General features: G+C 32.7%; 4 protein-coding genes across 6 annotated transcripts in view; 2 read left to right on the forward strand and 2 right to left on the reverse strand.

Moving 5' to 3' along the window:
- Positions 1-2,817, forward strand: part of LOC145559054 (UDP-glucose 6-dehydrogenase 4-like) — a 3,433-nt gene extending 616 nt beyond the window's left edge. Inside the window, exon 2 of the mRNA XM_081620461.1 lies at positions 1,060-2,817. Coding sequence (XP_081476587.1) covers positions 1,082-2,524 — 1,443 coding nt within the window. The 5' untranslated portion in view covers positions 1,060-1,081 and the 3' untranslated portion in view covers positions 2,525-2,817. The remainder of the gene's footprint in view (positions 1-1,059) is intronic.
- Positions 2,818-9,335: 6,518 nt separating this feature from the next.
- LOC145637084 (uncharacterized) lies at positions 9,336-11,072 on the forward strand. The gene has a single exon (XM_081688597.1). The coding sequence runs from the start codon at positions 9,336-9,338 to the stop codon at positions 11,070-11,072; it is 1,737 nt and encodes a 578-aa protein (XP_081544723.1).
- A 10,595-nt stretch (positions 11,073-21,667) lies between these two features.
- On the reverse strand, positions 21,668-31,150 carry LOC145620965 (putative WRKY transcription factor 57). 2 transcript variants are annotated; one of them, XM_081675804.1, is made up of 4 exons: positions 30,481-31,150; positions 28,154-28,297; positions 26,008-26,467; positions 21,668-22,088 (listed from the first exon to the last, which is right to left on the reverse strand). In XM_081675804.1, exons 1-3 carry the CDS (start codon positions 30,852-30,854, stop codon positions 26,038-26,040), a joined length of 948 nt encoding a protein of 315 aa, XP_081531930.1. In that variant the 5' UTR covers positions 30,855-31,150; the 3' UTR covers positions 21,668-22,088; positions 26,008-26,037. The 2 variants fall into 2 exon arrangements, with proteins under 2 accessions (XP_081531930.1, XP_081531864.1); XM_081675738.1 differs by having other exon boundaries at positions 21,668-22,085; positions 30,481-31,148.
- A 9,348-nt stretch (positions 31,151-40,498) lies between these two features.
- Positions 40,499-51,310, reverse strand: LOC145559065 (alpha-1,4 glucan phosphorylase L-2 isozyme, chloroplastic/amyloplastic-like). Of its 2 annotated transcripts, none has more exons than XM_081620478.1 (15): positions 50,986-51,310; positions 49,931-50,160; positions 49,592-49,693; positions 48,557-48,733; positions 48,101-48,376; positions 47,382-47,653; positions 46,976-47,093; positions 46,451-46,870; positions 46,202-46,354; positions 44,847-44,975; positions 44,265-44,501; positions 43,496-43,572; positions 42,294-42,480; positions 41,880-42,080; positions 40,499-40,951 (listed from the first exon to the last, which is right to left on the reverse strand). In XM_081620478.1, exons 1-15 carry the CDS (start codon positions 51,185-51,187, stop codon positions 40,835-40,837), a joined length of 2,898 nt encoding a protein of 965 aa, XP_081476604.1. In that variant the 5' UTR covers positions 51,188-51,310; the 3' UTR covers positions 40,499-40,834. The 2 variants fall into 2 exon arrangements, with proteins under 2 accessions (XP_081476604.1, XP_081476595.1); XM_081620469.1 differs by having other exon boundaries at positions 49,931-50,166.
- Between the last annotated feature and the right edge of the window lie 2,098 nt (positions 51,311-53,408).

Here is a 53,408-nt window from a genome sequence, read left to right on the forward strand (position 1 = left end):
GTGTTGTAATTTGTTTGGGATACCCAGATCTGGTATTTGTGTAATGTTTTGTTGATTGTTGTTGGTTAATTGTGTTTATGATTTCTTGATTTTTGTGATTATGTCTTTCTTGATTTTGCTAGATCATGGTAAAAATTGCACCATTTTTTGAAAAATTGATAATTTTTTTATTCTTGTCGTTTCACATTTAGATCGTTGGATCTGGAGTTATGATGAATCTCATGACAATTCTATTGTTAGATCTGATTGATTTTGGTTACCCCATTTCACTTTACTTCAATAGTAAGAACTTACCCTTGTTGATCTCACATTGGGTGTAGAAAAAGTTTAGGGATTATGAACTTTTGTAGTTAAAAGCAAAAGAAATAAGGATTAATGTTGGCCATGTTGGGAGTTTACACGTGCCCTTTGATGTTGTAAATTCTAGGCAAAATTCTATTAGTTCTTTTGATAATCTTTAGGCATATTCTCTACTAATTAGTGTACCACTTTGTTTTTCATAACAAACTTTGCATTTTTGCATTATTTTATGATAAAATGAATGTTATAATGAAAGATTTATAGGGTGATATGTAACTACAAAAGGTGCTTTCATATGAACAGTATTGTGTAAAAGTTAAACTTTTGACATGAACAAGGGTGTTCACTCCTATAGGAGAATGTTGTTTTGTTTACAACTATATTATTTTGGTTGTTGTGCATCTGTGTTGTCTATAAAATGTGATCCTTGTTTCTTGAGTTTTTTTGCATCGGCTTGTTGTTGTTTTGGTTGTCTTTCTATATTAATTTTGCAAAGGACTTGTTCTGTGGGTATGAAATGACATACAATGTGCTTATGTCTAAGAAAATCTGATATGCCTATGATTAAGAAATTATGTGATATGTCTATATGGATGTTGCTCCATTCATTCTTCCCAGCCCCACTTTCTTTCCCTGCTGATGAAGATATTTATTTTCCCTTGGTAGTTTATATGTTGTATTTCACTTCCTCTGGCTATTGTCAGTATTATATATAAGCAGACTTTCATCTAACTATTATTAGTATTATATGATAAGCAGGCTTACTTAAGCGATATATAAGATGGTGAAGATTTGCTGCATTGGTGCCGGCTATGTTGGTGGCCCAACAATGGCTGTCATTGCACTTAAGTGCCCTGAAATCGAAGTTGCTGTTGTGGACATCTCTGTCCCTCGTATCAATGCTTGGAACAGTGAACAGCTTCCCATCTACGAACCTGGTTTGGATGATGTAGTCAAGCGGTGCAGAGGGAGAAACCTCTTCTTTTCTACTGATGTGGAGAGGCATGTTTGTGAGGCTGATATTGTCTTTGTGTCAGTGAACACCCCTACCAAAACTCGGGGTCTTGGAGCTGGCAAAGCAGCAGACTTAACATACTGGGAGAGTGCTGCACGAATGATTGCTGATGTGTCCAAGTCAAGCAAGATTGTTGTTGAAAAATCAACCGTGCCCGTTAAAACAGCTGAGGCCATCGAGAAAATCCTCTCACACAACAGCAAAGGTATCAAATTTCAGATCCTCTCCAACCCAGAATTTCTTGCTGAGGGAACTGCCATTGAGGATCTTTTCAAGCCCGACAGGGTTCTTATTGGAGGACGGGAAACCCCTGAGGGTGCTAAGGCAGTCAAAACACTGAAAGATGTCTATGCTCATTGGGTTCCTGATGACCGAATCATCTGCACCAACCTCTGGTCAGCTGAGCTCTCCAAGCTTGCTGCTAATGCTTTCTTGGCTCAGAGGATTTCCTCTGTGAATGCCATGTCAGCACTTTGTGAGGCAACTGGAGCTGATGTGACTGAAGTTTCTCATGCTGTTGGTAAGGACACAAGAATTGGATCCAAGTTTCTGAATGCTAGTGTAGGTTTTGGTGGGTCTTGCTTCCAGAAAGATATTTTGAACTTGGTTTACATCTGTGAGTGCAATGGACTCCCTGAAGTGGCTCACTACTGGAAGCAAGTTATCTTGATGAATGACTACCAAAAGACTCGTTTTGTTAACCGGGTTGTTGCTTCAATGTTTAACACTGTGGCCAATAAGAAGGTGGCTATCCTCGGCTTTGCATTCAAGAAAGACACCGGAGACACTAGGGAAACCCCAGCTATTGATGTTTGCAAGGGGCTATTGGGAGACAAAGCCCAGTTGAGCATATATGATCCTCAGGTCTCTGAAGATCAGATCAGGAAGGATCTTTCAATGAACAAGTTTGATTGGGACCACCCCGCTCATCTTCAGCCTTCAAGCCCTACTGCTATCAAGCAGCTTAGTGTTGTCTGGGATGCATATGAAGCCACCAAGGATGCTCATGCTGTTTGCATTCTCACAGAGTGGGATGAATTCAGAAACCTAGACTACCAGAAGATGTTTGACAACATGCAGAAGCCTGCTTTTGTCTTCGATGGGAGGAATGTTGTGGATGCAGAGAAGCTGAGGAACATTGGTTTTATTGTTTACTCCATTGGTAAGCCACTTGATGCTTGGCTTAAGGACATGCCTGCCGTAGCTTAAAACAATTCGAGCAAAGAACAATTCTTTATTGGCTTTCTCTGGTAGAGTCTTGCTATCGGATCGTAGAGCAGAAAGATTTTGACGTTCTATATGTTTGGATTTTTGCCTGTTATAATTAGCTTCTCTGTCATGTTGGTGGGTTATTGTTAAATTTTAAAATGTACTCAGGATCACAGGATTGTATGTAGGTCAGAATCTTAAATTTGTTATTTAGTTATGCTAATGAAGTTTTAATAAATTTAAGCTTTACTTGAATTTATTATAATCAGGGTTTGACCTGGTTTTATTTTTAATTGTACTGCTTGATTCTATAAACTAGTTTTAAAATACAACTTGATAATCATTTGGTGTTAAAATTATGCGTATCAGGCGCTATCTGACCGATACAAGAATCTGCAGGATTCATTCTGTGTTTATAAAATTTTCCAATTACTTGCTTGCGCTGCTGAATGCTGATGTTTTGGTTTTCTATTGTTTTCAATGTCTAGTCTTAAGATGAAGTTGAATTGGTCGGTCAAAGATTTGGTAATTTACTTGTAATTGTTGCTTCACTTCCTTTGACTAGTTAGAAGCTTCTCTAGTCTATTTTTCCATTTAGGTTGAAAAGTAAGGTAGTGTCAAAAATCCAGTCACAAGTTACAAGGCTTAAGGGATGTTTAGCAAAATTAGATGTGGGAAACTTGTAGAAAGAAACTGTCATTGGGAAAGTGATTAATGCTACTCCCTCCGTTCCTTTATAAGAAGTCTATTTCTAATATTTATTACTCACATAAAAAAAAAAAAAAAAAAAAAAAAAAAAAAAAAAAATAGGTTTCTAATAAAGGGACAGAGAGAGTACAATTTACCAATCAACGGCTTTGGCTCAAAGCCTAGTGTTATATAGGGAGTATCTGAGAAGGGAAGTGCAGTCTTTGATTTTTTTAGGTACGTCAAAAGTTGAAAGTTTCATGAACGTGTAATTCTACTATTCTAGTCTAAATGGGCAGTCGAAAAATTGTTGATTTCTAAGAAGCATGGAAGTAGGAATATACCATAAATACAAGTATTCTACTCGCAAACAAGTAAGATTTGTCTCCTCCTTCCCACCTCCCAAGTTCCAACCCCAATTAAACTAAAATACGAGAGCAAAATAATATGATTGTGGCTTTTCATTGACTAATCAACACCATGGCTACTATAATTGTTTGCATCTTAGGGTAAATTACTTGTTTATTTTTTACATATCTAAACTTAGTACTCGTAAAACTTAGGAATTGAACTTGTTAGTTGTAAAATATTCTTAAGAACTTTTATTAACTAAGGGTCTGTTCTCATTGACTGAACTCAGCTGAACTGAACTTTTCTGAACTGAATATTTTATAAGAGAAGGAAATTAGGAGCTGAACTGAACTGAATTTCAACGTATGAGAATAGACCCTAAACTTGTCTGAACTTATCTAGGCTTAATATCTTATAAGAAGTATGAACTTGTTAACTCGAATATATATATTTATCGATATTAAGTCCTATTAATTTCAACTGAAATATTTAATACTATTCACCAACATAACCAAATTAGTAAAGGAGTCAATTTTTTATTCTTCATCTATGGTGATGCGTCGGCCATAGTAAACAATTATTGGACTTCAATTATGGTAGCATTTTTAAGTAAACAGGGGAGAAATGACCACTAAGGAAGAACTAAAATCATGGTTGAGGACCGACCGCAAAATTGGGCAAAAGGAGTTGGTTATTCCTTAATGTGGTGGTTGGAAATTGAATGACCAAGAAAAAAGATGCTAGTGTTCCTTCATGGGCTCCATTGAGCTCCTAACCTGCTTGCAATTTTATGTGAAAGGTGTAGGCCGTGTAGCTACAAGCTTACCATTTGAGAGGACGGAAAAAAAAATGACCTCATTCGTATAGAGGAATGAAATAAAATAACACATGTAAACTATAGTTGCTGCGCACTTAAAGTTATCCATTGGAAACATTTGTTGCTTAACTGTATTGCAATTTAAAAATATGATTGGGTAAGGTAAGCTATAGCGTATCGTATCTCATCATTGGAGATGATTTAATGTTGATTGTTAAAAAATTTCCATGCACCGTAGCTACGCCACGGTAGTCATTCATTGTACACTTAAAATTTTAGTTATATTTCAATACTGTAATAAATATCATAATCAATACATTCGATGGTCAAGACTAAACATCTAATTTAAGGGTTCAAATTAAAATAATTACTATTTATTGTAGCTATAGTACCTTCAAAACGGTATGTATTAATTATGGAGTAATTCATTTCATGGACTAAGATAAACATATGTTTCAATGTTTGATATTTTGATATTCAAGGTCTTAGACTCCTTAATGTCATACGTACAAGTTTTGTTTTACTATAGAAGACTCCACTTGTGAACAAACTCTTTTGTTTAAAAGATATCTTATAAATTCAATATTTACACTATTTGTTTTTTAAATGCAACACACCGAATTTTAATTTCAAGTTTATATAAAACAAGTGGGAAACGTTTGAACTTTTCAAGTATGAAACAACCCTTTAACTAATTCACATGGGCATAGAATAGGGAGTGCAAAGTGCTCCCTAGCACAAGGCCCCGATTATTAGAGGGCCTAATTTTTTATTTTTTATTTTTTTTTTCAATTCTTAATTAATTTATAACACTTTCATATTCTTCTATCAATTCAAATCAGCATTTTACAATTACATCAATTCCATTCCTTGAAATTATAATGTATATTTCTACATTCCAGAATTATCAACGTAAAAAAGTTAATTTCAGCGAAATTAAAAATAAACGATTCGTATTCCGTAACAACGACAAAGCATTTAAGAAATTAATTTTAATTTTTCATAATTATTCTTATCAAGCTGCTAAATACCTTCCCAATATATAAGGGTTATCTAATTGTGTATGGCGTAAATAATAGGTTAAAAATTAAAATTTTGTATGTTTTTAAATTATTAAGGGTCCATTTTTTCATTGTAGAACAGGGCCCAAAATCATTGCAATGACCCTACTAATTCATGCCTTTAGACTCGCAAGGATGAAATAAAGAGATGGTTGAGAAAAGTTCCGAGGTTACAAAATTCAGGAAACATGTGAAGATTATTCATAGGATAGCTAGTTACTACAAACTAACGATCCGTTAAAAATGAAATTTTAAAAGAGGTCAAATTTGGATGGAACATGATTGCATGATTATTCAGTTATTAAGAGAAAATAAAGTTACATTAATTGGTTTATATTTTATTGGAATTTGAAAGTAATCTTCATAACAATTTGACATTGTCTTCATACATCTTTGATACAATCCTTTGGGAAATTGAACTTTTGACAAAATTAAGTTAAGTTAGATGTATTGTAAAGTATATGCATGTTGAGTGTTAGTGCAGGAGTACTCTTTAATCATGATAAAGAAAGCTATAAGCAAAGCTAAGCTAAACTTTCGCCATATTTTTGGTAAATTATATTTTGCCTTATGATGAAATAGAATGCATTAGTCCATTTTTTTTTAAATGAGAAAGTATTGTATGAGTTTGGAAAAGCTAGGTGAGGCATCTCGACTTTTGAAATTTAGATATAAAATGTTGGACATATTAGCTACACAAAGTATTGAGTGAGTTTAACTTGTTAAAAGATGGTCTAATGAGGGAAGGAAAGATGAAAAAAGATACTTAATTGCTCGTAGCAAAGTTACCAATTGTATGCAAATTGTCGTACATAATTAACCTTTAATAGAGTCCCTTTATAAAACACAAGGTATATGAGCTTTATTAAGAGACAATAGTATACTGTACTACCAAAGAATGCAATTCATGCACCAAAAAAAGTAAACATAAATTTGTAGTACAACATATGCTATGGTATATAATAATGGTATTAGCTTAAATGTGGAGTATCTTTAATTCTTAATCTTTAGGATACTTATACGATTATATTGTTACTAAGATAGGGTCACATTCAATATATACCCAAAATTCTTGCATTTATCATAGGTAAAAATAAGTAATTACTACTGGGAACAGTTACAATTTTGTAGTAATTGCAACATCATTTCACAAAATAAGGCACAAACAAGAAAATTTCCCCTCCATCAAGTGGGTCAAATTTCGGAAACAAATTAACGGATGGAGATTTGGCCCCATTAAAAAAAAAATAATAAATAAAATAAAATTGGGGAAAAGAAGAAATTACACTCATTTTTACGAAGTATATGGAGTGTTAATGTTTTATACTCCAAATTTTCAAAGCCCTTATACAAGTAAATTATTTAGAAATATTATGATTTTTTTTTTTTTTTTTTTTACAAAGAAATATTATGAAGTTATAATAAAAAGTTTAATACATAGTGCACTAGCTCATTCAGTCATTCCATGGTATAAATTGTTATAGTAATTTAGGTCTGTTCACATTTATTGAACTGAGCTGAACTGAACTGAACTAATTAGAGTTGAATTGAATTGAACTGAACTGAACTGAATGGAGTTGAACCGAAATAAACTGAACTGAACTGAAATTAAGTAAATGTGAACAAGTCCTTATATATATATATATATATATATATATATATATATATATATATATATATATATATATATATATATATATATATATATATATATATATATATATATTGTAGGGTAGCTACTTTTTACGAGTATTCTATTTTATTCATGTGTAACAATCTTTAAGACCACTTAGGGCCTGTTCATATTTACTGAAACTGAGCTGAACTGAATTGAACTGAACTGAACTGAACTGATTGGAGCTGAACTAAACTGAACTGATTGGAGTTGAACTGAACTGAACTGAAAAATTAAAATGCATAAAACTGAACTGGAGTGAACTGAACTGAACTGATTAGAGCTGAACTGAACTGAACTGAACGGATTGGAGCTGAACTGAACTGAAAATAAGTAAATATGAACAGGCCCTTATTGCATTTAACATCTGCAAGTAATTATTTTATCATAGTCATATAGTTGTTAGTACAGTTGTTCCATTTTATTCATGTGTCACGACCTTCAAGACTACTGACTGCGTTTAACATCTGTGAGCAATTATTTCCTGTGAATGTAGTTACTTTTACGGATGTACCATTTTATTCACGTATCACAAACCTTCAAAAGGACTACTGACTGCATTTAACATATGTAAGCAGTTATTTCCTCGTAGACATGTAGCTACTTTTACGGTTGTACCATTTGATTGAAGTGTTACAATCTTCATCAAGACTACTAATTGCATTTAGCATTTGTAAGATGTTATTTCCTCGTAGGCATGTAGCTGCTTTAATAGTCGTACTGTATTATTCACGTGTCACAGCCTTCAGGAATACTGACCGCGTTTAACATATGTAAGCAGTTATCAGCTTAAAATAATTGCTTTACTAACACAAAAAACACAAATTATCATTATAATTGTTGTTGTAATTGTTTTTGCTTGAGCTGAAAGTAAACAAGCAAAAGATGCAAACATAATTTATAAAAATCTTCTTGTTGTTTGCTTTTGGTAGAAAAAGCTAAGGTTGGTAGAAGATAGAGCTGAAATTGCAAGTGACATTTCAAATTTGTGCCTTTGTGGCTTCACCTAGTACAGCATATATTTTTCACTTAAAATTCTCATACTTTTTTTTTTTTTTTTTTTTTTAATAATATAAATTTTAAAAAATTTCAAAAAAATAATTAAATGTGACTGTTTTCGTAGTACAATTTCTCACAATCCTTGTGATCCTCTAAATATGAAAAAAAAAATAAAATAAAAATAAAAGACTAAGAACTTCAGAAAAAAAAAGCCCTTCAACTATAAATCGAAAGTCACTCACAGTTTGCCACGTGGGTATTTATTTTTAAACTTTTCTGTTTGGTTTCTCTCTCCAATCTTTGCTTTCCTGCATGAAATTCTACTCTTGAGATTAATAGTGCTGCTTCTAGTTCCAATGGACCAATTCATCATACCATAATTTTAGCTCTTTACCCAAATAATCACCCTTATCTCCAAATACCTCCCTATTTTCTCCTCCCCATTATTTCATTCATATAACATTCCTCTTTACTTTTGGAAATACCCATGTATAAAGATCGTGTAATTACAACCATATAATTTCATATTGCGTAACAAATAAAATCACGCATCCATAAATGTTAATGCAATGTATAGTTCGTCAAATCAGTCAGGTCAGATTGGATTTAGAACATATGATACTGATACTGATACTGATACCATTTTGATTCGTATTGAATAATTAAACAAGATACAAATCATAACAAACAATATACCAGGATACAAATCACTTGGGATATTTTCTAACACGATTCGAATATTTTAAATACCTAAATACCTCTAGGGATACTATATAATGTTGTCTATAATATTAATGTATATGATTCAAAATTGTAATTCTCTAATAATAATAAAAAGGCAGCAAAGGAAGAGGAAATACTAGTGGTGACATTTAGAAGGGTCGGATGGTTGTACTTTATAGTTGTATAAAACTGTCAACATCTCTGAAGTTTGATTCTCTCTTCCTCCTTTTTCTCACTCTTTCTCTCTCCTAATTCTCTCTCCTGGATCACCTGTCAATAAGCATGAAACTTCGTGATCCGTTCCACCCAGTTTTACCAGATTTGAGCTCCCTACAACTCTTTCTTTCATCTTTTTTTTACTCTCTCTCCTCTGTTTTCACCAACCAAATAAAATGCACCCTAAAAATCTCATCTTTATTATTCTAACAATAATTCCTTCCTTTTAAACTTCACTCATTTTTCATTTTTTCTGTTAAACCCCAGAAACAAGAACCAAAAATGGAGGAAAAGAGAGATCAAGAAGAAGAATTGAAGCATGTTTGTAAGCTCTGCAACAAAAGATACCCAAGTGGTAAGTCTTTAGGTGGTCATATGAGGTCTCATGTAATTGCGAACAGAAACAATAACATTAATAATAATAATCATAAACCCATTTCAATCCCTTTCACCATTCCCAAGAAATCTGCAAACTTTGATTATGTTTCTGATGAAAATGATGATGATGAAAATGGTGGGAAGAATTCTGGTTATGGGTTGAGAGAAAATCCCAAGAAAAGTTGGAGATTGGTTGATTCTACTCTTGTTAACAAACACCTTCATCAGTTTCATCAACCCCAGGAAAGGGAAAGGGAAAGGGTTTGCAGACAATGTGGGAAAGGGTTTCATTCTCTAAAAGCATTATGTGGTCATATGAGCAGTCATTCTGAAAAAGACAGGAACTTTAAGGAAGATGATGAAGAAGAAGAAGATGAGGAAGATGATAATTCATGGTCAAGTCATAGCAAAAATCACTTGATTTCAACAATGGAGTCTGACAATTCTGAAAACAGCAACAAAATATGTAATAATCGTCGAACTCGATCTTCTTTGACAAGGTATAACTCTCTTACTCCTTCTCCTCCTAATACTGATGGTTCCTCAAATCATTCTGAGATTGATCAACATGAACAAGAGGAAGTTGCAATGTGTTTGATGATGCTTTCTAGGGATTCATCTGGTCATAAGAGTTGCTTCAATTTTACTGCTGAATCTTCTGACAATAATTCTGTGATTTTGGAAGGAGGGTCTTCTACTAATCATGTTGGGATTTTGAGGATTAAGGATACTAGTAAGATGATTAAGCAAGTTGTTGTTGTTGCTAAGGAGGAAGAAGAAGAGGAGGAGGGGATTAATGTGATTAATGATGATGATAATAATAATCATCATGAAAGTATGGATAATTCAGATTCAGGGTATTTTGAGAATGGTGCTAAGGAGCTTGAATCAGATGATTCTGTTGATGGGTTTGTGAGGAATTATGGAGTTAAGAAGCCTAAAGTTGAGTTTGGATCTTGCTTTTATGATGATGATTCTGGGAAAAGGAGGAGGATCAGAGGAGGATTAGTGGGTGATTACAGCAGATTTGATAATCCTGAATCAGACGAAAATTCGAGTAAGAAGATGAAGATTAAGAAGAAGAAGATGTTGATTAAGCAGGATTGTTATGGTTGTATTAAGAAAGGTAGCAAATATGAGTGTTGGGTGTGTAACAAAACATTCAAAACACATCAAGCTTTAGGTGGTCATGTTATAAGTCATAGGAAAAATGGTGACAATAGTTTTGATACTAGTGTTACAAATAATAATACTAGGATTAATGACAATAATAATAATAATAATAATAATAATTTAGGTAAGCAGAATTTGGTGGGTGTTTCAAGTGGTAAGATTATGGGTACTAGTGCTACAACAAGCAGCAAATCAAAGAAAGTTAAGGGTCACAAATGTCCATATTGTACTAGAGTGTTCAAGTCAGGCCAAGCATTAGGGGGTCACAAGAGGTCCCATATGATGGGAGCCGGCCGAGGGGTGGTGAGGTTGGAGGAGAAGCCGAGGATTGCTAGGCCGGTGGTGGTACCGCCAATGCCGAAATCCGAACACCAGCATCAGCAGCAGCAGCAGCAGCAGCCTTTGATTGATCTTAACCTTCCTGCACCAATGGAAGAAGAAGGAAATTCACAGTTTGTGGCATGGTAGGTTGGAAGTTTCAATGGCATGAAAGTTTATTGCTTTGTGGGAAATGTGGAAACTTTGAGGGGTCCCCAAAAAAGTTAGAAAAAAATGAAAAGAAAAGGGATTATTCTTAAGGTGGGTCATATGGGTTCCATGAAAATGCAGATGAGTGTACAGAGTACAGACTACAGACAGTTTGGTTGGATTGGTGGAAGATTAAAACTTGAAAAAAAAATTCATATTTTTTTTTTTTATTATAATATGCTGGAATTATTGTTAGTATTTTGTTAAGGACTAAGTCTTATTTTCTGTTTTTAAGGTAACTGTTTCATTGGCTGGCTGCTTCTAGGAAGCAAAAGAAAGCAGCAGATTTTTATTTTTTTTGCAACTTAGTAGTTTTTTCTTCTTCACATGTTTTTCCATTTCTTTATTTACTTTATTCCAAAGATATATATAGATGTCTAATCTTAATTAGTTGTCGTAAACATAGAAAGCGCACTTGACCCGACTTGAAATCAAGACTAGTCTACTTGGGTTATTCTTTGGTGCTATTCTTTTATTGATTGAGCTTGATTATAAAATTGTTTTGAATCATTGAATTGGTAGCATGAATTCTTTTTTTCTAATGAGATTTCTCTCATTTCATCCATAAGCTCTGACATTCATGTCCTGTCTTCTGAGACTTATTACTTAGATTTGGTGTCTTTGGTGCCAAAATATGATTAGATCCTTACATTTTTATATTATTTCAGCAAGTTATGTACTACTAATCACTTGACACATGCTTGGTTGAATGAACAAACAGATAAATTATTTAAAAACTGTTGCTTTTTTCTAGAACTTTGGGAATTTTTTAGTTGTCCTTTTTTATATGCTATTTTTCTACAATTATGGAAGCTGAATGTCTTAGTAGTATATTAAAACTTAGCTTCAAAAGTTCTCTAACTAGTCATTCTTTAGAAAATGCCTTGTGCATATACTACTGCATATATATATAAGCAAACAATAACATAGAGCATATATACTCTTTTGCCTTTGGAATTCTGTGTTTTTTGTTAAATTAGTTTAGTAAGGAAGGTGATTAAGTTAATACTCCATCTGATAGCTTAATTACAAGAAAGAACCTTCCTAATCGGGGCGAATGGGCCCCTTGATGATGGAAGATTACATAGTGGTTAGGCTAATTTTAAGTTTAATTATATTCTTGATTTGAAAGATGAATCAAATTAGGAATGATTGGGAAATGGAATCATTAGCAATCAAAGTTGACAAATCTATAAGCATTACTGTTGTGTCAAATTTGTGAAGCTCAATCTTAAAGGTATGGCCACCCACCACCATTTCACCTGACTGCCTTATTATCAAACATTTGTTTTCTTTGCTTCTAACTTCCCCTGTGTGGGACACCTTATGTAAGGGTCTCGCTCTACTTTAAGTAGGGATATTTCTTCACCGAGTGTATAATAGAAATTTTGTTCGAGTTCAAGACTCAAACTTAGACGGGATCAAGGTTTAACCCCAGATACTCCCTCCGTATGTTAAAGATTGCGCCTAAGAATGAATAGGAAAATAGGTGGGGATGGGAGGAGATGCAAAAGAAAGACACATAAAGAGTGGGGAGTGGGGCAATTGAAGTGTCTTTATTCTTTGGCAATCTGATATTTACCTGCATCAGTTTTTTCCCTAGTTTTATAGTTGGAATTGGGACCACTTGGAATATGGTTCAAGTGTTCAAGCCAGTTGGCTAATAAGTTTGAAGATCAAGAATCAAGCAAAGGACAAACTAACTTTATTTGTAGATGGGATAAGAAGTTTATTTGACATAACTTAGGTTTTTGACTTGTTTGATTCATTGCTCCCACCAAAAGTATGGTCAATGTGAAATGAGTATCTTCTCTTGTTTTTTTGGTTACTTCTTCATTGTGGTGTATCAACTAATTACCTGATTTTGATAAATTTGTTTCATATCCACTTAATACAAATTTCCACCAATGAAGAAATATGTACTCAACTTCTTAGACTCTTAGTTCACTTCATTTCATTTATATATGCCGAATTAGAAAGGTTAAAACGCATATAATGAAAGGGATTTTTAATTTTTTTAAATTAATAATAGTTTTATGTTGCGGGGCTAGTAACTTAAACGACAAGTGATGCAAGTTCTCTTTTTGTAAGTGACTTACTCGTATAACTTATCTTCGTCAACTACTTTGCTAAAATATTCTCCTCTCAATTCTAATCCATTTTGGGTAAAAACTATACCATCAAACTTGTAATCACATTTCTAATCAAGCATACATATGCTAACTTTTAGCTAATCATCTGACAAAAGAAGTTGCATTATTTTCACTTAAAACCCTTAATCAAATTGTCAAATCTAGTTAACAACCTCCCCTAGTTTAATACTCTATTGTGTTAATTTGGTAGTTTCATATGAATATGTAACTCTATCTCTCAGTAGTTAACATTTAACAAGCACTGGGAAGTGGGAACAGTATCAGACCAAAAATGGTCAGAAAATGTGTAAATGAATGTTTGGCACTAAGTGGAGGCTTCTGGTAAAACACAGTAAGTTTGCCTAATGTGCTTTCACCAAATGTTGTCTAAATTTAACATATCTTGATTCACACCTAAATTTCACCATTTCATTTTCCCCTTTATTATTAATTCATTACTTTTAGCTGGTCCTACTTAATTGAATTATTTTAAGCTGCTTAATTGAACAAAATTATGTACTCCCTCCCTCTATGTCTAAATACATCAGCCTAATAACTAACACACTCGTACTTGTCAATGCACAATTTTGACCTTTAAAATCTGTAATTATCTATTGGTAGTCAATTATATGAACTTATACTTTATGATCTAGTAAGGAATATATTACATGACAACATTTGTTTTATATACTTAATGCATCTAATTAAGAACGGGTTGAGTAAGGATAGGATGAAACTCCGCCAGTAGGTTTTTGCTGCTAGTCTCAAGCCTGGATAAAGGAGGAGGGTTACGGTAGGCCAGTGACAGTCAGTATAAAACTTTGTCACAACGCTTATTATGAGCCACAATGATTGAGAGTAGTACTAGGATGGGTGACCTCTTAGGATTTCCTCATGTTAATTTATGTAGCCGACTCTACTAATGAGATTAAGGCGTTCAACCGGAAGAAGAGTAAGGATAGGATGAACCTACTAGTAATGACAATAATAATAAAAAAATTCTGGTGTGTTTCAGCAGATAGAACAGAGGAAAGGCAATAGTAGGGTAGCAGGGCCAAAAATGCAACTGAAGTGGGGAGCTTTTGTTGAGGTTGCTAAAAGAATGAAGAGTAAAGAAAGTAAGTTATGTAAGTGTGGGTTTGCCTTTTGAGCCAAAAAGACATAAAATTTGAGACAGCAATGAAAACCACCTTTGACTGTTGATGTAATCTCACTATTTTTATACATTAAGATAGGTCCATACTTCATTATGGTACCAACCATCATGTCACATGAATTTCTCTCCTTCAGATTATCTCCATCATTGGCTTTTATACTATTCTTCTTTCAGTTGCAAATCTTTTGGCACTAAATTAGCATGTTTTGTTGAAAGCTAGGTTTATGATTGTATACAATGAACATACTTTGGCACGATAACAGCGAAATATGTTATTTGTGTGAATCACGTACGGGTAAATATATAATATCAACGGTCTACAATATCAATCATGTTGAGAGTGATTGATTAGTAGGAATGATGTGATCAATAGCTTACTAGACTTTATAAGGTAATTTAATAGACATCACCTAAAAATTTTCGTACCTTGATTTTTTTTGGATCTTGGTTTAGATGTAACATTCGAGACAAGACATGTATGCAGAAGAGGAAAAGGTATAGAGAGGGGTTACCTTGTCGAATAGTACATTAAGGAAAACCTTGATAAGAAACCTTCCCGTTCAGAATGATCTAAAGGATAATTGTAAGATCGAGATGCATTTTGTATCATTTGTAACCATTGTTTAAGAAACCCATATATGCCTTTGCTCATGTCAATTTTAACCATGTCAAGATGATTAGGTGATTTAGGACCATTTTGAGAACTAATGATACTATGGAGAATTTCATGACTAAATATGATACTATTAAAAAATTTAAATGCAAAAGTATTAGTGGTCCACTAGCCTAGTGAGCCTTGTGTTGTGGCCAACAACTCATAGCAATGAATCAAATGATAAAATCGATTAACTGAAGAAGTCAATATATTAACAACCATATATAAAGGGGTCAACAAATTTAAGAAATTTGGAAAAGGAGTAAGATGAGAGGAATGTATCTTTTCCCAAGTTTCCTCTTCCTAATTCACACTTCTTGGCCACCTTCCCCACTTAAGAAGGGGACTTAGCTAGACACTTTATTTTAAGTTCCATAGAAGGAGTGATAAAATTGAGATTTAATCATATATCTCGAATATTCATTACTCTCGAGACTTAGACTTTGTTCTCCTCAACTTCTTTTTGATCAATATTATCCTTTACATGCGAGTATTTATAGGAAGTAAAGTGCACACTATCATTATAATTCTTAATATTAAATGTTTTGTAGAGACCCTTTAATTAATGGAATGATATCCGTGTAAATATCTTATTATAAAAGGTCAAATAATTTGGGCTTTAATACCAGACCTACAAACAAGTTCAAATGAGGTTCTATCTTAAAGAATAATAGGTGTAACCGTGTAATAATAACTTTTCAAGCTTATAAGAGACCTCAAATATGAAACAATACATATATTTCGTATGTAGCAAGTAGATTTCACTCACAGGCCCACCCATACCTGGTGCGAATTAATTCCACTTTGAAGGAGGGGTGGATGAGATTCGAACCCGTGACCTTTGTGTCACGCTGGCTCTGATACCATATTAGTAGACCAACTCAACTAAAAGCTTAAGCGGATGGTTGAGGCCCATGAATATTTTATACTATCAGGTTGTAATACTTGTACTTTTACATTAAAATTAAAGTTCTCTCTTCATTTAACTAGTTTGAGCTTGTCATTTTAATGTAGGAATTAAAAAATCAAAGCCCAAAGACTTAATCACTCTAGTGGGCTGGGCTTTACGCCAGAGAATTTCCTAGTCTGCTGATCCAACAGTGAGAGTGGTAGGCCCAATGGGCCTCAAATCCTTAAACTGCCAATCATATAATGACATATCACCATCAAACCTAGGTTAATAAGCCGTGGGCTCTGACTGTGATAGGCTAACTAACCCCAATTCAGATCAGATCTGACAGTACTATAATGGCCCACGAGTACGTCCATTCGCAGCTTCAGAGTTCAAATCCATTTGCTGGGTTTGAATTAATTGTGATACCTTGTTCTATCAATAAATTGACTCACTAAAGTCCTAATCAGTGGCTAATCACTTTAATTGCTTTTTACATACGGAGTAGTTTAAATAATGACTTTTTCTGTCCCTAATTTTTTTGCCACATTACAAATAATTGAGTCAAAATTTAAATACGGAGTATTTTAATCATAAATTCTCATTAATTAATAAGAGATTAAATAATTGCGAGGTCTTGTTAAATTCGTCTTATTATATACTTTATTAATATCAAGTTTTGTAATTTTTACGCATATTAAAAAATTAAGTTATTTACGTTACCAAACGTGTTTTGGAGACCGTGTAAAATCTAACGTGACCAAAAAAAAAAAAAAAAAAAAGGAACAAAGGAAGTATTTATAATTACACGCACTTGTTGTTAATTTATGGGTGATTTTTTTGAGTCAACATTGTTTGTTGCATTTGAGTTGAAGGGTATAGAGGTCAACAATCTTTACTACTCGTATTGATTTGTAAAGGGTTTTTACAGTACTCCGTAATATTTATGTCTTTTCTTTTCCTTAAAAAGCGTAAGTATCAATCGACAAAGCTAACCAATGTTTTGTTAAACTGTCACAATTTGATGAGAAAAACGTAATCGCAAGCCAAAGCCAAACTTGTAGTAGGCTACAACTCGTGGTTTAGAAAGCTCAAGAGATTTTGCCGACATATCGAGCTAAGTCAACGTTTAAGCTCAATTTTTTTACTCCAACATTTTAACCACTCTTTTAAATTTTTCTTGAATTTATTGTTAGTTCACTTAAAAAATACTTTTAATTTTACTTGAATGCTTTTTCTTTTGCTATTATTTTCACTTTTTTTCAAACTCTTTCAAATAATTATCTTGTTATATCTCTTTTGTTCTTATATCGTATGACTTCTAACGGTTTATGTTAGACAACCCTAAATCATTTTAACACTAAGATTATGTTACTTTGTTGTAATGACAAAAATGTAGTCTATACTCGTAGTACATACCTAATGGCTAATATAGACTACGGCTGACATTACCAACAAATACTCCCTCCGTTTCATAATGCTAGGCCCTGTTTGATTATTCACCTTAAAAAAAATAATATTAAGTAAAAATAATTTCAGTTCAGTAAAAATAAATTCAGTTGAGTAAAATTAATTTCAGTTCAGTAAAAATAATTTCAGTTCAGTAAAAATAAGTTCAGTTCAGTAAAATTCAGCTTTATTAAAGAAAAATTATAATAGAAAATCAGTAAAAATAATTTCAGTTCAGTAAAAATAATTTCAGTTCAGTAAAAATAATTTCAGTTCAGTAAAATTAAGTTCAGTTCAGTAAAAATAAGTTCAGTTCAGTAAAAATAATTTCAGTTCAGCAAAATTAAGGTGAATCAAGCAGGGCCTTAGTCCCATATAGAATCAATCAATTACATAAAATAAGAAAACAAATATATTTGGAATCTAACATTAAAGTACAACATAATTCATAGTTAGTTTACCTTATTTAACTTTTTTGATTTTTTATTAGGAAAGTACAAGTCATAATTGCATAATTTAAGATAAAAACTTCCTTACTTAGAGTTATGTCATAAATTCACAATCAATTAATTCCAAAAAAATCAAGTTAAAAATGAAATATATTGAATATGGGTAGATCTTTTTGAAACGCCCAAAATAGTATATGTGACTAACATTATAAAACGGATGGAGTATCATGAATGACACCCACTTTAGGTAATTTTGACTCATTAATATCATTTTAGGTAATTTGTTGCTCTACATTTATGTCAGTGTAGTCTATACTGGTAGTAATCGGTTAAACTAAAACCAGTAATTAAAAAACAAAAATTATTTAACCAAAAAAAAAAATAAATAAAAATAATAATAATAATAATAATTAAACCATAGATAAAATTCGTTAAGAGAAAAGGTTCATTTGGACTAGACCGTACACACAAAATGGGCCGATCGATCAAAATTATTGGGCCAAACATAGGATGCATATAGGCCTAAACCCACAACAATAAATCTAATGTTTAATGAGGACTAAAATGTAGAGCAAATTTATTGAATAAATGAGTCAAAGCCCTCAAAGGAAGACATGAATGACAAATTGAGTCAGCTGATTTATAATACAGTACTTTTTTAGTTATTGTTCTTTAAAATGCAACTAATGGAGTCAGTCAGTCAACTATCAATATCTTCAAGCACCAATAAAATAAAGTAAAAAAAAAAAAAAAAAAAAAATTATGAAAGCTGATATATTGAAAGCAAATAGAAAGCTGAATTGTCTTAAAAAAAAAAAAAAATAGAAAGCTGAATTTAACAAATTTCCATATGATTATGGCTTTTGTTTACAAAAGGAGGTAAGCAGTTTATGATTTGGCTAGCTGATTGCATTATTATGAGCCGATTTAATTGAGTACCTACTTGTACATATTATTTGTTTGTGTAAATGTTCTTAGTGAATAGCTATCAATAGATACTTATTTTATTGTGTAATATGACCAATAAGATTATAAGTATAATAATGTATTATCATTTTGAACAAAATTTGTAAAGGTACGGTCCAAATTACTCGCAACTTTGGGGTGTTATTTGTGAGATATAAAATATTCCAAAATTGTGAGTAATTTAGACCGGAGGTAGTACATTTGATCAACCTTATGATAAAAGAGTGGTCTTCTTAATTACCATAAATATCTCTCATCACCAAAAAGCTATCATCACTAGTTTTTCAATATAAGCCTTTTGGATTCAAAATTCGCTCTCAAACGCCAATCAAGATTCTCAACCAAACATTAACATTAGAGGTTTGAGTTAGTCAAACCTCTCTTTTTGGCCCAAATTTCTTTTGACCATCCCTCCATGTTTTTTTTCCTTATTTACAAATCACCAAATATAGCCAAAGTAGGGTGTGTAAATATTGTTAAATGCTAAAATGTTGCATCTAAAATAAACATAGAAGGTAATGTCAATTGCCTCCGACATTTTTCATTTCTTTGGTTGGCTTGGACCTAATGGATTGACTCTAATGCAATCCACTTTGCCTTATTTCACATTTTAAGATTCGGATTATATTATTGGCCATCAAACATGTCATCATAATAACAAATACGAAAAAATGTATTAAGCCGTACGATTGGGTAAACTATGAGACAACAACACTTGTCATTTTAATTTTTCGCCTAGTGTTGGGTCACGTAGGCAATAACCAAGCATTATAATGACATGTTTGATGTCACATAAGCGAAATTCGTATATATATTTAAGTTAAAAAATTAATTTAGGGCCTGTTCATATTTACTTATTTTCAGTTCAGTTCAGTTCAGTTCAACTCCAATTAGTTCAGTTCAGTTCAGTTCAGTTCAGCTCCAATCAGTTCAGTTCAGTTCAGCTCTTAATTTCCCTCTCTCATAAAATATTCATTTCAGGTTAGTTCAGTTCAGTTCAGTTCAGTTCCAATCAGTTCAGTTCAGTTCAGTTCAGCTCCAATCAGTTCAGTTCAGTTCAGTTCAGTTCAGTAAATATGAACAGGCCCTTAGAGTTTTTTTATTTTTGACGAACTTCAAATTTTAATAATAATATCTAGGATACTCAATCTACCTTTGTCTCTTAAAAGTTGTAGCTTTATTCTTTCAAAAAAAAAAAAAAGTTGTAGCATTATTATTGTTTTTAAGCTTGTCAATGTATTCATGTGATTTCTCATTAATCTATAAGTGATAATATATTCATGTGAACTTGTTAGAATCATCTCATAGTATATTTTATTAATGTCAATTTTTCATAATTTTAACGTGTATATTTTTTTTGGATGAAGGAGAGGGGCAAAGCCCCTAAAACAGAACAAGCTAAAGTGAAAGAAAAATAAAACAAAACAACAAAAGAAAGAAATGAAACACACAGCTAAAGCAAGCTAACATAATGCCATAAGGGCACAACTAAGCATAATTATTATGCTGCGGAACCATACGAGGCAAAGCCACACCTCCCAAGTCCTCCAATAAAACGGGTTGAAGATCCCTCGCGATTGCTTCAAAGAGGATGAAAGATATGGTGTTGCATTCACACCGTAATTCACAAGCCAATCCGTCGCACAATTAGCTTCGCGAAATTAAAGCAATGAGAGATGACAACTTCCCAATGACAGGGACCTCATCCACCAACATACGAGCCAAGACTTCTGAATCGACAGAAAGCTGAACTTTTCGATGTCCACCATCCCAAGCAACTAATAGACCTCTCATCACAGCCATGAGTTTAGCTTTAGTGTAGGAAAAAATTCCACAATTTAAGGCAAAACATTCAAACAACTCGCCACTGCAGCCTCTAATTAAGCCACCAGCACTCGCAACCCCAGTGCCCAGTATTACCTTTTGAAGCACCATCCGTGTTTAATTTAACCCATCCTATACTTGGAGTCACCCATCGAATATAGATCAATTCACGTTTGCGCTTCCCTTCTTGCTGAACCTATATAATTCTACCCTCCATGGCTTGTTTAATTTTAACGTGTATATAAATGGAGATAAGTTCGTTTGAATACGTGTATTGGAGATCGCGATAAGTCAAATAATGCAAAAAAATAAGAAATAGAGGGAGTAATAATTTAAAATTAGTTCAAATGTAATCATCAAGTGTACTATGCTAACATAAATGCAATGCTAAAAAAGGCAGAGCTAAACCTAGAAAGAGTAGGGTAAAATGTTAAAAAGAGGTAAAAACAAAAAAAAAAAAACAATATAAAAAGTGAGGCAGTAAAATATAGCAATGTCGGCTGTGAACGTAGCAACCTCGGAATCCACCCTAACAAACTTTGTATGCATTATTCCTTTTACCAACCCACGTTTAACGGTAAAAGCCATACAATCTGGAATATTAATCCTCCAATCTTTGAGTACCTCATCAAATCAATTTCGAAGAATGCAAAAGATCATAAAAACTTTCGGAATTATTATATTCTTTCTGTCTTTTTTGTTGTTCCTATCACAAAAAATGTTAAGGCAAAATCCCATATACTACCCTCGTTACATATTAATTCGTAGTTATAACTTTAGAGTATTATTTGTGAGACATAAAAAATTTCAAAGTTACAACTAATATGTTACGGATGTAGTATTAACTAAAGACGAATGTAATATTACATTATCTATATATTTTTAACTTTTTAACATAGGAAGAAGAGATGCCCAGAATCAGATATAATACCTGCTAAATGACGGTCCAAAAATGATGAAAAAGATGATCGTATAATATACTCATGTACTCCGTATAATTTACATGCAAATATGACCTTTTTATGAAAATATAAAAGACAATATACAACAGAATAAAGTGGATAAATAAAAAATATTGTTAAGCTAAGAGATCTGCACTTTATAAAATATATACCTGCTAGAAGTACTAGGGATATTTAAATTAACAACCGACATGCAATCCTATGTCGTGAGGTGAGACCATATGATTATAACAATTTTAATACTAATAATAATCTCACTCTGATTATAAAATATGATAATAATGTTGATTGCTTCTTCATGAAAATAATGGAAGATCCAATTAATTGTGCTGTTGCTGTGTTACGATCATCAACAGGGATAATAAATAATTACCATGTACTGTTAATTAATCTTGAACCTCCAAGCTAATTAAGTGTACTTGTACTGCATCCTCGTCATCATGAGAGCCATGCAATTACATATACAACCTGCTAATCACAACCAACAAACATGCATACCTTCATTAGTGTTTATATTTTGAATAACCTAGCTCGTACGTACATGACTCCTAAATATTGCTCCACTTTTCTTTTTGAATTACGTTGTCCGTTAAAGATCACTTATTTACTTTTTATTAACATGGTACAGTTTTCGATCTATATTCTTTCTACTTTAATTAGCATCGATCGATCTCATATGTTAAAGACAAATACAATATGGTGTGTTATTCTGCCCAAATAGAAAAGTGGGAAACTGGGAATTGAAACTCTATACCCATACACATACTGTAGTTTTTTGTTGTTTTGAGATCGATAACCCTAATATATGATGATATGGATTTTTAATTTAATTATTGAACCAGGCACTCCACAAATATCATCACATGCATACTACCTATCTATCTATATATATATATATATATATATATATATATATATATATATATATATATATATATATATATATATATATATATATATATATATATATATATTGCACAAATTGTAAACCAATGAAAAATCTCACCAAATTTAACAACAATGGAAGAGAATATTTCTAATTTAAATAGACAAACACACTTGATGACTATGATGACCGGCCAATTGTGACTTTCTAAGACAAGGAATAAGCAACAACAACGATATATACAACTTAGGGAGACAAAATGTAAAACTATTATGTTAAATTGCACATCACTTTCACCGATGAATCCATTAAGTTATTATGCATTTCTAAATAAATTCGTAGTAACATAAATAGATAGAAAGAACACGTAAAAAAGTTAAAAGAATATATAGCTGTCCATGCATGCATATGCTAATGGTAACTAATTCATTCAATCCAAGTAATCATCATGTAAATAGAAATTCACTTGTGATGGAAAATAAAAAGTGCAAGATTTTATGATATAAGAACGTGATTGAAAAGGAGTTTCTAGATTACAATTCTATGTAAAAAAAAAAAAAAAAAAAAAATAGCAAAGGGAAGGAAAAGTAGGTGGGATAATATAATGGAGTACTGCAGATATAGTCACCCGAAAGTTGTGGTGGAAAAAAGCAAATTAAATCTCATGGAAAGGTGACTAGTCAATGGAGCTTTGGTGCAATAAATCTTGGAACTAAATCTTCAACCATTATCCAAAGTAGTCCTTTTTTAAGCCCCCTTTTATTTAAGTAGACTGCTTTTTCAGCGCAATGAAGGGCCAACTTGTATGACAAATGAATTAAAAACCTTGAACTTGGACCATGTATGTAGAATTGTAGATCATTTCAAATCTAAATAAATATCCCATCTTAGACTGTGAGACATAAAATATGATTTACAAGCGTATCCTAATAAGGATCTATATCGTACCTCTGATATATGTATAGTGTATCCACTAATATATGTAACGTGTGATGGTACAGTATTTATATGCATCGGTCATACATCAACATAAGAAGTGTATGCACATAGATTGATTGCATCTTTGACAACAACAAATGTTAAAATACATCTACTAGCGTATTCCACTAATAAGAATCTTTACCATACCCCCTTTTTCCTCTCAGAATATATTTGTATAGTGTATCCATGATTATAAATTTATAATACGAGTGATACGTACTATACTAGTTACAAGCATTGGTCATACATTAGCTATGAGGTGCATGCACAAACGTAGTCAATGTGTGTCCTGCATCTTGATTGATGGATTTAGAGAATAGAGATATCTTTTTCCAAATAGTTGCATATTATTTTTTTGGTTTTCAACAGAATTATGAACATAGATAAAGAATACCTATATTCTTTAGGGGGCCAATTGGTGACTTGCCGACTACTTGTTGTACCAAATTAAATCAACACATAACTCTCACTCAGTTAATCTATTTCTAAATTCTAATGCCAAATAACATAAATAAAAAAAAAAAAAACAAAATAACCACCTAATAAATTGTGGGTGAATGTTGTTTGAAAATATGTGCGAAATGGGTTCTTAACATGGTCAATCTGAATAATTTTTTTCAAACAAAATTTGTATGCATAAAAGCCACAAAAAAAGGGAGGTAGGCAAATAGAAAAGACAAAGAAAATCTTGATTGACTTGATATACCGATCTTCATAGCCAAGAAATAAAAAAATATATAGTATAATAATATACATTGCTCCAAATATAGTAGTATATTTTATACAATATATCATGGTGCATGGCCCCGAGGAAACAAACTAACAGTTGACATCACAAACTATAGGTTAAGTTTGCCCTACCATAATATTATTGGTCTATTGTTAACCAATTGATAATTGATCATCTCACTATTTCAATAGTATCTTTTCATATAGTATAGGAGTATTTTGTTTCTTGATTTGATGTATTCATTTGCTAGGGACATATCATATGGATAATAAGCTACAAACTTAATAAGAAGAATCCTAGGATATTACATAATTTCTCTAAAATAATCTCTTTTTTATACAACACTAACTTAGTCATAATTACTTACTTACAATTACAAATAATAATTGGTTTTCCCCACTTAAGTTTATAGTTGAACTTGATCATGGTCAATCTTTAACAAGATATATTGATGAAACATTCAAAAATTATATTGTTTTTTTTTTTAACAAGACAAAAAATATATTGTAGAGGGAATGAATAAACCGAGTTATCTAATACTTGTAACTCTAGTAATATACAAAGTATTGAATTTTTATTTTTTCAAGGTTGAATAATTTCCATGGACCATGGGATTATTGGTTGACAAGGTAAATCAAGTAAATATGCCAAATTATATTAAATTGTTGATGTAGAGAGTGCTAAAAGGCATATGATATAGAAATAGCACAAAAGTTCGATATATATACTAGGTTTTAACCCTTGCCTACGGCCTAAACTTGTAATTTCAACCAACTAAACAAGTTGATATCCTCACATCAGCCCACAGTGTAAGCATATTTTCCTTAGCAATAGTACACTAAAACATACAGAAATTAAATTGAAAAAAAAATAATTAAGATCTTCATTTTCAAATATACTAGTATATATTATTGAAGTATAATAAGTCAAAGTTTGAAAAAAAAAAAGTAGCAGCGCAGTTGATTAGGAATAATGGAGCACTTCTTCCTAACATTTGACTACAAGATGAAAAGAATATAATTTGTTTAAAATTAGCCTTTTTTTTTTTTTTTTTTTTTAATCATCAAACCATTATCTACTCCTAGGCGTGCCACAAATAATTTATTACAATATATACTCTATGCTAGTTACCGTACCATAACCATGATCGAACAATAAAGCTAAAGTTTTTCTAGCAGCTTAGCCTTTTTGTTGGTGTAATAAGGAATATGGTAATGTATGAAATTCAGAATTAAGCTAAGCAAATAAAACTACAGCAAAAAAATAAACAATTGCATTTTCTATTAGCTACCTTGAAGCAAATCTTTACCAAAGGTCCAATTTCAAGTAAATAATAGATTCTCTTAGCATGGTTTGCCAGCTCTGTATAACAATTTTTCCTTGAAAAAAGTATTTTATTAATCAACGACTTCTATACAAGGAAAAGTCTTAGCAGCAAAATATGTCCCCTAATAGAAACAAGGAAAAGCACCACTAATGTGGAGCGGTCTCCTAAACAAGTTAGGATACTAACTGTTGATATAGGACGAGCTTTTTTGGCTAAGTCTACAAGTTAGAAAACCAATGCACTTGAAAAAAAAAAAAAACCTATTTCGAAGTCCAAAAATAAACTAATATTGCTTCCCTAGATAAGCAAGATGTGCAATAGCTAAATGATAAATTAGCCCAATTTGACTTCAATTATGTTGACATAAGCTATATATTGTGATCACATAATATCAATTTTGTAATCTACTAAAGTTTGATTGCATTCCAAATCATAACTTGCAAACAAAATAGTGCAATATACATACCATATATATGTTGCATTGTTAGTCTCCAACTCAAGGATTTCTCATTCCAGGAGGCACAATATCCCCTAGCAATCCCTCACCACTACTAAGAGGCGGCAGTTGTTGAGAAACCGACGAAGGTGAATCCGTGGTGTCGCTTGGAGCTTGTTGTTGATGATGAGCCTGCTGCACACTAGCACTACTAATTGAAGCTTGTGCAATGCTTCTAGTGACTGAACTGTCATGTGAAAATTGCATTCCTTGATAGAGAAACGGCGATTGATGATGAGACGACATAGGAGGTGCAAAGTGCCCAAGAAAGGCACCTTCATGGCTAAGAAACCCACTATTTCTTGGAAATCCAATTGTATGATGACAATGTTGTCCTTCATAAGTTGTGATCACTATGCTAGGGTCTTCCGAGGAGCGTTCCACCCTTTTCTTCACGGTGCATTTGCTGTTTGTGCACCGATAATAGCTCCTGTAATAATCAAAATAAGAAGACATAGTCTGTAATTAATTAGCTCCTTTTGTTATGGTGAACTTTAACACACTTTTAACAACATTTGACCTAATTTTTGTAGGCTATCACAAGACATAACATAGATTCTGAGACTACAAGTCTACAAATACATCAAATTCACAATAACATACACAAAATTGGTTACGCGGTTTAGAAAATTATACATATTAAACGCATGATGCTTTTTTATGTTAACTCCAAATGTTACTCATCAGTCAAATTAGTGTGAAACTGTCTCAGCCAAATTAAAGCTTGCTCAAAATCAACACATAAATACTATTATAATGAATCTATATGTCGATTATATGCCTATCGATTGCATATATAATTAAGATGAATATGATTCTATGATATAACGAATCGAACAACTAAGTTCGAGCCAGCCATATAGATAGCAATCAAATTTGCTGGACAAGGAAGATAATTCTTTCCAGATTGGCAAATACACATAAAGCATCTTAAAAAGTTCTTCTCTGAGAATGTTGAATTGAAGAGCTAGAGGAAGTAGTTTAAAGCATATATTCTTAACTAGATTTACAACATATATACCCATAAGAGTGATACTGAACAGGAGGACAGAAAATTATTTCAAATAAAAAAAAAAAAATCAGAAGGACAGAAAATAGAGATGTTAGATTTTGTTCTTTGTTTTTTTTTTTTTTTTTTTTTTTTTTTTGTAATTTTTCCATGCAAGAAACAAATTCTATACAATTACATATAGGAGTATTTTGTTTCTTTCTGTGGTACATTATTGTGACTTCACCATTAGGCCTAAAAAGTAAGTATACATTATTTTCAATTTTTAAATAAATAAATTAAAATCAATTGAAAACTTTGTAAAAAAAAAATTCTACGAAATAAGAATATACTATACCAACGAAATATGTGTGAAATCTAATAATAGAGCACATTCAACATCATGGATGACTCCGTATATATGTATACTCTATTTAGTAAGTATAGTAATAATTAACAATAAAAAATGAGAATAAAGAAAAAAGACATTTCTCAAATTGGGATATTTAAAGATGTATTTTACATACAACTAAAACATGCATTACACCTAACTTGCACCTAAAATAAATTCGATTCCAATTAAGCTTTGTAAAACCAATAATCAACAAACTTTTTTTTTTTTTTTTTTTTTTTTTTTTTCTATTTTATTTTCTAAGGATAAGTTTGTTCCCTCCCTAACTAGAATCTAGGAAAATGTATAGAAATACCATTACCAACACCACATACATGTAGATAACGAAAAATAGTCTTAAAATCAATTTAGATTATACTACGGACACTTGAACTAGCTATATAGACATGTGCAAGATGCTCATTGTGCACCAATAAAGCGCACATACAGAGTACTCCGTATATCATAATGAATTAATTATCTAATTTGCAAGATGATAGTAGCAACATTAAATCTTTATGAGATTACTAGGTCGGACAAATACTCTCTTTGTCTAGAATTAGTCCTAGAAAAGAAAAGGTAAATGAAGGAGATAGTATACATATGATGCTGAATCAAATCATAAACAAGGAATTTGAGTTTGTTCTTGTTATAACTCATGCTTGAATGACTGTACATTTTTGGAATCATATTCAGATAGAAATTATAATGAAAAATGTATTTAAGTAGAGATGAACCTGGGAAATGGACTGTTTTTAACAGCTTTCTGGCCATATTTTCTCCATCTATAGCCGTCTTCAAGATGATCAACTTCACTCTTTGTCATGAATGCAAATCGCGGTTGTCTTATCCTCTTTTGCCCCTTTTTCTTCACCTTCGTCCTGGTACAACATGATCATCAGTAACTAGACTAGCTTAAGGTTAAAAGCATGAACTCCATGGTTATATAAAATTAAAATCATTCAAATATATACATTTTTAAACTTTAATTTACGTACAATAAAGCACACAATCCTCCACACCCAAAGAAAAAAAAAATGCAAGAAAACTATATTCATCTTTTTAAAGGGATACCTTTGTATTTATAATATGTGAATTGAAGGAGTTTGAGTTCTTTAATCAACTTCTTAAAAAGAAATTCTTACTTTAATTTGTATTTTTGTCTTAGGTTGGTCCAAATTTTTATTTAAAGGCTGACTTAGTTTGGTCCAAACACTTTTAGCATTTCATTGCTTTTAGTATGTGGCTCAATGTGAATTCATCATATACCCCTCCACAGCTACGGCTCCACCTCCACCTCTCCTACACACGAACACGCACACGCACACACACACGCAAAGTTCAGAAGTTTCATGTCTCCCCCTTATTAGACAAAGTAATACAGGCAGACACTCGGCTTTAATTTACACTAGCAACTAATAACATCGCGATAGCAATGCAAAACATTAGATAATGAAATCGTTGTAATGTTTGTGGCAAAGACTTGAGTAAGAGGAAACTATATATAGTGTAGTGTTAAAGTGAAGATAAGCATCATCAAGTGGTAAAAAAAGGTAGAGAGGGCGGTGCCTAGGGTGGCTGATCTTTTGATGAATAAAGAAACAAGGTGGAAGATATATTTATGACTTAGAAAAGCTACTTTGATTGACCCTAATACTTTATTTACCAAAAAATTTATGATCACAATATATCTTTTATGTATAGAATTGTAGAAGTCTTGAAGTCAAAGAAGAAAAAAAAAAAATTGACGAAGCCACCTAGTTACATTATCTTGGACATCATGGTAGTTATGGTAACACCACCTGACCGTGTTACTCGACCAAAACTCTAAAGAGGGAAGATTTTGAAAATTAAGTAGAAAACAGACACCTAAAATAACACCACATCAACAATGTTATCGTAACAAATTAAAAAAAAAAAAAAAAAAAAAAAGTTTACCTCATAGTCATAAGAATCCCTTTATGTTTGATTCAATCTTAAACAAAGAGAACAACTAGATTTCAAGAAAGAAGAAAGAAAAAACATATTTAGAGAAGAAGAGTTAATAAATGCTGAATACATTCTATTCTAAAGCAAGCTAAGGTACCAAGCAAGCTGTTTGAATGATTAGGTATTAATTAACAAAGACCAAGCTAGTAATCTATTTGGTCTAATAAATCCAAACCAAGAATCTAATCTAAAAAATCTTGTGTTTGGCTAATATTATGGACCACATACACATAATTATATACATACAAGTGACACAAGCTAAGCAAAATTAACAACCCACTACCTAAAAATTAATTAAGAGAGACCACATATACACCCACCAAACTCTAGCATACTAGCATGATTAAACATTAAACATTGATTAAATTCCAATGCTCGCCTTTCTTACACTACTCCGGACTCCTCACAATACATTCGTATTCATATCATATCGTGTCATATCATATCATTATCAAAGTACGATTACACTCATATTATACCACCCATGTGCACTATAATATACCCCCCTCTCATCACCTTCATAAAATCGAAATGATTCTTTCATTATATATTTATACCATCCATTTAATTCCCCACGAGTTGCAAACAAACTTGCAGAATTTTATGCACCACATTATATAATTATTAATTAAATTAAATTAATTAAAAAAAAACTTTTACAAAAATGAAAGATTTATTCTGTGTTTAGTACTGTACTCTACTATATTTTCAATAAAAAAAATATATATACCCTAAAATTGCACATAATAATTAACTGAGGTAATAGTACAGATTAATAAAAATGGGAGGAAGCCTGTTCCCTACGCCATTCCCGCCGCAATGACGGCGGGTAACTTTCTCTCTCCACCAATTAATTTTTATTTTTAATGATTTTTTTACCTTAATATGATCGATCCCAAAAAAGCCCCTAAATTTTAGTGTATTCACTTTACCCGACCCCATGACTTCACCTCCAATGAAAAGAATTTTTATTTATTTATTTTTACTAAAAAAAGAAATAATAAAATTAATCAAGATTACTGTAATAAGATTTTGAAAAAAAAATAGTGAGTGGTGTACGATGATCGCCACTCACGAAGTATCAGCTACTGCTGCTGCTGCTGCGGATGCCGGAGCTTTACCGATGTTTTTATCGGCGAGATCTTCGGATGAGCTCGAGGATGCCGAAGATTTCGGTGGCAGGATGTCGGAGGTTTGATCACCAGGTAATAGATGAGAATCACTACTACCACTTGCTGTTGCTGTTGTTGTCGGAGGATCGGAGGGTTGGTAACCTTCCACGTCAGCTGATAGGTCTGATGAGTTATATGACCAGGTGAAGTCGGTTATTATGTGGGTGTTGTGTAAGTCGTTGTCGTCGTCTCTGGTGAAGAAGAAGGTGGAGTCTGAGGAGGGTAAAGACGACCAAGTTGGGTCGTGAGGGTCGGGTTTGTTGGAGTCCGAGTCCATAAGTGATGGAGTCGGATTGGGATTTTATTGAGGTAGTTCGAACACAAATAATTTTTTCGGGATTTTTTTTTTTAAAAAGAGGAGAGAGGGGAATTTAGGGTTTGGGAAAGGGGGGAAAAATGGGAGAAAGGGAGGAACGCGTAAAGAGGGAACTTTTAGGAGAGAGAAGGGTGGGTGATGTGAGTGAGTCCTGTCAAATTAGACAGAAATTGAAATTAAAAAAAATGGAATTGGAATTGGGGAATGGCTGAATGGTGGAAAGAAAATAAAATGAAAAAAAGTGTCAACTTCAAATACACTAATTTATTTTTGCCTTTTTTCGTTTAGGCGCCTCCCTCCCTCCCCCACTCGCACCTTCCCTCTTCTTATAAAGGATCGTACTCGTATTATATAAGGTACTCTTTCTATCGATCTTTCGAAGTTCTTCTTGTTTAAACGGTAATTATCTCACCATAATTAAAGTAAAAAAGGATAATGTGTTTTTATAACACTGATAAGGTAACTCTTATAACCCTAATTAAGTAATAACCTTTATAACTCTAATAATTAAGTAGCCCCTATAGCAGTAACTTAGAGCTGTTCATGGGCGGGACGACCCGCTAAGCCCGCCCAACCCGGCCTGCAAAAAGGGCGGGCTTGGACAATCTTTTTGAAAAAATGGATATTTGGGCGGGCTAGGCCCGGCCCGTTAGCATAAATGGGCGGGTATGGACAAGAAATATGTATCGTTTATTAATATATAATAATAATAATAATTAATAATTAATAATAATAACATTCTTATTTTAATAATTTTATTTAGTTAGTTTTTTTTTTTGTTTTTTTTGAATGGATTTTATTTAGTTAGTTAGTTATAACATACTTTGTGTATTTTTGAAAATAAATGAAAAGAGACTATATTGAACTATAAGCTTTTATTAGTTACAATTATTCATTTTAATTTTATATTTTATCATTAACACTTTTTAAATAAGTTTTATCTTACATATATTTATAACATATGTCATAATTTCAACCTTTTTTAAAAAATCTATTACCATTTGTGAACAAAAATTATAAGACAACTATACCAAAATAATTTTTGCACAAGAAGAAAATAAAAAGATTTGTTAGTGTTGTAAAAAATAAAACAAAAATTAAGGCCCGTTAACCCGCGGGTAAGCCCGGTCCGTTTAACAAGCGGGCATGGACAAAGTATCAAGCCCGCATAAAAGGGTTCGGGTTTGCTACATAAAGCCCGTTGGACAAAAAAATAATCATAGGCCCGGCCCGCTACCCGTCCAAGCCCGCAAATGATCACCTCTACAGTAACTTAGTAACCCTATGATGGCTGACCACATTGTGTTGACAGCAACATATGAAGGTTAGTGAATGACGAAATGATAGTTATACCCTATTTTAAGGTGAAATAACAACTATATCCTCATTTAGCACAAAAGCCTATTGTAATAAAAACTAGGTTAGATCCCGTGTCATGCACGGTGATTTTTTTTTTATTGATTGAAAAATATTATAATCATAAATTAGTCAAGAAATAATAAAAGTATGTGATATGTTAATTTAATATTTGCAATTTTAATTGTAGCTTCCAATACACAACTAAAACAAAGTAGGCAAAAAATCTTTATTGTAAAATAGGTCACTAATTATTTAAAAATATTGATTTTTGGTACATATTGCCCAATTTTTTTTAGAAAGATTTGTGAATAAATTTTTATTTTAAATATAATAAATATTATGTGTCAATATGGAATATGTACAAAAAAAATGATTTTTTTAAATGATTTGTTTCCTTAATTAAAATATTTTTTTTAAAAAAAGAAAAAAAATAATTAAGGACACACCGTAGATAACACGTGTCATCGCTGGTGTGTCTTTTAGTATATATATAGTATTGATGTGTTAATGTTTTTATTGATCATTTTTCATACTCAAACATATTTAAACCAATTAGCTACAAAAAGAATTTTATCAAACACTTTTATACAATCAAATAACATAATCAATTAGTCAAATTAATTAATAATGGCTAATACAATTAATTAGTCAAATTACTTAAAATGGCCCGGCCCAAAAATATGACGGGTTTGGACAAGCCTAAAAATACATTATTAGTTAAAAATAAGAACTTGACCCGAAATAAGCTCGAAACCCACGCCTGTAGGAACCATACATTGAAAAAATGTTCTATATGTTCTTTATATTATAATAGTATGTTCTTTTCTCTACAGTTATATGTTCTTTACATTTGTATAATATGTTCTTTTTACGAAACGGTGGTACAATGCAAGGTACCCACGCCTGTAGGAACCATACATTGAAAAAATAAAAGGGTGAGAATTATTAAATCTAGATGTATTGTTAGATTCTTTTTATCAAGGTACCCACGCCTCAGTCTCACAAACATTAAAATGGGGCTTACTCTGATAAAAGACAATTTCACTTTATATAAGATCATGTATTAATTAAAGAAAAATAAAGGCAACAAAAGTCATTAAATAGGTACGAAGTACGGAGTATAAATTTAGCCTTATAGTGATGTATGAAAAGTTATACAAAAATCTTGGATCTCTAAATAATTATTTCAAAACAAATCCTCCTCAGTGTATTAGAATGTGGCATAATATTACAACAATGGGTCATTAAATTTACTCAAATAAGGGCTGATAACATTTAATTTGTTTGCATTGGCCTAAGTGTCTTTATTACTAGAGACCAACTAATGAAATTAATGATAGTTATACATTCTTGTTAGTGAAATAAATAAATAAATAAATCATTAAGCCGTGTAATAAAAAAGAAAGAGGAAAAGAACTTGTTAAAAAAAAAAAAAAAAAAAAAAGAGAGAGAGAGAGAGAGAGAGAGAGAGAAAGATGCACAATATCTACAAAGAATGATGGTATGTACTATTGCATTGTTATTAGTTGTTGCATTAGACCGACGCAATTGCTTCCTAAAGCAATAGTACCTAGTACGTGACATATAACAAGATAGGTTTTTATTGCAATTTCATATCTATATTCTCACTTATAAAAAGCAGCTCGAGTTAAATAGCATGTTAATTAGATCATGTCTTAAAGTGTCTTCATGAGGTAAATATTAAAGTAATTAAACAAATTTAGATTATTTCAAATCATGAATTAGATTTAGAATATTTGATCAAATGATGAATTCCAAGATTTCAAAATAAAATTTCTTAATTCATAAAGTAAATCCTACAAGATGAAAGAAGTATATTAAGGTAATACGGAGCATATAAAATACAAATAGATGAGCACATGAGGATAAATGGGTCAAAACCCGATCGTCTGGTCTGACCAAAACCGACCAGAAAGAAAAATATCATGTTCAGATTTCTACTCATATGGACACAATAATTTAGCATGACTCAAGTTTGAAATAGATTCAATCTAACTTCATCAAAACGAATTCAACCTACATATCCGAATTGACACCTTTACTTGAAGTGTGGCTTAAGAAGGTTGGGAGGGCACGCTCTTATAAAAGGAGCCAAACGTGTTCACATGCACAACTTACTATACAAAATAATCCTCTTGATAGATATGGAACACATTATTTGTATACACTATAGTACTAACTGCCAAATTGGTACAAAGCACGCCGCTGCACCCTAAGTCCTATACTCCCCCCAACTTTTCCTATTATAATTCACTTTCTATAGCTCAAGACTTTCATCTATAACGATTTTCATGTGTATGATTCATGAGTGTATATAGTTCAAATAAAACATTCATGAACATCTGTGCTATGTTCTCTATACGTGTTTGATTGTAGGTTCAATCAATTAAGGTTTGATAATAATCTTTCTTGACTGTCCAGTTTGATTTGATTTGATTTAAATTTTATTGTGTTTTTACACTGATATATAGCACTAAACACCGCATGTTAGAATCATGTTAAATTCGTCTCCCAGCTCATGTGTATTTTTTAGATATCTAATATTCATTTTTGTATGCATATGAAATTAAAAATATATGATAAATAGAAAAGGAAATAAAAGTTACGGTATGATCTGACCTAATTCTAATAAGAACAAGTAAAAGAATGATAAGGTAAAGAGAGGAAAACCTTTAATATATAGCTTGTGAATGATAGGGTTGAGTGAGTAATCATTCAAGTGATGATCTAATGGATTTTGATTAGGATTTTAACCAACTTAAGTACATGACATTAACAACATAGCTCAAAACTTATTGTGAAACCTAGCTTGATTCAACGATCCATTGTTGTAATATTATGGCACATTCCAATACACTTCAAAATTACTTAGCAAATATATATAGGGAAGGAAAAACGGGAGGAGAGGGGTTTAAAGGTATGGACAAGTGTGGGATTTGGTAGTATATATCTACCTCCTTGTGCCATTGAAACATGTGAAAAGAAATATTCACATGTGAATCGAAACTAATTGTCTCCCATGATAAAAGAAAAGGAAGAATTGATAAATATATAAGTTTGGTGGGATTCTCCACCTATTAGCAAATAGTTTCAACATGAAATCTTTTTTGTATTGTATACTTGTGGATTTGAATACCTGTTTATTTGCTAGTAGCCCAGTAAATTGATCGTGGGATTACTTTAACTCAATGAAGATTTACTACACCCAATGTTATAGCTGCTATTTATGTTATTATCAAGTAGCTTATCAAATTAATCTAGTTCAGTTGGCTTTTCTTCCAATCTCAAGTTTAGGAGTTATAAACCATAGTTAAAACACTTTGATCTTGTATAGATTTTGCCTATTAAACAAATTTAGGTCAATAATCCGTCTTATGGTCTTAGGTACCGTTTTTTGAACTGTTCTGCTCTACCTTATCCTGTTTAAATTTGCGCTACTCTGTTCTGTAGTGTGTTGGAAGCCCTGTACTGCTGAAATTTACTCTGTTTTGCCCAGAAAATCAAAAGAACAGGGGCTAACTATATCATGTAAACACAAATTTTAATATGATACAAAAAAATTATCATCGGACCAAAACATTATTATATTGTATCTTAAAGGCTAATAATTATATTAGAATAGTACTAGGAGTATATAATAATGAAATAAAATAAAAAGAATGACCCACAAAATGAATTGGATTAGTTAAAAAAAGAGGGGGTCCAAAAAGCCGTCCAACATAATGGTAAGCATCTCCAACGGTAGCCTTGACCAAAACAGCGAGGTAGAAATTCATTCACGCGACTTACCTAAATGGGCCCGGGCCCGGGCCCATTTACTTGTACTCTCTCTTCCTTTTAAAGAAGCGGCCCGCTTGCGGCGACTGGGCTATTATTGGTTACTTTGATTTTCAGCTTTCATTTCACCAATTTTCTGACTCCAAATACTACTATCAACCTTCTTGTTGTACATGTACCTTCTTCTTTGTAGGACTCATAATCTATGGTTCATTCTATCATAGTCGGTCCTTTTATATTTATCTTAACTGTCCTCGGTATCGCTAATAATTGACACTATCGATAAAGTATCTTTAGAGACTCAGTTCTATTCCTTTATGTTTATCTCATTTGAAGTAATTATTAGAAGCGAGGAAAACTTTAACTATGGTCATTTACTTTAATTACTTGTATAACCTTGTTACATTAGTCTTGATGGAAATTGATTTTAGCACACCATTAATTGATTTTGGCACACCCCTATGTTAGAGAGTATAGAAAACTATGCTCTCGCATAAAAGGTGTGCTAAAATAATTTGTGGTGGTGCCAAAATCATTTCCCGGTGTTGATGTGTAGCAACATAATATCAAAATTTTCATTTTTTTAAAAAACTATATCAATGTTGTACATGAGCTTTACTTACAAAATTATATATTAGTGTTATCCAAAGATCTTCCATTACAATTTTAGATTCCATCTAGGTTTCAACTTGCAAAAGATCACATATTTTTTTTGTAAATAACATCTTTCCACATAGTTAATGCTAAAGGGAATCGTTTAAATTCATATCTTTTCCTTACCAGTTTTAAGATTCATCTAGCACGTCTCTCTTGTACTTAATTGGGTGCACTTAAAGCTAAGTGCACAAAATCATGATTTTTAACGAATTTTACCCTCATTTTAAAAATATCAAAATAAACAGCAAACCAATATTTGGCGCACCTAAATTTAGATGCATCCGAATTGAATGCAAGGTACAGTATATAGTTTGTAAGATTCTTCTCATCTATCAAGAGCTATCTAATTGCTACCCCATCTCCTAACATGAGCTAGCTTATGCACTCCACAAACACGTGAAATATTCACTCAACCAACACACAAAAGTGCAAAATGTGCTAAAACTAATTTCCATCAATTGCCCCTTGTGTTTGGTTTGCAACCAGCAACCCACATTTCATTTTATAATTAGTGCAACAATATTTATATACTTTGTTGGTCTTAAAGTAAACTTTGCTGCCTAATAACCAACATTTAGAATCAGTGGACAAATATAGGGACACACCAATACTATTTCCAAGTTTATTATTGTTTTTAATTTTTTTTAAGTTATGCCATATATATATTAATGTGGGTGGTGTAAGGTCCACCAACACGTATATATATATTTCTAGTGTTCATGCTCTTAATGCTCCAATTGTCCTTATTCTTAATAATGTTGCCTTTATTTATTTATTTATTTATTTTTATTTTTTATCTCTCTTTTAATCATGCATTTTAATTAATTTGATTTTCATATACTCTCATTTTACACTTTCACCCCACCTTCGTCCATTCGTGGGATGCAAGTTCGACTTTCATGTTGCATGCGCAAGGTGGGGAGTGGAATGGTAAATGCAAAATCATATATATATAATCCATTACGTGTCATAGTGTCGGAATGTTCTAATCCCCTCTAGTTACGGCCATGCAGTACAAATCGAAAAATTTTAAATTAAATATTAAATACCCGTTTTAATAAATGTCTTAAAAGAGCATATTGAAAAATGTAAATAAAAAGTCAATCACAAATCATTACTAATACGTGTATACTAATTTTTTTTCCCCCTAACATACTTGATGGTAATACAGCTCAAAAGTCTACCTCGATCGATTGGCAATCTTTGAACTACATACATATTTGGTATTTCAATTTCAATTCTAAGACCCATGGATTTTTGACTACTTGCATCACAATCAATAACATAATTATATTGATAATCTAAAATTCAATCAAACAACTACAATTAAATTGACTTAGGGACTTAGGGTACGGTTTAGATTATTATTGATCAATAATTATGGATTATTACTTTTTACTATTTTTGTGAAAGAATCAACTCAAAGGGGTAGGAGTTATTAGAAAAGAAAATAACCATCATATATGTCTGTCTAGTGTCTAGATGGACTTTATCAATATGCACCTTTCTTCGTCTTTACATTTCCAATCTTATCAACATTTTAATAATCTAATCAACTTTTTAATTAATCTAATCAACTTTTGAATCTTGGTAGTAGGTAATTAGTTTGTTTCAACAAAAGCAAATGTTTGATGGACATTACCTTTTTCATTTCCATGTCAACGAATTTCAAGAAGACTCTTATTTTGGATAGATAGCAAAAATTATGATCACAAAACATTCTCTGATTGTCATTTGTCAATATTTAATTTGAGGTCAAAAAGTTGTTCATAAATATATTAGCTACTTAAATTATCATACATATTACCGTAAATTACACTAAAACTAATTTCAAAAATTAATGGACTAATTATCTCCACATTCAAGGTGACAATTAGGGAAGTGAAAGGAAATCCTCTTTACAAATTTTCAGTTTTCCCTTCCTCTCACAATTGGAGAAATTCGACTGAAAACAGAAAATAAAAGCATATTTCCTTTCTCTTCCCTTCATTACCTTTCATTAACAAACATTGGAAATAAAATCTCCTTCTTTTCCCTTCTCTTCTTTTCTTTTCCCCTCCTTTCCTTTCTCTTTTTTTCCTTTACTAACAATGAACCAAACAAAGCCTTAGGAAATTTGAGGTTAAATGTTGTTCTTTTAGATCAATTGAAATGAATTCATTGTCTAAAGAAAAAAAAAATTCAAAATGAATTCATTATGGTTATTTTCAGTCATTTCAATATTAACTCAAATAAAAAAATTAGGTTATAAATCATTTTCATGTAAACCCTTTAATACACTTGTTGTATAGAATTGATGAAAGTTAATTAACCGACAGCTTGAACTCTAAACCAAAAAGACGATTTCGATATAGAATAGACAAAAAGTTAAGTAATTGCTTAAATCATGATTAATCCAAAAATAATTAAGTTCTTATCCTTGGAATGGTAATGATTAATATTAATACAGTAATTAGTGGACAATGTCATAATTCTTGAAGCAACAACCAGGTTGTGTTTTTCATTGACAAGCTCCAATAGAAAGTGACATATACACTACCATTTATATATATATATATATATATATATATATATATATATATATATATATATATATATATATATATATATATATATATATATATATGACAGTTATGGAGTAGAGGACCACATGTACATATATGGATTATCATTTATAGTATCTAAACTGCTCACACTCAGGCTAAACAGTGCATTTTTCAAAAGCAAGAAGATACCATGCATGAACCTACCATAATCAATCACTTATCAACTCATCTATGCATTTTGCACTAACATTGTTTGCAGTATCTTATGACCCATTTCCCCTCTCTTATTAAACAACCATATGGAAAGGTGCACTTTTTGGTAGTCTCTCTCTATCAAAATAATAGTTAATCATCTTCGGTTTTATTTCCTGCTTTCCTTTTTAGTCCGTTTCCTCTTGTTTTTCCCTTTTTTTCGCCGGTTGTTTCTTGTTTATCCTGTTTGAAATTTGGTACGTAATCAAATTATGTCGGGTTAATCATTTGTTTCAATTATGATATTTGTTGCGAAAATCACTTTTTATCTTACAATATGTTTGAATAATAATGACAATCAAATTATCAAACTATGAGTATAACTTTATAAATTCTCAATCAATTTATCATATTATTATAAAAAAAATATATATATAATTTCTAAATTACCTATCAATTATTTTATTTTTTTTAAACCACCTGCAACCTATCAACTAAAATTAAATAACAATAATTATGATATTAATACTATAATTATCAATTTTATTAGGGCAACAAATATACTCACCACATGGGAAAAAATACGTGGCCATTGCCAAAAGGGATAAGCTCGCAATATCTTATGGTCAGAATTTCTACTTTGTTTTTAAAAAATGAAAAAAGAGAAAAGAACAAAGGTTCCATTTCCATGCCTTTTACTCCGTATATAAAAGGCCAATGTATGCTTAATCTCGGCAAAAAGGCAATTTATAGATTTGATACGTGTGACAAATGAACTTATTCATCGTGTTAAGTAAAAAAAGAAAAATAAAAAGGCATCTTTTTGACTTAGTTATATTTCAATATTTGAACTAAAACTAATGTACAATCATGTAAAAACCTTGATTAATTAAATGTTACAACACCTTTCTAAGGATAAAGTTTATCATGCGGTGTGTACAACTGTACATCATCAATGTTACTCAAATTCTTCATTTTACCTCAAGTATCTTTATCGCATTCTCAACACAAGACATAAGTGTAGTCACTCTGACACTTTATTTTGGACTAAAATCATAAAAATAATAAATAAATAAAATAAATCACAATTTAGGAAAGTCGTACACTTGGATACATACCCATATCTAACACCAATCCCTAAATCCATATTGAATTTTGCTATAAAGCTATCTTTAAAGTAAGAAGTCATCCCTAAATTATACATAGTATTTATTATTGCCTCCTAGCTAGTTTTACAGCTATATATACTACGGAGTACATTACTACTACGTGAGTATGCGACATTCGACCAAAATATAAGAACAAGATGGAGCATGACTTTTAAAGATATACACTAACTACAAATGTTCCAATACAGATGAAGTGCTTCACTGCAATTGCCGATATTGTCTATGGCAGGATAGCAGGTTCAATCCCCCATATGTCTCTGGCATACTGATGAATCGTTCTGTCACTGCTGAACTTGTACGAACCAGCCGTGTTCAAGATTGACATTCTAGTCCATTTCTGCTTCCAGCATATTATTTCGTAAATTCAGATACAGATGGTGTGAAATAAGCATGGAAATTTAATTAATTCTATTGATATATATCAGCAGCCTCAACAATGACAAATCTGAATTTTCTATCCCAAACACCATACCACCACAGATATTTCACATTTAAGGTATCATCACAAAGCTCACACGATTATATTACCACAACCATAAACAAGCATATACTACCTCCGTCTGAAAATTATCACAATTCCTTTCGGATATGACATGATTTTACAGACAATAGATAAGCCATTTTGTCATGTCCTTGTGATTTTATTATAGGATATTTCATTATTCTTTTAGGAAATGTGGCAATTTATTCTAAACATCCTAAAGTAGTTAATGTGATTACATAATCCATGCGGAAGGTATACATCACAAACATTTAATGTACCACCACACCTCTTTAAGTACACCACAACCATTCTAAATTTTATAAGTAGGGATTGGACTCTTTTAAGATATTGGGAGGAACAGAACATTTCTTGGAAAGTCTCACCATAATCACAAGTCGTATAATGTCTCACAGGACTTGTTTCTGTGGCAGGATACGAAGACACGATCTTATATCCCCTACAAAACGTTGATCATCGCCGGTAAAGCTTTATAGGAAAGGCATAGATCGACTAGGTCGTTATTTCATGACCTTTCTAAGAGAAGGGGAGAGTTAAGTTATATGTTTGATCTTATCCACTCATGACAAAGCCTCAGAGAGTAGTTCAATAAGGACTCCTGAATCATGGTTGCCTATTATGGGTGCATTTTATGGAGACATTCCTTGACTTGATCAGGGAGGGTAACACCATTTTAATATTTTATGGCCTCTATTAAATATCTATCTGATAAGATGCTTGTTAGAAATGATCTGCTTTCAATTACATAATTGTAGAAACTTACCTTTTGATCACGGTATGCCTCATCAACCTTCTCTTGGCACTCTATGTAGCTGGGGAAGTCCTTGCCAACAAGGAAATAATCTGCACGGCCATATCCTTCATTTCCTTCAAGTGAACCCATTAACACATCGTAGTTGTATGTACCAAATACTCCACTTCTTACAAATTCCTTTACTTCTTCAAATCGTGGATCAGGCACGAACTGCAAAATTAAGAAACAAATCACTTGCTTGAAAATTGATCTCCAAGAATTTTAAAACTATTGCAATATTCTTTTCCATGAGAAACTTGATAAGTCACCAATGGTAGTATTAAAAATCAATATATATTAGTGATATTGAATGGAAAAGGGAATTAACATATTTGATCAGAAGAACAAAAAGATACTAGTATATGCTAGTATGCACTACTTTACCTTCCCCTCAGCTCTTTCTTTCCTAAGGCCAGCAACTTCATGAGCTTCAACGCCAAAAAGAAAAAAATTGTGCTCTCCCACTTCTTCCCTTATTTCGACATTAGCTCCATCAAGAGTGCCAATCAACATACAGCCATTCATTGCAAACTTCATATTGCTGGTTCCACTGGCCTCCATTCCAGCAGTACTGAAGAATCATACATCAACAGAGTTCAGCCAGTACATTAAGATGGGAAATTAATATAGGCAAGATTGAAGGGGCACATCAGAGTTCATATTGTTGTTTCCACTGGCCTTGTTCCAGCAGTACATTTCGTCCTTCAAGAAAATAGGAGGTTGAAAGTTGCCACATTCCCCACAGAACTTATCATTAGGAAACATCTAAGGTTATTATTAACTGTTGTCAACCAATGTTATGCGGCTATTAATTAGGTACTGGCAGCTATTAATTTGGTACTTATCCAAATGTCAGACTTGAATAGTTAATGAAAAATATTCTGTAATTTTGGTCCAAAATGTTGTCAAGAGTCCATACCCATTTTGATATGTTTAAAATTTAACATGGCAACTTGAGGAATCCGAGGAACACAACTGTCAACTGGACCAACAATATGTAATGATTTTCATTTTTCAGAAACAATTGCTAAAAGATACAGTGCCACAGGTAATCGAGTTGGTTATTTGAATAATTGGTTGCTTTTATGGGGACTTTTCCAACGAGAAGCTCTAGAAGTCTAGAATATAAACTACTCCCGTTATTTTCTAACCAACTTCTGTACTGTAGTGTTTTTTTTTCCCCCACCCTTAGCCTACTCTTATCTTATCTACCTTTTCTTGCACCCCACTCATCCTTTTCAAATTCTCGTAGAAAAAAAAATTCAATGGTACTTGAGTGGAACAAACAAACGGAAAAAATGCATAAGAGTATAAGTGTACACATCATCTTTTGGGATGTCGCATTAATGGCTGAACAACGACGAGATAAACCAACTTATATTCTTATATCATGCTTGGCTAGCTAGTGATTAAATAATAGACCTTTATGAAGATCTTCTATTTGTAGCAGGTTGAGCTAGGGAGACCAATAGAAGGTTGCCCATCCCCGTCTCCCAACAAAAAATCTCTTATATGATCTTACTGAGTATTCATAAAATAGAACTGAGAGTTTCAGAGATCAATTAAGAGGTGTGAAATCAAATTACCTTATATGTTGGGACAGCTCACTTCCAGGAATAAGCACTTCGGCAACACTAACATTGTAATCGGGAACAAACACAACCTAAAAGAAAGTTGGTGGTAATTAACTGAATTAGAGAGAGAGAAGAGAACATCAGATATAAGAAAATGATCAATACAGTGTATCCATAGTCAACACTGACAAGATGAGAACTATTAAGTTGATCACTTAGCAAGTAAAAGATTAATAGCAGGTGAAGAGCCTGTATGACTTTGAACTGCCAGTTTGCCAATGTGCAAGATTATACTACATCGTCCCAATTCCCAATGGCTCAAAAAAGGCTTCTGCCTTGGGCAGGGTGAAGGAAAGGTCAGATGAGCATAATTCATCCCTGTAATAATAGTAAGGCTATTTATAGTTTACCTATCACCCTCAATCTTAGAAACATGGTGCATCTACTACATACTCCAAAAATAAAAGCACAGACACTATAATGATCCATTTTTAAATATTTACATATAAATCCAAAAGCACAAGCCAATAAACTCAAAAGATTAATATGAATATGTACTAGTCATTGATGACCTTGGATGCCGTAGCATATAGCTTTTTCACTAGCTAAAGTGGCATGGATTATTGAACACTTGAATGATCTAGCTTATAAAATCCACAAGTATCAAGGTTCAGGGAGCTTTAAAAAGTACTGTGTGTCTAATTATCTATATGATAATGTGACTGCATATGCAGAATGAACAAAAACAATGAATGAATAAATGAACAACTTGTAACAGTACCTTCAAAAGGTCACCAATCTCAGGATCATTATTTACAGTGGCAGCTACATCTGTGATGAATTTCACAATCCTCTTGGCTTGGACGTATGTGGAGAATGCTTTGCCTCCAAAGATGCACACTCGAGGCACATATCTTACAGCCCTTTCCTCGGGAGTCATTTCTTTCATCTTCTTATAACGGTAAACAATACCCAAAATGTTTAATAGTTGACGCTTGTACTCGTGAATACGTTTCACCTGAGAAAACAACCAAGAAAACAATCACTAAAACATGCACGTAACCACTGAGCATTTTATAATTAATAAGACAATACATGTTGGTGAGTTAGGATGGAATCAAGTTGTAATTTTCCAGATAAAAGACTTAACAAGTCTTACATATATAGGAGATTGACATCAACTAGGATAAACAATTTTTCAGATTGCTTAGGTTGATATAGAGAGGTTTCACAAGATTCGAGACAATCAGTAACTCTAATGCATGCTTTATCACATACATCACTGTTTCTCAGTAAAAACAAAAAGAACATTAGAGCTACAAAATAAATTAATGACTAAATACTTCTATCATCTAAAAATGACCTGCACATCAAACATCGCATCTGGGTTCACAAGATATCCGGTTTTTTCCTTCAAAAAGTCTGCAACCTTCATTTTGTTGATCCTTTTTGCTTCCCTCCATTCAGATTGAAGTTCCAGGTTATCAGCAAACTGGAGACAACAACAAAAATTGAATCATGCAGCTAGCAGCACTTTCTTGAACATGACAAAAGAAATCAACAATTAGCTTGAGCTATCTACATTGGAGCAATATACATAATTTTCATAGAAATCCAGGATAAGAGGCATCCTCCGACTCATTATAGAAGTGAAACATACATCCATTTAAAGGCTGTTGAGGCAGGTGTTGTAGAACAAGGGCATTTCCACATTTGAATAAAAAGTTAGTGAACTTGGGATAATCAGAGGTATGATGGATGCAACACACCTATAAAGGTTGCTAAGAAATCATGTCATTTTCTTATTTTTTCTATCTTGTGATTGATAATCTCTGTTGCAATGCAAGCCACATATAGCAATGCATTGTTCTCCTACAGACTAGCATAATGAGCTTTATAAAGAGTTGAGAAGTATATTGGGATGATAAATGACAGGTAGGATAACATTTACCCATGTTCCTAGGTAATAATCTCAACGAACATCTAGATCCCAATTGTATTTCCTTCCTCATCTTATAACTTTCAGACTTTTTGGGTCATAAATATTAATTATTATGATATAATCATTGTTTGTCACAATTTTCTAACCACTATCTTAGGGTACAATTTATAAGGCCCCCATGATATTATTTTATGAAGGCAGGTGGTATGTATTCAAGTGTGCAGATTACAGAGAGCGCACTGAAAAGGGGAATTATATGATGGCATGATGCAATAAATAAAATGAAGGAAGCACAGGTTTGGGTATGATCGCAAGGGGCGATAAGGGTGAACTCATATGTTGCAGCTCCAGCAGAGTAAGTGGGTGCTATGAAGGGTTGTGGAAGTGCTCGTATGACTGCATGCAAACTCACATGCTATTAAGTGGGAAATTGATGTTGTATTATCTCAATATGTGTTCAAGTCTGATAGTGCAATGACTCTATGTTGGTGGATGCAATGAAACAGAATGGTGAGATTACAATTGAGTTTGACTTCATGGTCCAGAATTGTCATCTGGCTAGTTAGTCCTTTCTTTACTTTGTTCTTGCAAGAGATGAAGCTAATGGAGCTACCCATAGGCAGGGAGTCAATTAATATATTTTATTGATGAAGAGCCTTCCCGGTATATACTTAGTGTGATTTTCTGCATGCAAATGAATTAATAAAGTCCTATTTACTTGAGATGATGTAATCAATCTAACCATCAAGATTCAAGAAAAAGCTATTTGCATTTACCTTCTTTAGTACTGCGAGCTTCTCAGTTTTCAAAATCCAGTCATCTGATCCAGTCCACTTGGTTATAATTTTACTCAGCGCAGGGTTACAAAAGCGTATCCACCTTCTAGGGGTAACACCATTAGTTTTATTCTGAAATTTCTCAGGCCACAACTGCAACAAAAAAACCAGTCATCCAGGTCAGAAAAGTATTGCTTCATTTACATCGTATGACAAAATGTACATTAGTGCTTTATTTGTGCTATTCACCTGATAAAAATCATTAAAAACATCATTTTTTACAATCTCACTGTGTATCTCAGCAACTCCATTGACTGCATGTCCACCAACCACACAGAGGTTGGCCATGCGAATGGCCTTTGGCTGGTTTGGGTCTGGTTTGAAATCAGGCTGCTGTTTCTGTTCAACAGATAATACTTCAGTTTCATCCTTCAGTTCGACAGGCTTCTCAAGTGCTTCGGATGATTCTTTCTCTTCCAAAATTTCATTTTTGGTAGGAGCTTCATCTTCTACAGTTGGAGTCATAACGGAGCCATTTTGTGGTTTAACGAGCAATTCTAACACGGATGCAGGTAATTCTATGTTGTCTATTATTCTCATCTGTTTTAGCTTCTCTTGAAGCAAGCCAAGATCTTTGATTCCATATTCAGCTATTATGGTATTTATAAGCTGTTAAGAAAGGAATGAGAAAGCAAGACTTGGAGTACATAAAAAGATAATCTGTACAAGGACAGTGAATATTATGCCGTGTTCAGATAATGCTTCTAGAATTACCTCCTCATCAATTAATTTTATAATTTCAACATGTCTAGGGAGCAGAGTTTCAATGAGTTCCAAGCTCCACTTCTCCAATGCCTCTGGCAGAACCGTGTGGTTTGTGTATGCAACAGTTCTGGAGGATAGGTCAGAGAATAATAAGGATTGTGCTACTATGCATGTTTTGTAATGAGGGTGAATCATTGCTAACAGAACGAGTAAAGTTTAAGAAAAACCTAGTAGATGAATAACTATCACTTTCCAATCCACCCACCCATCTACTTTAGATTCCCCATTTTGTCCAGATATTGGTTTATCGTTGTTAGGCATGCACAAGGTAATTTATCACGCCCTAAGACAATACACGATCAAATTATTCTGAAAAGGAAAAATTAAAAATGAAGAGGGCAAATAGAAGACTTGCTTTTGTGTTATACTCCATGATTCATCCCAGCTCAAACCCTTAACATCCATCAATATTCTGATGAGCTCCGGGATGCACAGTGTTGGATGTGTGTCATTCATCTGCACGGCAACCTTCTCAGGAAATTCTTCCCAATTTACAGGATGCCCTGATCTCTTCTCAAAGTGTGCAATAATATCTTGAAGGGAAGCAGAGCACAATGTGTATTGCTGCTTCAGACGGAGAGTTTTTCCTTCAAGTGTTTCATCACCGGGATATAGTATATAACATATCTGCTCGAGTATAAAACAAAAGACAGAATAGTTTGTAAGTCAATTGGAAAATATTATGCCGACTGTTGGGTTAAAAACACAGATATTGATAGTACAGGATTAAGACTTCCACACAGCTGTCTGAAAGCTCATTACTCTATGTGAATATGTACTAAATACTACAGAGTTGTTTACTCTATGTGAATTTGTAGTACTGTGCATTACTACAGAGCTATTAGTGATTAAACATAAAATTACGTCAAGAAAGCATCAAGTAGTTGAAACAGTGGGTGCAAATACATTCCTGCATTTTTCCTTCATAAAAATAGATCTATGTCAATAATGGAATTAGCAGATTGAACAACTACAAAATTTTTAAAATATATAGTATGCTTATTGATGCAAAGAGCTACACAGTGAACAAACTTGTAGTTGGTAATACATAACAAGTAGCAATCTCTTACAAACCTTCTCTGCATTTGTCATAGCCTCGAAAGCTTTTGCATGTTCACCAGCATTAAAAGCACGTAAATCAAAAAGTTCTGAAGGAACCTTGGTGGACCATAACCGAAGATTGATTGTAGTTTTGGTTTTATAACCTGGAATGGGAACATCAGAGGCAACAGCTTTTATGTCTTCTCCCCCTGCCCATTCTTTTGTTCCATCTGACCTGGTAATGACTTTGCCATAGAATTTCACTGGGTAGGAGACATCATTTCTTACAATTTCCCAGGGGTTACCCATCTGAACGGAATGCTTAAATAGTCAGTAGATAAAGAAATCCTTATACAGAAAAAAGAAAGAGCCTATTAGTTGGTCATTCATAAGGAACTCATGAATAACTTGCCATTCAAGCACTCCAGCTGAAGCTATGTCAAAGTAGGAACAATTATAAAAGGATGAAATTAAACAAGTACTCCATACCTCAAGCCAGTTTTCAGCAACTTCTTCCTGACCATCTTTTGTAATGGTTTGCTTAAACAACCCATACTTGTATCTGAGTCCATATCCCCATGCAGGGTAATTTAGTGTAGCCAAAGAGTCCAGAAAACAGGAGGCAAGACGTCCTAGTCCCCCATTGCCTAATGCTGGGTCTGGCTCCTGTGAGATATTGATACAGACCCCAGTAAGTAAAATGAAGAGAGCATTTTCAAGAAGATACATGTATCTCACACATTGGCCAGTTTAACTAGTGCCTCTTATACAGCGTTCTGCTTTTTTGTTGAAAACTTGAATTTTCAGTTTAAAGATGATGATCTTCTGTCAGTCCTATCTACATACATGGAAGCAAATCATCAGCAGCTGTGACTTTTTTTCAAGGCCCCACCACATTGCTGAGAAGGTAGCATATCTCCTTATCTTAACAATTTGATAAATATGTATGCATTTTTTATATATAAACAAATAAATTAAAAAATTAAAATAAAAACTGAAAAACTCCATGTAAACATTGTGGTACCATACATTGTGCTTATTTCACCTAATCATATTGTGTGGGTGTGAAATTATTATATTGATGTGCCAAATATAATGTTTTTTTCTGTGAAAATCAATCAGGCCAATCAGCAATTTTCAAGATTCGTATCAAATGGAATGTTATCTATCTTCAGGGAACAAGACCATCATGAGATAAGTATGAAAACTTCAGGAGCATAATAAATTCTCCTCTCACTGTAATTTCTTTGCTAAGGAATTTTTTTTTTTTTTAAGTATAACATAGTAAACACCAAGTATTCTACTTTAGTTTTTTGATCAAGTCAAGTCTTTTTGAACTTCTAATTCCAAAAGTTCCAAAATGCATGCAGATATCACTCCGAGCACTAAGCAGATTCTACTGTTATCTGTCTGATGTATACATGTCATAGAGGTTAAAATTCCTGCTATGAAGTAATTAGCTTAAAAGGATGAAGAAATTAACAGCAAACACTATGCTAAAAATATAGAATGTAGTGAAGGAACCTGCTCGGCTACAGCTTCGAGGTTATATCCAAGCTTTCTCAAAGCCTCTGCATAAGCCCCTGATAGCTCAAGGTTGCCAATTGCATTTAGCAAAGCTCTGCCCTACACTACCAAAAACACATCGAGAATATACAAAATATCAGAAGTAATACAAGTTCAAGATAGATATTTTCAATTATTCAAAGCAAAATTTATAGTTGGAAATCTGCTTGCACATTTGCCCAAGTTCTTATTTAGGGGTACATATTATGATAAACATAGATGTTTTCAGTAGTTGCAAGACAAAAGAAGACTATGAGTTGTTTTCCGGAGTAAATAGTCCAAGAAAACAAAATGAACCTGGAGAAATTCCATTGACAGATAATATGCTTGCTTGGCATTTGTCTTCTGATACAATTCATATGTAACATTCCAGTTGATGATAAGCATGTCACGAACACTTTCTGCAGTGGCAAAGAATGCCTTGGGAAGCTCAAATTGTGCAGGAGAGAAGGAGGGAGTGAACTCTGCATGGTATTTAATGCTTGCAGCAACTGATTCAGGGTCCGGAGCAAAAGAATTCTCAGGACCTGTGACTGACAACAGTTATGTCCAAGAACATCGAAAACAACTGTTAATACAGTGCGCGTGGAAGAGTTGGACAAGTACATCAGAGGTCAAAAGATGAACACTACCGCTGTATATTATGAGCATAGGTTAAAAGCAACCATTAATAGGTACAAGCGACGAAGCAAACATCAATTTAGTAGGCCTATTACAGATTCAAAAACACTTTCTTGTTTCAAAATACAGTAGATTAGATCACCAACTATTCAATTATGTTAAAAAGAAACTCTCAGCAATCACGTTCATTTTAATTTAATCTGAAACAAGCAAGAGGATAGCCTATTATGCACCGTACAGGGTCATTTGCTCATAAGCACCCAATGCAAGCACATAACATATCCGATTTTATAGATAAACTCCCTCTATCGGAAAATAATAATCACATATAATATACGATTTTAACACGTCCGATTTTACATGTCTAGATAATGCAGTCACTGATGTATGTCACATTTTCTAATATACTCTATTTTACTATGATTGACTTTCCAACACACCTTTTCTTTATAATATGATAGCTATAATTAAATAATGAACTAAGCATGAGAATGATCTAACTATTATAATATTCATAAAGCGTCTTTTTGGAAAAAAAAAAAAAAAAAAAAAAAAGTCTAGGATCCTTATTAATAATCTAATATACTTACAGTACAATATTACAATGCGACAATTAATTTTGAATTATGGTAATTAATCTGTTATATACAACTCTAAAATCAGGCAAATAGTAATTAAAAAAAAAACAGTAAAATTAAAAAAAAAAATTAAGAAAGAGAGGAGAGAAATACTTTGATCATCAGTGACAGAGTCCTGCAATTTCTGATCACTGACAGTATTCTTAATCGAGAAAATCCTTGTAGAAGAAAGCTTCAATGGCGGCAAAATTCGGAAATTGATGAACAAAGGATTAAAACTCCTTAAATTGAGACGCAAATCGGAGTAAATCGGTGTCGGAATAGAGGAATTCGCCGCCATTGATGAACCCTGCATCTCTCTCTTTCTCAGAATCTCAGTAATTAGGGGAAATTGATAGAGAAGGAAGAAGGGGAGAGAGAGAGAGAGTGAGACGTATGGAAGATTAGCGTAGGGTGGAAAGTGAGTAACCAGTGCTACAAGTGGTAGTTTACTAGTGTGAGCAACAACACCAAAATGTAATATTAGCACATGTTTCAATAGAGATTCGACGTTAACAATATTGAATCAAATAGAATTTTCCTTCATAAAAACTACGATCGTCGAGTAGATCTTGCAATATCCTTTGTAGCCGTGAGGATGATTTCCTTCTGATTCATCTGTTCGTATTCGAAAACTTGATAACTTTTTCACCAATGAAATAATTTCACGACAATCCATTAGATCTGCTACCATGGATTCAAAACTAAAAAATTTCTCCCTCGAAAAGAGGAGATAAACCTTGTCTTTCGAAGGAGGTCGAAAAACCCTTGTCTAGGAGATCGGAAACCCTTTCTTTCGAAGGAGAAAAGTTCCTCCCAAAAGGAGGAAATATTATTATAAACCTAAAAAAACAATAAAGAAACAAGGATTGGGGCTTTCCACCGATTAAAATCGATGGAAGCCCCTTCAAAATTCAACAATGGAGGCTAGAGTTTTGGAGAGAGAAAGGAGGAGAGAGAGAGGAGGATTTTTTAACTGGTTGGTTGATTGATAACTGGACGCTTGTTAAGCTACTTGTTTTTTGACTTTTTTTTTTTTTTTTATAAGGAAGTGAATCCAAGGTTATACTTGCGGTTGATATTTAAGTCGTCACTTTAATAGTCGTGGGTCTTGTTTTTTAACGAGTCGCTTTTAGAATGAGTTAAGAAAAAATTGTGTTGTGTTCAGCTTGTGCTGATCTTTATAAAAAGAACCTATGCATAACATATATAGCCTATTTTTTATATCGTTTAATGTCAATTTGTTCCTAAATAGTTTTTAAATTATTTGCAAATTAGTCACTACAGTATTAAGTAGGTTGACTTCTTGTTCTCATGCTAAATTTTGAAAATGATGTTTATTCATAGTTAATGACATTTTCCACTCGTGTTGTGTTGTGCTAATGACAACTCTTGTGGGGCTATGCCATTTTAATTTAATATCGTATGTTAATCGGTCTTGGTGTTGATTAGATCCGTGCCTAGCTCTAGTTGTTACCCATCAAAGAGTATTTAGAGATGCGTCAAAATTTGTTAAACAAAAAACAACAAAGAAACACACATGGTTTACACCACTCAATGTAGAATAAACAAAGAAATGGATGGAGTAAGCAAGAAGAAATAGAAATAGAGAGAAGAGAGAAACAGAATAGAGATAAAGCACAAGAAGAGAGATAGAGAGAGTTCCCGCCAAAACTGTACCTCTATATTTTTCATACTGTAACACATTCCCATTTGGAAGTTTATTTTCTCTTCTTCTTCCTCAAATTCCTTAATTTTCTGGAATTCAACGCAAAATGCTGAAATTTTCTTTGATTTCCAAGTTAGGTCGACATACCTCAAAACCTGGGTTGATTAGTAATGTTAATAATCTGTTTCAAAAAAAAAAAAAAAAAAAAAAAAAGTAATGTTAATAATCTATTTTGTGCTCAAGTGAAACGACAAATCCCTCAAATTCCCAGAAAACTTCCAATTTTCAGCCTAATTTCTAATTATGCTCAAGTTTCAGCAAATTTAATACCTACATTCAACCTTCAAACCACTCCTCTTAACCTTCATTTTGCCTCAAATATTCAAACATATTCAAGTTGCTCAGTGTCGATGAGGATCGATCCCAAATGTTTTACTCCTCTAGCTTAGCGATATACCAATGCGATTGACTAGCTCAGAAAAACTTTAGCGAGAAGTGAGTTGAATGGGATAAAATGTACTGTTTCAAAGATATCTTCTAGTTCAAGCAAGTCTAGTAGTTCAAGGAAATCTACTAGTTCAAGGAATACACCTCAAGTTGAAGATCTTGTGTTAACTATTTCAACTATTGATGATGATCAACAAATAATCAAGGTTCAGATGAAAATAAGAACAGAGGATGTTTACATTACTGGGTCAAAATTAGTACATGAGGATAATTGGCGTTTGAATTCTCTACAATATGGGTTTTCTGTAAAAGTTGGGCCAATCGCATTCAATAATGCTGTGAAGGGAGTTTATCACGAACTTCATTCGGAAAAACTCACGTGAGCACTACCCATTTGAGAGTCGTGTTCGTGTAATCTGCA

Source organism: Chenopodium album, chromosome 1, assembly GCF_948465745.1.
Source record: "Chenopodium album chromosome 1, dcCheAlbu1.1, whole genome shotgun sequence".
Lineage (NCBI taxonomy): Eukaryota > Viridiplantae > Streptophyta > Magnoliopsida > Caryophyllales > Amaranthaceae > Chenopodium > Chenopodium album.

What these genes read in the sequence shown, in the direction of transcription:
- LOC145620965 (XM_081675804.1), bottom strand. Translation starts at nt 30,854, where the DNA reads ATGGACTCGGACTCCAACAAACCCGACCCTCACGACCCAACTTGGTCG. An exon ending in GCAGCAGTAGCTGATACTTC is followed by an intron (nt 28,298 to 30,480) that starts GTGAGTGGCGAT and finishes ATGTTGTACCAG; the next exon opens with GACGAAGGTGAAGAAAAAGG. An exon ending in AAAAACAGTCCATTTCCCAG is followed by an intron (nt 26,468 to 28,153) that starts GTTCATCTCTAC and finishes TGATTATTACAG; the next exon opens with GAGCTATTATCGGTGCACAA.
- LOC145637084 (XM_081688597.1), top strand. Translation starts at nt 9,336, where the DNA reads ATGGAGGAAAAGAGAGATCAAGAAGAAGAATTGAAGCATGTTTGTAAG.
- LOC145559065 (XM_081620469.1), bottom strand. Translation starts at nt 51,187, where the DNA reads ATGCAGGGTTCATCAATGGCGGCGAATTCCTCTATTCCGACACCGATT. An exon ending in TAAAATTAATTGATGAGGAG is followed by an intron (nt 46,871 to 46,975) that starts GTAATTCTAGAA and finishes CTTTCTTAACAG; the next exon opens with CTTATAAATACCATAATAGC. An exon ending in ATGCGATGTTTGATGTGCAG is followed by an intron (nt 44,502 to 44,846) that starts GTCATTTTTAGA and finishes TTGTTTTCTCAG; the next exon opens with GTGAAACGTATTCACGAGTA.